The sequence below is a fragment of the Vulpes vulpes genome, chromosome 2 (genome assembly GCF_048418805.1).
Source record: "Vulpes vulpes isolate BD-2025 chromosome 2, VulVul3, whole genome shotgun sequence".
Lineage (NCBI taxonomy): Eukaryota > Metazoa > Chordata > Mammalia > Carnivora > Canidae > Vulpes > Vulpes vulpes.
In genome coordinates this window covers 150,675,894-150,746,800 of record NC_132781.1, presented here as the reverse complement: position 1 = coordinate 150,746,800, position 70,907 = coordinate 150,675,894, and the positions used below count along the sequence as shown (strand labels likewise).

At 50.9% G+C, this 70,907-nt stretch overlaps 2 long non-coding RNA genes and 1 pseudogene across 3 annotated transcripts; 1 reads left to right on the top strand and 2 right to left on the bottom strand.

The window, feature by feature from the left end:
• Positions 1-26,467: 26,467 nt before the first annotated feature.
• On the bottom strand, positions 26,468-26,905 carry LOC112931816 (small ribosomal subunit protein uS9-like; annotated as a pseudogene).
• Positions 26,906-34,172: 7,267 nt separating this feature from the next.
• Positions 34,173-41,780, bottom strand: LOC112931795 (uncharacterized). 2 transcript variants are annotated; one of them, XR_003237364.2, is made up of 4 exons: positions 41,478-41,780; positions 40,768-40,979; positions 35,930-36,153; positions 34,173-34,459 (listed from the first exon to the last, which is right to left on the bottom strand). It is a non-coding gene; the product is annotated as an uncharacterized lncRNA (long non-coding RNA). The 2 variants fall into 2 exon arrangements; XR_003237365.2 differs by lacking the exons at positions 40,768-40,979; positions 41,478-41,780 and adding an exon at positions 36,251-37,252.
• On the top strand, positions 40,856-56,934 carry LOC112931796 (uncharacterized). Its single transcript, XR_003237366.2, has 3 exons — positions 40,856-40,942; positions 48,620-48,750; positions 56,834-56,934. It is a non-coding gene; the product is annotated as an uncharacterized lncRNA (long non-coding RNA).
• The last annotated feature ends 13,973 nt before the right edge of the window (positions 56,935-70,907 follow it).

The following is a 70,907-nucleotide window of genomic DNA, read 5'->3' as shown; positions in this document are numbered from 1 at the left end:
ACACCCAACCAGTTGAGCCACCCGGGTGCCCCCCAACGTCTTGACTTCTAACACTGTATATTACCTGTGTTGTCCCAGAATTCCATACAACTGCATTCACACTGTTTTGTGTTCCTACGTGTCTTGTTTCCACTTTGTTCAACATTATGTCCGTGTGGTTTATCCATGTGGCTGCATTAAGCTGCACACTGTTCGTTCTTATTGATGTGTGGTGTTTGCATATTGTATGACTATTTGCCCCTCTAGCTCTAGATGACACGAATGCTCTGTGGTCTCGGACTGTCATACACGCTGCGCTGCTGTGAGGTTCTTGCACGGTTCTATTGATGAGCATGTGGATGAAATTCTGGATGGATGCTGAGGAGTGGAGTTTCTGGATTTCATGTATTATACATGCGTTCAGCTTTTGTGGTTTTCCAAAGTGGTTATTCCGACGTATACTCCCACCAGCAGTGTGTGGGGCCCACCTTTCTTCCCAGACTTGCCCCCAAGCCTCTCACCCTCTGCATGACCCCTCCTCACCCTTGATATGTCTCAGGTCCCCCTGGGCCACCTGCCCACTTCTACCTCCAATCTCTGCCCCTCCCTGGGGCTTCAGTGTGGGGTTTCCTCCCACGGCCCTGCTGTTGGCTCCGTCCAGCTCTGCTGCTAGAGACACATTCCAAGCCACTCCGGGTGGTGCCGTCTGGGCCCGGCCCAGCCTTTCCCACCCTAGGCCCTTTATCGGGAGAAGGGCCTCCCATGCATCTCATACCTCCTGGAGGACCTGGCCTGAGGATGAGGCCTTCTGCTGAGCACAGTTGTCTTTGATAAACCAGGTGTGGGTTCTGCTTTCCTGGGGGTCTGCAGACTGGAATCTGAGATAGAGGGACCTGGCATTTCTCCTTATGAATCAAAGATGGGGAGTCAGATCTGAGTGGAAGAAATGGACAGAAGAATTCCATGTAGAACCTGGCATCTGATTCACCGGGAGGAGGTGGAGTGGGGAACGGGGTAATAGCACAGAAAGGACCTGAACTTTAGAATCCATCACATCCGGGCTCACATTCCAATGCAACCAGGCCCAGCTGTGTGCTGGATGCCAACAGCACCAATTTTGGCGATTAGAACACACAGAGGTGCCCATGATACATCCAGGAGGGGATGACTGAGGGAGAAGGCTCTGGAGCTGGAATTTGGGGGAAGGGTTGGGGGTGGGGGTGCTTGCCTCCATGACCTCTCTAGGGGCTGCAGTCAGCGGAAGCCACTTCCCCTGCTGTTCTCTTTCTCTGACTCTCCACCAGCGAGGTCTCCGGCAAGTCCCGCCATCTCTCTGATGCTCAGGTGCCACAGCTATGAGATGGGATGACAATCCCTTCCTCCTGGGAAGGCTGAGTGGATGAAGGAGGTGACAGTATTTAGTAGACCCTGACACCTGTCCCCCTGGGGAATGGCTGTCTTGCCATCATGGACCATTCTGTGCATCACCCTTCAGGGCTCTGCTTCCCTCCACCTTCCCACTCCCTGCTCACTTACCTTCCTTCCTCTCAGGCTCACTTTGGCTTATTATAATTTTAGACTCAGAAGGGTGGTTAGAGACCAACTCGCCCAACCCCCCCCTGTTTTACACTTTGGGGAAACCAAGCCCAGGGAAGTAAAGCAATGGGATCAAGGTCACCCAGCCAGCTGTAGATCAGCTGCGAGCTCCACTCAGGAGTTCTAGCCAAGGACAACGAATGTCCCTGCTCAGTGTGGCTCCTACTCTACGCTCCAGGGAGATGTTCAACCTCGTCTGGGAATTTTCTGACTGATTCTGGACAAGAACAAAAACCAACAGGCATGAACATTGCCTTTGAAAAGCTGGTGGCTAATTTGCTGTGGGGCTGTGTTTTCTTTTTAGACCCCATCAAAAGCCACATTTTCTGACCCAAACTGGCTGTCGGTTTCACTCCAAAGCAAGCACACTCGGTCGATTAGCTGCATGAACATAGCATGCTATTGATGTAATTGTATCCAGCTTAAAAATCCCAACAAAAACGTTTAAGACAAAAGAAAGACGCTTGGTTTGGGAGAATTCAAGTTGCTTCTCCACTTTTAATTTTTAAACCAACAAAGAGCAAATCATTTTTAAAGGTTACTTTCCCCTTAAAAATACTCCGGGTATGTGTCACTCAGGCACATGTTGAATGTGTGAAATGTGAGGTTTTTATCACTTGTCTGAACCTTCCTCCAGGGACGGGAGGACCTTGGCATGAGACTCCCTTGCCACAGCGTGTCATCAGCAACTTCTCTTTGCAGCCTGAGGGTTTGCTTTTTCTGTTCCCCCCAGAGAGACTGGATAGAGCTGCTGGACTCAGAAAAATGAGGCCAGGAAGCTGCATTATATGATTCTGGATTTACCAGCACTTTCTGCTTCCTGATGATAGCTACCATCTCCAGTGCCTACCACGTGCCATGTGTTGGGCTGGGTGCTTGTTTGTCTGTTTAGTTACTATCCGTCATTCATAATCCCTACTGTAACCTTGGAAAATGCTCATGGATTTAAGCTCCTACCTTGATTACAGCCACCATCTGGCTGGATTATTGTGGGAGGTACACAACCTTTTCTCTGATTCCATTTTTGTCCTCTCTGGTCTCTTCTCTATGGAGAAGGAGATTGGCTTTAACGGTGTCAGTGCAACCACATTCCTCCTCTGCTCACACCCTGTATGGCTCCCATCTTCCTCAGATCAAAGTCAGAGTCCTCCATTGGCTCCCAGGATCCTTGTGACCTCTGTCATGTCACCTCCCTTAACATCCCACCTCCCTGCCCACCAACTAACCCCAGCCACACACGACTCCTTGTTGACTCTCAAACACAATGGGCACACTCTCACCTCTCTCCTCTGAAATTGTGGTTCCTATGGCCTGGGGTACTCTTCCCGGGAAGACTCATAGGTCATTTCTATGATGGTCCATTTGAGGGATTAGGTCAGTGAGGTCAGTGAGGACTCAGATGATCTCTAGGATGCTTGTTTGTGTTAAGGGTAATGCTCCCAAAAGTTTTTGCACAAAGTCCCCTTTGGGCAGGGGTTGGTGAATGCTCTCTGGAAGTCTGAGGGCCTCAACCAAAACAACCTACTACAGAGCCGAACATTTTAAGGATTGCTCACTTATCTTAAAAAAAGATCATGGTAATTTACACTCTATCCCATTATATATTTGCATTTGCTTGGATTAAACTAATCTCCCATAAAATCTTTGAGTTGGCTTATAGTTCAAGAAATGCTATGGAAGGGACCTCATCAACTGAAAAAGAGAGACTTGGGGGTCGGTGAGGTAAGGTGAGGTTTTTGGATAGATGGAATAAGGAAAGACTAGAGTTGGCATGAGAGGACCTTGAGAGATGAAGAGCATAGTTAAGGGTACTATCATATATCTCATATTCCACACCAACCACTTTTGTCTTTTATCCTCAATTTCTTTGTCTCTAGAGTGGTGCCAACTTTGAGGATTACTTCACGGAGTTTTGTGGAGTCAACAGAATGATGAGTGCAAAGCAGCCAACACATAGTGATGTTCAGTTGATGGCAGCATCACTTCTGTTGTTAGCTATCACCATGGCAGAGCTGATTTTAAGGTTGTCGGTCCAGGGATGTGACCAGAATGTTCTGGATTGATTTCCCCAGCACCCATAGAGGGCCATGGACATGGATGTTGGCTGGAGGCCAAGAGCTGATCTTGGTTCTTGTTCCAATTCTACCACTAACTCACAGATGGGTTTTGGGCAAGGGTCTTTTCATTCCCCTGGTATTCAATGTCCTCATCTATAAAATGCAGAAGCTTGGATGGAACACTTGCCAAACCATTTCTAGCTGGAACATTCTTTGAATCTGGGAGTAGCTTTCTTGACCTGGATGCCATTTCTATGTCTCATGAGATCTCTAATAAAAAAGAGAGGCTTCTAAAAAATCTTCTAATTAGTTTAGTGTTATGAATATGGCCACATTTAGTAGCCATTTATCAAGAGTCTTCTGCTTAGGAGAAGAGAAGGGATAAAACAGCCAGAGTACAAAATACGATGGGGGAGTCAGGAGACTCAAAGCCTGTTGGACCCATATTCCAACCTTGTCCTTAATTCTGGGGACATAATTCAGGTTGTGAGAGGTATCACTTGCATTTTGCCTCAAACTAGGGATCCTAGAATCATAGGATTTAGGGGTGCTCTGGCTCATAGTGGGATTTATTTTGCCAAGGGGACATGAAGCTGATCTAAGATTTGGGCATTTTAGTCCAGTGACCATTTTATCAAATTACATCACTACTCAATTCAGCACTCCTGGCATTTCTTCACCTATAAAATAAAGAGAGAGACTGTTAAATTAAGATGGTCTGCAAGATTCCTTTCCACTATGTTAATGTACAATTCCTTGAGTCATAAGCCATGTTGAAGCTGGGGTTAAGAACCTAGGAGAGCATCGCTGCTGTCCAAGGTCCAGAAGGAGAGTGAGGGCCAGTCTGTCCCAGTAAAGGGGAGGAGGGCTCAACTGGATTGAGAGATTCATGTCATCCACCCTAAAATCATCATTTCTACAATCACATTGCTTTTCCATGTGCTGTGTCCTGGTGTTCCCCACCCCCTCAGCCTTGGAAACCACAAATGACAGGGGCCTTTGGAAATAGAATAGCAATGGTAGATGATGGGGTAGCTTTGTTTTCTCACTGAGGCTGTGTCTGCCCAAGGCTTGGGTGGTCCAGCAGCAAGGATACCAAAGTCAATCTCTCTCCATCAGCCTTAATATTACCATATGCTTGTGGGGAGGGAACCCCTTGGAGCATTGACTAGCTACGGTCAGGTTATTACTCAAGATCTTAGAGGGGCTGGCTGTGAGGACCCTGAAAGAGCATCTCATCTACAGCCTGAACAGGATGGGAGAGCAGGAAGGTGGAAGAGATGAGTCAGGAAGGGCAGGAGAACCTCAAGGCTCAGGCTCACATATTGGAATCAGTTGAGCTGGAGAACAGATCAGCAGCAGGGAAGATAGATTTCAGGAAGCTGAAAGTAAACTCCTGGGATGTGCCTGTTGATATTAGCTCCTTTCAATTCAACTTTACATGTGGACACTGAGCACTCACTGTGTTAATTTGTTCATACACATGATTTCATTTGATTCATTTTAGGGACCTGATAAAGGTCATTTTAAAAGCTAAGTAAATGTAGCCTCAGATTGGTGGGACGGACTTGCTGAACCTCTCTCAGTTGGCGAGTGGCAGAAATGAGGTTTGAAATAACCTTTCTGCTTATAAAACTCCTACTCATTCCACAGCAAACACCCCCACCCTTGACTCTGAATGCGATAGAAATAGGGTTGACTTATGCAGGGTGAGTAAGCAGGGCAAATACAGAAAGGGTGCTGAGTTTCCTCCTGTGTCTGACCTTTGGGCAGACACAGCAGTACATTGGGGTGGCTTGGAAGTCCACTCCTAGGAGAAAAGGGCAGTGTGTGCTGGCTGGCATCTCATGGTCAGCAGTGGCTCTGAGTCATGGGGAGAGGGATATGAGAATGTCCACTGGTCAAGTCATCAAAGGAAATTGGCCTTTGGGTTGTCATGGCCCCAGGAATGGGAGTCATGAACACTGGCTCACCTATAAGATGTATCTGGAGCATCAAACACCTTCTCTCTCTTGAGATCATGTGATTCCTCAAATAAATAGGAACCATCCGTTGAACGTCTACTGCACTCATTTGACAAATAGCTACCAAGTGCCTACTAAGTGCTGGGCACAGTGAGCCCTGTGAAGCTCTCAGTGACAGAGACAAGCCAGATGGACCCCCAGTTCTGTCCGCTGTGGTTGACGTCTTGGTCACCACATGAGAGCTCCCCTTTCAAGTGCTGGCTCCTCCTGCTGCTCAGTGGAAGCACCATTCACCCCCACACCCATCTTCTACTGGTCCTTGGTCTTTTTATGTCTTTGGGGCTGGGGCTGGGGGTGGGTGAGGGAAACCAATGGCCCATGGAGGACAAATCACAGAGCCAAGTGGGGATCTTCTCCCTATTCTTTCCTTTAGGAAATGACAAGTTTAACTTAAATTAATTCAAGCTCAGTTCATACCTGAAGAAGAAAAAGGAGCTGGTTAGACTCAATTTCTTGCCTGGCTTTTCAAGCCTGGTATTAATCTACCCATCAGCTTAGCTCATCAGAAGAAAACATGCTTTTTAAGAAATTTTCTAACTGAAAATAATGCCTCATTAAGTTAAACATATTAACCTGAGAACAGAGTTGATGTCAGACAGACTAATGAACGTCATTATAGGGAATGCACGGTAGTCGGCAGAGGGACCAACCAGCCACTGGCAACTGTGTGCAGATGTGCTCAGCTGTTGTCTGTTGGATGGTGTCCATCATCCACATCCTCTGGGATGTGGAATCCCAGAGGGAGGGAGGGAGGGACACAGGAGAGGAGAGGGCCAGGAGCTGCAGGGAGGCGTGCCCCAGAAGCAGTGCCCCCCCCCCCATGAAATCCAGCATCTTTGCAGGTGGTGAAGGGTGCTTAGCCTAGGGAGGCATCATGTGTGACATGACTCGTTGCTGGGTCTGAGGGGAGGGACACTGGTTTTAGCTTCTACAACAGGCCAGAGGGCAGGAGGGTTGGAGTTCGGGCATCAGAACACCAGGGTCTAGTGCCTGGTGTCCTCCACATCCCAGTGGAGACGGTTCAGTTCCAGCCCATTTTATGAAGTGGAGCGTGGTGCTAGGCACTTCCACGTGTGTTACATTCAGGCGACTCTCACAGACTCCCAAGAAGATGAGTGGTTTTGGCTTAGGATTACAGATGGAGACATTGAGGCTCAGAACAGTGAAGGGGCTTGCCCAAGGTGGCCAGTGTGTGGACGGGAGAGCCGAGGCTGTCTGACCCTGGTGGAGGTTTCCTCTCCCTCCACCTCGCCCTCCCAGTGGTCTGTCTTCAAAGCCCTCTTGACTCTAAACTAGAGTAATTCCTTAATTACAGCTGACTCAGAGCTGGTGTTCCCACTATGCAAAGGGGGCCCAGCTGTTCCCCGATGGCTAAAAGCTCCCCTCACTGTGAGTAACTGCTCTTTCATAAGGTGGGCTCTGGGTTTTCTGGGTGAGTATTGTGGGTGCAATTTAATTGCAGGTTGGCGTACTTTATATGCTAAATACCACATATTCTGGGTGAAAGCTATGTTTAACTCTACTGTAATTATTTCTGCAACTATATATTTAATTTCCATATCTCCTATAAGTTCTTTGGTGACAGGGTCTCTGTCTATTTTATTCCCAGTCTATTCTTCAGTGCCTGGCACATATAGTGGGCACACTCTAAACATTTGTTGACTGGTTGAATGAGCAATGCCCTGAAAGGGGGAGATGGGTTCTAGCAACCCAGTTACAGGGTCTTTATGCAGGGCAAAACACTTGTGGAATTTTAGGAGCAAAGATGGTGGTGTAGAGATGATTGAGAAGAGTCAAGGCACTGATGAAATATTGTAAGGCTATTGAGTGAGAGAGATCTGGTGTATCAGTTACCTAATGCTGCATAACAAACCACCCCAAAACTTACTGGCTTAAAATAACAAGCATTCATTTAGCTCAGAAGTTCTCAGGGAAGCTGATCCTTCTGATCTGGGCTGGGTCTGACTGATCTTGGCTGAGCCTAATCATGCACCTGCAGTCAGCTTGTGGATTGGTTGGGGGCTCCCTGGTTTAGCAAGGTCTCAGCTGGGATGGCTCTGTTCTGTTTCATGTGGTCTCATATGACAGCAGGCCCGCCCACTCTTATCTTCATGATAAGGTGAAGATAAAAGTTCAAAAGAGGGAGTAAAAACACACAGGATGTTTTGGCCATATAATCTTGGGCTGGCATACTGACCATATATTCTTATTTTCTGTATTCTTGATGCTCTAGTACTGGGGCCTTGATTCTGGAGATCCTGTTCCTCCTGGTGTTAATTCCTGTTCATATCCATAACACAGTGGATAGGTAGTGTTAAGGATTTTGCTGTAAGTGTGCCATTCATATAAAAACCAACCAATCCAGAGCTCACACTCCAAACCACATCTAGCTCTCATAATACCAAGTCAATATTCCTTTTGCCCTACATCACCCCGGGGTCTATGGCTGGGTACTCAGCGACCACCCGTATAGTACAAAGCTGCCAGAATTACTCAAATTATCCAATCCTAAACTCACTCATTGTACCTGCCTTGCCTTGCTTTTTCCCTCTACAAAAAACCAATAAAGGCTCTGGGCCAAGCTCTCCCCTCTTTTCCTTCTGCCCCCTGATTCACACTGGTGGTTCTGCAGGTGGCCCTGTGTGGCATACTGTGCCTCTTGTGTCTAGGGATCTGTGAATACAAATTTCTTTCTTAATGACAATCACTTTTGTGCCTGCATGTTTTATATCTGACTGCAAAAACAAAGCAAAGCAAAAACAAAGAATAAAACAAAACAAAAACCCCGAACTGGGTATATTTTAAAACAGCTGGGAACTAGCACATCATTTCTACCCCATTTCATGGGCCAAAGCAAATCACAGAGCCAGCCCAGGTTCAAGAGCTGGGGACAGAGACTTCATCTCTTGATGGCATGAGAAGCAAAGCCACATTTTAAAGGGCTGGAAAGAGATATAGACAGACCGGAAGTACTGTGACCATTTTCCAACCAATTTTTCATATACTTTTTAACATTTCATTATTTACCATTTAAATTTCTTACAAACATTCTCAGCAAACTAGGATAGAGGGGAATTTTTGCCAACTGATAAAGAGCACCTATGAAAAACCAACAGCTAACATCATACTTAATGATGAAAGACCCCTAAGATCAGGAACAAGAGAAGAACACCTGCTCTCCCCAATGTCTTCTCTATTCAACATTGTACTTAAGAGTCTAGCCAGTGCAATTAGACATGAAAAGGAAGTTAAATGCATATATATTGCAAAGGAATAAGTAAAAATTTTAGTAGCAGACAACAAGATTATCTACATAGAAAGCGCAAAGGTTCTTATGACATGGATGGAGCTACAGTATATTATGCTAAGTGAAATAAATCAGTCAGATAAAGGTAAATACTACATGATTTCATTCATATGTGGAATTTAAGAAAGAAAACAGATGAACATATGGGAAGGGGGGAAAGGAGAGAGGGAAATAAACCATAAGAGACTCTTAATGATAGAGGTCAAACTGAGGGTTGATGGAGGAACATGGGTGGGGGAATAGGTTAGATAGGTTGAAGGGTGTTAAGGAGGGCACTTGTGATGAGCACTGGGTGTTGTAGGTAGGTGATGAATCACTGAATCCTACCCCTGAAACCAATGTTGCACTGTATGTTAACCAAGTGAAAATAAAAAAATAAAAATAAAGTACATTGTAGCAGTTTTTTTTTTTTAAAAAAAGAAAACCCAAAGGAATCTGTAAGTTATTAGAACTAATAAATGAGCTTAGTAAGGTTTCAGGATATAAGATCAATATAGACAAATCTGTTGTATTTATGTTTACTCGTAATGAGTAGAGACTGAAATAAAAATATCATTATAACAGTATCAAAATGTTTTAAATACTAAGGAATAAATCTGACAAAAGATGTGCACAACTTGTACATTGTCAACTAAGCAAACATTCTTGAGATATACTGAATAACTGTTTGGATAGAAATATGTTGTTCATGGGTCAGAGAACCTAATATGGAGAAGTGTCAGTTCTCCCCAAACTGACGTCTAGATCAACTCAATCCCATTAGGCCTTGTTTTTTTTTGTAGACTTTTATAAACTTATTTTATTTATTTATTTATTTATTTATTTATTTATTTATTTATTTATTTATCTATTTTAAAGATTTATTTATTTATTTATGATAGACAGAGAGAGAGAGAGAGGCAGAGACACAGGAGGAGGGAGAAGCAGGCTCCATGGTGGGAGCCTGATGCGGGACTCGATCCTGGGACTCCAGGATTGTGCCCTGGGCCAAAGGCAGGCGCCAAACCGCTGAGCCACCCAGGGATCCCTATAAGCTTATTTTAAATTGCATATGGAAAAGCAAAATGCCTAGAGTAGCCCAAACACCTGTGAGAAAGAAAAATCTACTTGGAGGATTAACACTAATTGCAAGACTAATAAAGCTAAAGTAATCAAAACAGTGTGGTATTGGCATAAATATCGACAAAAAGATCAATGGAAAAAAAATAAAGCATTCAGAAATAGACCTGAAGGTATGTAGATAACTGATTTTTGACAGAAGTACAAGGGATGTACAATAGAGAAATGGTAATTTCAACAAACGGTGCTGGCATAATTGGATGCCCATATGCAAAAAAGTGAGCTTCAACTCATACCTTATATTACATAAAACCTTAAGTAAAAATGGATCATAAATCTAAATGTAAACCCTAAAGTTATAAGACTTCTAGAAGAAAACAGTGGAAAAAAAATCTTTGTGACCTTGGGCGGAGGCATAGCTTTCTTAGGAAGGACACCAAAAACATGACCCATAAAAGCAAACATTGGTAGATTGGAGTTAATTAAAATTAAAAGTTTCTGCTCTTTGAAAGACATTAAGAGAATTAAAAAATATAAGCCAGAGACTGAGAGAAAATATTTACAGAGCATAAACCTGATGAAAGAGTCATATCTAGAGTCTATAAAGATCTCTCCAGACAACCAACCAACCCAAAGCAGGCAAAGGATGGGAACAGTTCAACAAGAAGATACATGAATGGCAAATACATGGAAAAATGGTGAACTTCATTAGTGATTGGGAGAGCACAGATTAGAACCACAATGACATGTCTCTACAGAGTTCCCTTCAAGTACAGGACGGGCTGCCACGTGCAAGAGGAGGTTGTGTTCAGTGTGGCCTGAAGGGAGGGCTCCCCAACATCCCAAGCAGAGATAGAACAGGCTACCAGGAAAAGTGGTAGAGCTTCCCGTCCTCGGAGGTGTGCAAACAGGAGTTAGAGGGACGTATAAATACCCAAGTGCTCAGGCTTTGGCATCGGACAGACCGGGATTTGAGTTGCACCTTGGGTGTTTCAGGGCAAAGGTCTTCCCTTCTATGCGCCTCAATTTCCTTATCTGTAAAATGGAGCCATGAAACCACCCAATCCATTGAGTTATTAGACTTAACTGAAGCAACACATACAAAGCACAAGCACAGAGTCAGACACACGTAAGATCCCGGCGGCTGGAGGTTACCATCATTATCTTTCATTTTTCACGGAGCGGATCTGTCATCAGATGAGGTGTTGGCTGTTAACCTCCTTCCAACGCTCCGGGTCCCCAACATTTATCTCTGACCCATGGAGGTCTGGCCCTCCTTCTTGCTCTCCCCCTGGGCCCGCTGTCTTCTTCCAGAAGTGGTCTCTGCTGAGTCACAGTCCCCCCACCGGGCCTTCCTCTTCCCACTGAACTTGGGCATCGAGGTGACATTTCCTCGTTCCCACTGTCCACACACATGTGAGCGCGACTGAGAAACATTACACAGGGCTCCTGGAGCCACAGACACGCTGACTTATTTACAACCTTGGCAGAGCAGAGACCCCTTTCTGGGGAGTGATGTGGCAAGGTGTCCCCTCTGCGGCTCTCACAGAGGGCCAGCGGCTGCTCTCTTGATCATCTTCCTGGGTCTCCAAAATGAGCTTTGATTTCAGACAGAGGAAAAGGAACAGGCTCCTAAAGCCTTTTTCCAGGGCTCCTGGCAGAGCTGGTGTTTCTTGGTCTTAGTCAAAGGCCCCCCTCCGTGAGCGATTGGCCACTTAGCACTTGTTAATGGATCTAACTTCCACGGGCTTTAAGTGTTTTCTCGGAATTGATCTGCCTGTGAAAAGTATGCTTCGGAGACATGAAATAACCATGAGAGCCTTAAATGAATTACACTTTATCAAAGGGAGAAAAACAATGCACTTGAAACTCGTACTACGAGGGAAATGAAGGGCTGCCATGCATCAAGACGGGGAGGACGGGCTGAGAGGCCCCCGAGCCTGCGCGCTGAACTCACAGCCTGCCACAAACACCTGCATTTGCATTCGAGAGGGGAGTGTTCAACCCGGGTCACATTCTGTGTCGTGTGAGGCGGCATTTCCTGCTCCTGTGCCCAGGGCTCTGCCCCCACAGGGAGAGGGGGGTCGGAGTCACTCCCCTCCCCTCTAGGGGTGCCAGCTTTGCCTGGAGAAGGGAGGTGGGGTCCTGGCCTCTCCTAAGCCCCCCCCCCCCAATTCCCATCTGCTGGGGAATGAACCCTGGAGATCCTGAGCAAAGGGGTGCAGGGACCCCGATCCTCAGGAAAGTGGTCCTATGGAGACATCTCACCCGAGATGGGAGACTTGAGATCAGCACCCCGGCCTTGCCCTGACAAAGGTCCCAGGGGGGCTCTGTGCACTTAGATGCTCAGGCAGCAGGTGTCGCTGAGGGCCAGCCTGGGCCGGCTCCGTGCTGGGGCTGGATGTTTGAGCAGGACGAGCCCGGCATCCACCCTCGCTCTGCACGCAGTGGGGACACATCAGCCTCTCCCCCCGTCACCTCTGTCCCCTCACCCTGCTCGGTGTCCCCTTAGCCCGTGTCACTACCTGACTCTAGATACAGCCGCGTCTGTTACTGTCCGTCACCCCACTAAACGTCAGCTCCCCCTCAGAGCTGCGTCCCCGTACCTGGAAGGGCTCCTGGCACGTGGTAGGTGCCCCGTTAGGTGAACGTCCTTGGACGTGCGCTAATGGAGGGGACAGGAGGCACGGGGAGCCGCCGGTGTCCTCCGTGGGCAGCCTCCCTGGTGGGTGTAGGAATGTGGACAATACTGACTCCATCTTTGGCTCTCCGTCTTGTCCCTGATGTCCTCTCTTGGGGCTGCACGTTCCAGGCCCCTTAGAGATTAATACACATACCCTAGAAATGCCCGCCAAGGCTGGGCTGGGGGGACACTTGCTTTGGTCTTCCGTGACTCTGTTAGAACACACTCTTTCCCCTTCCTGACGCACAGGTGGTGCCACAGGATCTAATTAAAGGCTAGCTGCCAGCTGGGTGCATTGCAAACCCTTTGATCTCACTACAGTGCCCTTCTGCGTGTCCCCTCGCTCTATAAAAATCTGTGGTTAAGGTCGGGGTTTTGCAGAGAATTACTGCAGCTCTCACGGATTGTCCTCCATCAGATCCTCCCTGCCAATAAATTATCCTGAATAAAACTCTATGCAAACTGTATAGAGTCGCCTGCTTTGTTATTTGGTCTCAAAGTACCTTCTCAGTTTGGGGGTTACTTTCCTGTCCCTCCCCCCACTTCTAACTGGGTGAGGGTGAGCACCCCCAGGGGACTCAGGCGGGGCTCCAGGGCGTCTGCGGCAATCACTGAGGGCATCCAGGGCATGGAGCACCCAGGGCTCTGTGGGCACAGAGTCCACACCGCGTGTGGGCCGCTGTCCCACCCTGGCAGAGGCTAATGGCACGTTGGTGCAAGGGCTGCCCTGGGCCAGACCGCATCCGAGGCAGACACGATACCTTCAATTATCAGAGGGAGGTCTTTTGTGTTCACCTCCTGGATTCGATCCTTGAAGGTAATAATTAAAGCAGGCAAATCAAAGAAGGAACTGCCCCAGGGCTCAGGGGTGGGGTGGGGAGAGGATGTGGCATAGACTTAGGGGGCTGGGGTGGTGGGGATGGGGTGGGGGCTTGGCCACCAGGACAGGAGGTGCTGCAAATAGAGGCTTCTCCATGAGCTCCAGAGTACCCCCTCCGCCCAGCACCAGAGAGAAGGGGGCCCCAGTCTGTGCTTTCCTCTGAGAGGTACTATAGGGAGGGAAGTGGGGAGCAGAGGAAGGAACGACAGAGGAGTCAGGCACACAGGGCTCCCCACTTCCCTGCTGTGTGACTTTGGCCAAGTTACCTCCCCGCTCTGGGCCTCAGTTCCCTCATCTGTGGATGGGGGACAGTGATCTGATCAGCTTCTCCCTCCCTGAGGGGTTGAGGAGATGAACCCTTGAAACTGTACCACTGGACACCAGGAGCAGAGGGGCAGTAAGTGCAGTGGTCAGGGGTAGGGAGCTGGAGTCAGCTCCGGGTCCGAGGTTTAGATCTGCACTGTGACCTTGGACAAACTCCTTAACCTCCCAAAGTGTCAACCCCCTCAGCTGTAAAATGAGTTAATATCAGTCTGTTCCTTAGAGATTAGTGGTGAGGACCAGTGAGAGGGAACGCACACCGAGCCTGGCACACAGTAAAGCCCCAGCCCACCGTGGGTCATACCGCTGGTGCTCTAATGCCCGTGAACCTGAGGCATGTTCAGGATCCTGGCTTTGTCGATCCTCACTCCATCCTCTATGTCTGTAGGGCCGGGTCTGGCTCTACCTTGGGTCCCTAAACAATGTTAACCCCGTTCCAGAGAGTGGCCCAGGGATGGGAGGATGTGTTGCTGGTGCCTGGAGCTTGGACTACATTTTCCCAAAGAAGCACTGTTACTATGGTTAGTAGTAGTAGCAGCTGTTAGGACTTTTGGATTGACTCACTCCAGCCTATGAAAGACAATTTATAGTTTCATTTAAAAATTATGTTTTTAGTTCCTCAGGACTTTAGGAACACAACACTGCTAAACTAGTGGAGAAGAAATGGATGTCCATCACCCGTCCCCTACACGCTAGGCATGGGCTAAGTTCTTTGCACATGTTAGTTTACTTTCTGTGGTGAGCCAATGAGGTTGGTGGTGCTAGTCTTATTTAATTTCATTGCTTTTTTCCCCTTGCATATGTTTGTTTTATTTTTTAAATTTGCCTTTTTATTTGGGGATCACTGTAGAGCCATATGAAATTATAAGAAATAATACAGAAGTCTTTCCCTGTTCCTCCCCACTCAGTAGGACTATCAACTCTGGAATTGACCTGAGAAAACCAAAGGAGCATGCTGGAGGGTGGGAGAGGAAGGCAAATGGGCCAGGCACCCCAGGGCTAGAGGAACAACACAGTGGTAGGGTGTCTCCAGCCTCCTGCCCATTGAATAAGGAGACCCAGGCCCCAATCTAGCAAAAGAAGGCAGCTGGCCTCCCCTGGTTCTAATGGGAGCCTCACCCACACCCCCAGGCAACATGGAAAAGGGGGCTCCCACCACCAACACCCAGCTCAGGAAGTGTTTGTATCCTTGTGGGGGAATTTATTAACATTTAATTTTAACAGTTTAATAATAATAATAAAATACAGACAGATCCTGTACCCTTTAGCCAGTTTTCCCCCATGGCATTATTTTTGTAAAACTATAGGATAATATTGCAACCAGGGTACTGATGTTGATACAAGCCAATCACATGATTCAGTTTCCTCAGTTTTTACTGGTACTCATGTGTGCTGTACAGAAGAGCTATCAACTTGGGCACAAAAAGGAGGAAAGATTGTACAGATGTGTTTCATTGGGGGACCTCACTCACTCTCCCCTTCCCTTTGAAGTCTTGTCTTCGCTTGCTTGTCATCCACTTCCCAGAGCAGTTGTGTTGACTCTGTTTATGGATCTTCTCCTCCCCACGCTGGGCAGGTGAGGTTGCCCATAGCTCAGGGCGGGCCATGTGACCAAGGCTTAAACCAATTCGTGCAATGGAGTTCTGTAGCCATAGTTGTTGGCTAAGGGAGGGCATAGGACCCAATGGAGCCAATGAAATGCAATGGGGCTTTTACTGGGGTGTCTGAGAAAGAGACTCTTGCTCTTTGCCACCGAATTTGATCTTGGAAGTTGAGTCTGAAGCGCTTGCCACTATTTTAAGTGTAGCCTCAGAATGAAGACAAAATGTGAAGGAGAGATGAGGAGGAGCCAGAGCTTGGTGGCATCGCTGGAGGCCCCTTCAAGCTGTTTCTGAAACCAGTTGAGCCCTGAAAGTTTCCAGGACATGAATCAATGATTCTCTTTTGCTTAAGCCAGTTTGGGTTGAGTTTTCTGACATGTGTAGCAGAGAAGACCCTTAACTGGTTCAAAGACCCACACAAAGGAGCTCATGTGGCAAGATGGCTTAGGGGGAGGACATGAAGGTCTCCTCAGACCCCAAATGAAGACCGAACAGCTGGTGTTGTGGGGCCAGGGGTCACCTGACACAGACTCTTCTTGTCTCTTTCTGTATCTCTGACTAGATCTATAGGATGACTTGTCTTCTAGCTCCTTCTGCCCATCTTCCTCCTTTTCACTGTGGACAAGTGGCTTCTCTGCTCACTTCCAACCACAGCTGTGCCAAAAATGGTGGTCTCCAGCCCTGAGCTATGTGCTCTTCCAACTGGCTCCCACAGCCTACAGACTCTGTCTCTATGTTCCAAACTGAGATTCCAGGGAGAGAAAACCTGAGACTACGTCCTGAGTGGACCAGGTGTTAACCTCAACACTGTTAATAGACTGCAGGTTGGTGGCGGAGGTTGGGGGTGAGTGGGGAGTGGAGGGAGTAATTTATCAGGAGGAGGGCTGTGGAAGGAGGGACGCACCAGGGGAAAAGAGTCCACATTTTTGAAAACATGGGAGTTAGAGTCCTTATTTTTCCAATATGGAAACTGAAGCTCAAAGAGGTACAGTGTGTTGCTAAACATCATGCAGTCAGCAAGCTGCAGAATCACAATTTATCCCATGGGTTCAGCTGGATTCCACACTTCCACCCTGGACTCCGTTTGCTTTCCTGGCTCTTGCTCGCATCTGCTCCTCTCACCTGTCACTTCCTGCTGGGCCAAGCAGAGCAGGGAATGGGGAGAGAATGACTTTCCTGAGAGGAGAGATAACTGGGCAGCTCCTGGGGCTGGCAAGGGGGGAGACTCATCTTCACTCCCACAGTGCTGGAGGTTTGCAGATTCCCATGGCTCCTGCACCTGAGGCCGGGGCTGCCCCAGCTTTCCTTCCAGAGCAGGCCCGGGGAAGTCCGTGTACTTGGATCTCCTGCTCAGTTATTCATGCAAGCAAGAGTTTAATTAAAATTTCATGATGCTCATTGTGTTTTACCCAAACAGCTATCTGAACGTGTACAGTTTCGCCTGAGTCCAGCACCCACCACTGAGATCTTCCTCCGAAGCCTCCAGACCTCCACAGATCAGCTTGATCACAGCGAAGTCCGTGATGGATGCAAGTCTGGGGGGGGCGGCCTCCTGCAGACACAGCGCCGTGACCAGAGGTCACACAAGGCCTCTCAGGAGCAGGGCTGGCCTTTCACATTTGTCTATGTGGTCCCGACCTCTGGTGTCAGAGATGATCTCTGACATTCACTGGCCGGATCAACAGGGTGATTCCAGATGAACAAGGGGCAGGAAGGGCATAGGAAGGGGGCGGCTGTGCGAGGTGGTGCCTGGAGGTTACTGAAAACCTCATTCCCGCAGATAGGGCAGTGGGAGGGTGGGGACTGTGTGTCAGCCAGGTGACCTTGGGTGGTGACTTAACCTCTCAGATACCCGAGCTTCCCCACCTGGAGGCCAGAGCAGTGAGCCTGGCTCCCAGGGGCGGCAAGGGGCACAGGGGAGGGGAGGCTGTCGGCGGGGCCGGTACACAGCAGGTGCCCAGGGAAGGAAGCTGCTGCTGCCTGGACCTGGGTGCACAGATGACGGGCTGAGCTGGGCAGGGGTGAGGTGGGGTCCTGGGTCCTGGCCCTCACTGTCCCATCACCCACTGTCATGAGGGGGCTCTGGGCACCACGGGGTCGCAGGAGGATGGGTCTACATGGAAGTGCACCTGGCATGGAGCAGCAGGACCTGCACGAAGTTCCCCCCCAGGTGGGGAGGTAGGCCCAGCCCAGGAGATGGGAGACAAGACTCGGCATTTAGAGATGGGGGGGGGGGCAGGTGACCAAGGGCCAGAGGGGTCATCCAGGCCTTCCAGCAACAAGACAGAGCAGAGGTGTCCCACCATGGGGGCTGGGCAGGGGGACATCCCAACTGGGGGCAAGGGACTGAGAGAAGGAGCATGGCTTGAGCTCACACCTCAGCTCCGGTGCGGGGAGAGTGCAGCCGCCACTGCAGTGTCCCTCAGTTTCCCCGCTGCATCCCTGGCTGCCGGGCCCCAGGGCAGGTGGAAGAGCTGAAGAAACGTGCAGCACAGCCAGGGAAGGGGGTGCCCAGTATAGCATAGACTCGGGGGGACAGTGGGGATTCTCTGCGAGGGCTGCTGAGGCTGGACGCTCTCAAGAATCACAAAGGGGGGATGCCTGGGTGGCTCAGTGGTTTGGTGCCTACCTTTGGCCTAGGGCGTGATCCTGGGGTCCCGGGATCGAGTCCCACATCAGGCTCCCTGCATGGAGCCTGCTTCTCCCTCTGCCTGTGTCTCTGTCTCTGTGTCTCTTGTGAATAAATAAATAAAATATTAAAAAAAAAGTCACAAAGGGAAGGAGAAAGTCCTGGGGGGACCCAGGAGGAAACAGGCCTAATCCTGGGGGGATACCTTGGGCGGTAGGAAGAGCAACTGGGCTCAGAAGGGGGATATCCAGGTCCCGGACCCAACTCAGTCTCCAGACCAGTGTGTGACCCGGGGCCAGTCACAGCCTCTCTGGGCTTGGTCTGTGCACCTGCAGAACAAGGCCGCTTCTAGGATGGCTCCGACATTGAGCCGTGACTTTCGGGGTTCCAGGTGGTTGCTCTCTCCACCTCCGGCTTTAAATCTGACCAGTGGCCTCCCAGCTCAGACCGGCCTCTGCCAGAGGAAGACAGGTCAGCACCAGGAAGCCCCAGTGCTGACACAGCAGCCTTCACGGTCCCTGCGTGATGCTGGGCCTGGCGGTGACAGGGCTGCTCGGTTCATTAGAGTCTGGGGATCATGTGCCCTCGGCCTTGGAGATGCCATTATGGGAGGTTTCGGCAGCTCCCTCTGTGGGGGGACGGAAAATGGAGAGAAGGGGCAGCAGGAGATGGATCTGACTCGCGCCCGGGGGGAGAAGCTGAGGCAGCAAAGATTTGTGCTGGTGTCAGCTTGGAGACTTAGGCGGTGGAGGGGAGGCAGCCGTTAGGCTCTTTCCTTTCCTGTGATGGGAACCTCAGCGCCACTTGGCTGGAGTTCAGAAGGGACTTGCTGGTTTTATGTCACTAAAAAGCTCAGGGATGGGTGGAAGGGTCTTCAGTGACACCTTGCTGCAATGGCTCAGGTGTTGCTACCAGAACCTTCTCTGTGGTTTTGTAGCATCTATCTCTTCCCTGGTGCCAGGCTGCACTAAGGTCCCCTTGTTGGGGGCGTGATGGTTTTCCATGCAGACTGGAGTCCGGCAGAGAAGAGAGAGCCTCCTCAACACCTGTTCCACAGTTTTGAGATGACTCCCCTTGGCTCCAGGGGCCACACCCTGACCCCAGAACCATTCTGGAAGGTCAGTAAGTGGGATTGTGGTGATTGGGTTAATCCAGTCAGGGGGGCAGGATGCTTGAGTGGCTCAGTGGTTGAGCTTCTGCCTTTGGCTCAGGTCCTGGGGTTGAGTCCCGCATTGGGCCCCCCGTGGGGATCCTGCTTCTCCCTCTGCCTGTGTCTCTACCTCTCTCTGCATGTCTCCCATGAATACATAAATAAAATCTTGAAATAAAAATCTAGTCGGGGGGCAAGGTTGACCCAGCCTGAGCCTGGGATGGGCTGAAAGGAGAGGAGGGGGGAATTCTGGACACAGCTTTCCTAGTAATAGCGTGCCCGGGTACTAGGTGGCAAGAGCTCACAGGTATCCTCCACTGGGCTTAGAAGAAAAGCAGTGTATGGAAAGAAATCAAGAAGAATGGGGGAGAAAAGCCCAATATCCACAGTGCAGAGTGGTGGTACAGCTGCTATTGCCTGGAATCTAGAATCCTAGATTTAGTGTTGGATCTTCTACAAGTACCTGGTCTGACATCATGTTTATAGATGAGGCAACAGAGATCCAGAGAGGTTAAGTGACTGTCTCAAGGTCACACAGCTCACTAGTGGAAGACCTAGGACTTCCCAGAGAGAGCTTGTCCAGTGGGTGTCTGTCTGTTTAGAGCCCCGCGGCATTACAGAGAGCTGTGCAAGGCAAGCCTCGTTCTCACTCAAATCAGGCGGGCAGCCTGCATGGGCCAGAGCCCCCTTGCCTTGGTCCCTCATCACTCTTTGCCCCTCCCACCCCCTCCCTTACATGGGCAGGTCTCAGTAGACACATCTAGCTGGCCCTGCTGGAGCCCTCTCCCAGGGGACCCTGGGGTTCTCACACTCCGGACTGATAGCTGACCCCTACCTCTGCGCCTGGCCCAGCCTCGCTGCTGGTCTGTGCAAGCAGCAAGTTAATTCCAAGAGCATGAGGGATGAGGATGCCGCGCGTGGTCATCCAGCCCAAACCCTGCATGTTACAGGGGAGGACACTGAGGCCCAGGAGAGGAGGAGCACTCCAAGGGAGGCGGCACGACGCAGAGGAAGGGCTCCCGGCTCCCAGTGTGATGTTGCCCCAACACACCCACCACCCCGCTGCCTGCACCAGCCCTGAGCTGGGGGCCTCATGGCCCCAGGCGGGACCGTCCACCATCCTGAAGGCAACACTGAGACACTGACGACCCTTCTCCCCTGAACAGTGTCGCCCTTGCAAGGTGTATCCATCCACTCACTCTCCTACTGAAACACACAGATAGCAGGGATGGGGGGGTGGGAAGAGCAGCGGGGGGCTATCCAAGGTCAAGGTCAGCTGCTGCCCCGTCGTCGGACCTAGAACCAGCTCCTGCCTCCTGCCTTCCCAGGACAGAAGCCTTGAGAGTTTAGGGCATGTTATGGTCCTTGTTCCTGCGCGGCTGGCGTCCTGGGAGTGCTGCCCTGGTTACCGAGGGGGGAAGGAGGCTCCGAGAGGCCGGGCCCCTGGGCCTCACAGCTGGCCAGCGGTGAAGACAGAGGGGCCTGGGTTCCCAGAGGTCAGTCTGCTACCCTGTCACCCCACCCTGCCGCTCTCCCAGATGGGAATGACATCCCACAGGTAAGGGGAGCCTGACCGACAGGGGCACACAGGTCAGGTGCTCCCCCTCATGAGGCAGCCCCCCCCCCCCCCCCCCGCGAAGCCCAGCAGCTCCGAGACGCCCTAGGGCCTGGCCTCCTCCTCTGTTCCCTGCAAGCGTCCCCAGGGTGTGTGATCACCCCTGAGGTCCCAGTGTGGCTGCTCCCTGGGCCTCGGGGCCCTCTCAGGATGGGCGGTGTGGGGTCCAAGGGCAGCCCCACCGATGCCCCGTCTCAGGGCCCTGAGCTGTGTCACAGGCCTGACTGTTGGGGGGAGGGTAAGGCTTTCGAGCTGGGAAGTTGTCATCCATGAACAGAAGGAGGTTGTGTCCGTAAGGGAGAAGAGGAGGGTGCCTGTCAGTGGGCGGCCCGCTGTCTCTGCCCCGACACCGAACCTCATTGTCCTGGCTACCACCTCCGTGTACCCACATGGCTCAGCTGCTGGGGTCTCGCAGGGAAAGGCTGACCCCTCACTGGGGCCCCAGGGGAGTGGTTTGTGGGGCCAGCCCCAGCCCCTCTGACTCCCTGCCCCAGGGCACCCCCACTGCTCCCAGCTCTGTGCTGCTGTCCCCCGCTTGCGTGTGCTCCCTGCCCACCCCCCAGTTCTCTGCCACTCAGGCCCCCTGACCAGCTGGGCAGGCACATTCCCGCAGCCTGGAGATGAGCAGCTCACCACGTACAGTCCCGACACCACTTTCAGGCTGAACCCCTGTCGGCAAGTCTGCTATCGGAAGTCCAGACCCAAATCAGCCCCCTGTGTGACACTCCTCTTGTGTCCCTCTGGGGGGATGTTCCCCCGGGTAACCTCAGCAGATGAGGTTGGAGCAGCATCTGTCAAAATTCAAAATGCACCTACCCTTTGTCCCAGGGATTTCACTGCTGCGAGTCGGTCATTCTGAAATACTCCAGAGTACAAAGCTCTGTGAGGATCTTCACCACCGTGTGATTTGTAGTAACAAAGACCAGAGAAACCTAACCGCCCAGCGGGAGGAGGGGGTTACCTGAACTATGGCACATCCAAATCATCGCCTACGAAACAGCCATTAAAATGATTGCATTTGGCCTCTGGGCTCTGACTTTGGAGACTGTCCATGGTATGTTTTTGGATAAAGAGAGTAAGTTGCTGAAAAATACGAACAGCTTGGTAAGGGTTTGAATAACCTTGGTTTGTACACAGACAACTACCTGGAGGGATGTGCACCTGTATTGGGAGACCCCCAGGGAAGTTCCTCATGCGTGGAGACCCTCTGAACCCCTGAGCTCTCCATCCCTGCCCAAGACCTTTTGTGCCCGAGATCCCTCCCCTGTCACTTACATCATCAGTGTTCCCAGCTCCTCCGGGCCATTCCCCTTGGTGTGCAAACACAGCATTAACTCTGTAATCCCCTCACGCCTCTCTGCTCCCTTGGCTTCCCTGCACAGTAGGACAAGAACCACCAATTCCCCTCCTTCCATTTACTCTTCACTCCGCTTGAACTGGATTTCAGGCCCTCACTCTCCACCACACCTGCTCTTGTCAAGGTCACCAGTTACCTATGCACTGATAAACCCAGCTGTCAACCCAACTTGACAGTGACACTTGACCTAACAGTATTCAGCATAACGGCTCACTCTCCTCACGTACCCTCCCTTTCTCTGCTCCTGGGATCCCACCTTCCTGCTTCTCCCCCTACCTGCCTGGCTGCTCCTTGTGTGTCTCCTTTGCTGGCTTTCTTCTGACTCTTCAACCTGTACACCTTACACTCTCCCTGGGCTCTGCCTTGGTTCTCTCCTCCTTACCCTCCCTCAGCCCCTTGGGGACCTCGAGAGAGACTCATGGCTCTTTATGCTAGTCGTCGGCTGATGTTCCCAAATGTACACATCAGCCTGGACGTCTCTCTGAGCTCCAGGCTTGTACATCCAGCCACTTATTCTTCCCTCACTGCCCCCTCCCTCCTTTCTTCCTACAAAAATCACATATTACCTCTATAATTTACACATGTGTGTGAACCAGCTTTACAAGCAGAGACTATTTACAATAGAAAGCAATTCTACACGTTATAGAATGATTTGCCCAAAGCCTTTCTTGAAATGCTGCACTCTCCAGGGGCCTACAGAAAATGATTTTTATTTATAAACACATTACTTTCATGCTCCAATGCAACCCTTAAAAACAAGCTCAGTTTCTATCTCAAGTTTTGCCCGATGCCACCAGTAGCTTCCCAAGTTCTGGTTCCAAAGAGCTGGACGCTGCGCTCAGTGCCAACGGGAACAAGTCAGATCCACGTTGCAAGGGAAACCCACTGTCGGCTCACAGGGGAGGCTTTTTAGGACTTTACCTGCGAAGCCGATGCCATGGGAAGTTTAGCGAGACCCTAAGCATCATGAGCTGGTCCCTGGTCCCTGACAAAGACTCCATCCCTCCTCGACCACACTAGCCAGGCTCCTCTGAGCCCTCCTCTCGACTAGGCCTCACCCTAGGACTATAAACACTTGAACAAATGCTAACCTAGTTTCTGAGAGCTCAAGGCCACATCCCTACAATGACCCCGCCCCCTCTGAAACAACCAGCCTGAGTAAACTCAAGGCTGCTGAGAAAGAAGTCACTTTTGTTCCAGCCAGTACCTGAGGTGGGGACCCCTGTCTCCTGGCCCCTGGGGGAGGGTAGGAGCCCAACTTTGATAAATGGCACTTAGTGTACTAGATGGGTTTCACAGGGACCCACCTTCCTAGCCACTTTTCACTTCCCTGACTCTGCTCTAGCCCCTGCCACCCCCCTCGTACCCCCCTCATTGTCCCTTTCAAACAGCCTGTCGCCTCCGCAGAGATCTGAGGGGACTCAGCTCTTTCTCCACTGAGTAAATTCTGTTTTCACTGCCGTAACTGATACCCAGCTGCATTTCTCTCTGACGTCCCTCTGGTTGGTGGGGCAGCTGGAAGGGGCTTAATTACAGACAGAAGGGTGGCTGAGGGCTGGGAGGAGGAACAGCTGCTCTACCCTCTTTTACCGCCCCTGGGCGTATTCCACAAAAGTGGAGCTTCTTGGAAAACATTGGCTCCCTCTTTGACACGATGATCTATGAAGCTACTCTAAAAAGGCATTAATGAAGACAAGTGCTAGGCACACCCAGAGGTACACCCAGAGGAGGCCGGTGAGAAGTGAGCAATGCCGTCGTAGATACACACCCTGCCTTTCTTCCACCCTCAACTCATTCTCCTATTTTAGAACTTGCTTATACCTCTGCTGTTTGGGGATTGTGAATCCCTGGGACAGTGTTGCAGAGAGCTTTCTTTTCCTTTATTTATTTTCCCACAGGAGAGCAGGCTCGGGCCCCTGAGCACAGAGAGCAGCTGAACTAGATGGTGGTGAGGTCAGCAAGAACAGCCTGTTGTGGAGGAGGGGACTGCATGTACTAAGGCCCTGTGGTGGGATGGAACACCACATGGTCAAGAAGCATTGATTGATGACATCACTCAAATCATGCACATCCCGCCCAGTGACACCAGAGTCCAGTGGATAGAGAGGGGGAGAGAGAGAGATCGAGAGATCATGCTGTGAGTGGACTAAGAGAGGTGGACCCTCTAGGGATTTAGAGACCAAAGAGGTTTATTTTGACTCAGGGGAGACATGATGCCATGGAAGTATCCTTGATTGGAAGGACGCCATTCCCCACAACTCCCTTCCCCACATACAGTGGCTCCCAGACGGGGAATGTGTTGGGGTGCGGTTGGCCAGAGGGAATGCAGGGACACCAGTCGTGACACAGCCATGCAGACAAGAGGTGGTGGTGCCGGACTGGGGCAAGTGGACAGAGAGATGCAGTCAGGTAGGCAGCTTAGAGAGAGACCTGAGAGACGAGGCCATCGGGGCTCGGAGAGAGGCCGGGTAGTGGAGGTGAGGGAGAGGAAGGTGTCAAGGCGGACCCTAGGTTTCTTACTCCAGTAACTAGATGAGTGAGTGGAGGTGAAGACTGGGATCCCGAACTTTGGGAAATTACATTTGAGGTACCTTTGAGATGTGCAATTGCGAGTGATGATGAAACCCATCCGTTTACCATCTCTGTAGCTTTCCCTTTTCCAGAATGTCATATCAGCCTTTTCAGACAAACTTCTTTCATTTAGCAAAAGATATTTAAAATCCACTCATATTTTTTTTTGTGGCTTGATGGTCCATTTATTCTTATCATTGCATAATATCTCGTTATCTGGATGCATCCCAGTCTGTTTCTCCACTCATCTATTAAAGGACATGTTGGTTGCTTACAATTTGGAACAATTGTAAACAAATTTGCTATAAATATTTGTATGAATGTGTGTGTGTGTGGGGGGATTATAGTTAGTAAATACCTAGGAGTGTGCCCATTGGATCGTACAGTAAGACTATGTTTAGCTTTGTGAAAAACTGCCAAGCTGCCTTCTAAAGAGGTGGTACCATTTTGTGTTCCCACAAGCAGTGAGAGAGAGTTCCCGTTACTCTGTACCCTTGCCAACAATTGGCATTATTTAAAAATTTTTTTTAGCTTTCCTAATAGGTATGTAGTATTATCTCCTTGCTGTTTTAATTTGCAACTCCCTGATGATAAACGATGTTGAGCATCTTTTCATATGCCCACTTGACAGCTGTATATCTTCTTTGGTGGAGGATTTTTTCAGATCTTTTGCTCATTTTTTAAATTCGGCTGTTTGTTTTCTTATTTTTGAGCTTTGTGTATTTTGGCTGCAGATCCTTTACCAGCTATGGGTTTTGCAATTTTTTTCTTTCATTGCCTTATATTTTCATTTTTAAAAAACAGTGTCTTCCTCGTAAAAAGTTTCTATTTTATAAATTTCAACTTGTCAATTGTTTTTCATGTCAAGTGCTTTTGGTGTTGTACCCATCAACTTGTAGCAAAACCCAAGGTTACTTAGTTTTTCTCCTGTGTTTTCTTCTAGAAATTTTATGGTTTTGCATTTTACCGGTAGGTTTGTGACCAAGTCTTAGTCAATTTTGTGAAAGATAGAGTCTGTGCCGTGTTCTCTTCTTCTTCTTCTTCTTCTTCTTCTTCTTCTTCTTCTTCTTCTTCTTCTTCTTCTTCTTCTCCTTCTTCTCCTTCTTCTCCTTCTTCTTCTTCTTCTTCTTCTTCTTCTTCTTCTTCTTCTTCTTCTTCTTCTTCTTCTTCTTCTTCTTCTTCTTCTTCTTTTCTTCTTCTTCTTCTTCTTTTCTTTCTTCTTCTTCTTCTTCTTCTTCTTCTTCTTCTTCTTCTTCTTCTTCTTCTTCTTTTCTTCTTCTTCTTCTTCTTCTTCTTCTTCTTCTTCTTCTTCTTCTTCTTCTTCTTCTTCTTCTTCTTCTTCTTTCTCATGTGGATGTCTAGTTGTTCCAGCACCATTTGTTGAAAGACTATTCTTTATCCATTGATTTATTTTGCTTCTTCATAAAAATCAACTATATTTCTGTGGGTCTTCTTTTGGGCTCTGTGTTCTGTTCCACTGATCTATGTTCCACTGATCTAACTTTCACTGTCTTAGTTACTATAGCTTTATGGTTAGTCTTGAAATCAGATAGCATGAGTCCTCCAGATTTTTTTTTATAACCTTAAATACTATGACAATTGTTTATTATAAGGTGAACCCTGATCCTCACTCTGGGCTTATTGGTAGGATTTCTGGTAGTGTGCATGGGCACCAGGAGCACCAAACTTTTTGGGTTCTCAGTGCTGGGGATCAGCTACCAGCAGCGACTGGTTACTCTGGATGAGGATGTCTTTGATCTTCTTGAAAGCCTCATCCATGGGTTTCTGATAATAGGCCACTGGGGCTTTGGGGATGGACTGGCAGATTGTGTAAATCTGGGCCATGTGACTACCACCCTTCATTCAGACTTGGATGTACACCTTGGCAAATAGCTCCTTGCCCAGAAACGGAACAGGTTCCAGTAGCTTATATTGCAGTGTGCATGGCTTGATCATCTCCAGTGGCCCCCCATTCATCTTGATGAAGTCATTGACCCATTTGTAGGGTGCCATGGCTGTGACCATCTTCTTGCATTGAAAAACCTGCATGGACTGCAGAGGACCCTTGAGTGGCATGGCTGTGATCATAGACAAGAGCCCATCACTGTACCAGACCAAAGCCTGAGAAAGCTATTCTTCTTTTTCACTATTGTGTTGGCTCTTCTAGATCCCTTGCCCTTTCATATGAATTTCAGAATCAGTTTGCCAATACCTACAAACTAACTTACTGGGATTTTCATTGGTATTGCACTGACTCTGTATATCAAGTTAGGAAAAATTGGCATCTTAGCAGTATCAGGTTTTTTAATCTATGGACATGGGCTATATCTTTTATTTAGCTTTAAAAAATTCTTTTTTCATATTTTAAACTTCTATACACGGATTATATACATATTTAGATTTATACCTAAAGTAATTCATTTTTTTGATGCTGTTGTAAATGGTATATAATTTTTTTCAAATTCAAATTATTCCTTGGTGGTATATGGTAAAGCAATAGATTTTTGTATATTGACCTTGTGTCCTGTGGTCTTGCTATACTAATTAGGGTTTTGCAGAATTTGGGGGGATTTTCTATAGAAAATCATGTTATCTGTGAATAATATACTTTTTTATTTCTTTGTCTTGTCTCATTGCACCAGCTACAACTTCCAGTGTGATGTTGAATAGGAGTGGTAAGAGAGATTTTCTTTCCTTACTCTTGATCTTAGCATCACCATTAAGTATGATGTCAGGTGTAGAGTTTTGGTAGATGTTCTTTATTGAGTTTAGGACGTTTTCTCTATTTCAAGTTTGCTAAGAGTTTTTCCTCTTTGTTTGTTTGTTTGTTTGTTTCTTGATGATGACTAGGTTTGGATTTTGTCAAATGCTTTTTCTGTATCAAATGATATGATCATATGAGTTTTTTTCTTTAGTCTTTTGTTATAGTGGATTACACTGACTGATTTTCTAATGTTGAACTATCCCAGCATACCTGGAATAAAACTCACATGATTTTCCTTTAAGATTCTTATTATACATTGTTAGATTTGATTTGGTAATATTTTCTTGATAATTTTTGCATCTATATTAGAAGAAATACTGGTCTGCAGTTTTCTTTTATTTTGATGTCTTTATCTGCTTTAGGTATTAGGATAATATTGGCTTCACAGTCTGCTAAGACAGGTTCCCTCTGCTTCTATTTTTTTTTTGGAAGAGATTGTGAAGAATTGGTGCTATTTCTTCTTTAAACATTTGGTAGAATTCACCAATAAAACCATCTGGGCTTGGTGTTTTTTTGGGGGGAGGGGGCGGGAGGAAGATTTAAAAATAATTATTGATTCAATTTCTTTAATAGATTTGTGGCTATTCAGATTATTTGCCTTTTTGTAAGTTTTGGTAGTTTGTGTCTTTCCAGAAATCAATCCATGTCATATAAATCATCAAATTTGTGCACATAGAGTTATTCCCTTAGTATCTTTTTGAAATCAATGGGACCAATAGTAACAATCATTCTGATATTGGCACTATTTGCATATTCTGACCTTGTTTTCTTGTTTAGTCTGAGAAGAGAGGAGAAAAAAGCTCCTTAAATGATAAAACTACAAACTACTGCAAAGGAATGTCTTGTAGTTTTTTTTTTGTTCTTTGACACATGAAATATTTCAGGAACATAATAATTGCATGATGTGATGGATTATCATATTTCAAAATAACAAAAGGTTTCTAATGCCACAATCTCTTGATCTTAAGAAGTTTATAGTTTTGACTTTCAGCAATCAACTGAGCATCTACTATGTGCCAAGCACTGTGCTGAGCCCTCAGGTATAATGGTGAGCAAAGTGGATATGGTCATGGTCCCTGTCTTCATGGGGACTGGACTAACATGAATCAAATGATGTCTCAAATAATTGCAAAGTTGCTACTGTGGTAAGTTACATCAAAAAGAAAGATATAATAAGGTTTATTGATGTTAATTCATAGAGAGATTTGGCCTGGCTCAGGGAAGGTTTTCCTATGGAAGAGGCAATTGAGCTGGGGTCTGAAGATTGAGCAGAACTAGGCAGGGAGGGAAGTGTGTTCCTGGTAGGGGTGCTAGCACAGGCAGAGGCCTTGAGGTAAGAAGTTCTTTGCTGCTTTGAAGTCCCAAAAGAAGGCCAGAGTGTTTGGGGTGGAAATAAGACATGGGAAAGTGGAGGTGGCTGAAGGGGGAGAGGGAGAAGACCTGGCTATGCTGAAGTTCTGCCTCCATGCTAAGACTGGTGCAAATGACTAAGGCTGCCCTCCATCCCAAGTCTTTTCTCAGAAGAAAATGAGAGCTAGAAGAGAAAGAGAAGGGAGAGAATTGTGTTTGTTACTTACCATCTTCCTCATTGGGGTGGGTCATCTCTATGGGGTGCAGAGTTATGAGTAAGTTTTTTTTTTTTAAAGATTTATTTATTTATTTTAGGGGGGGAAAGCCTGGGTGGCTCAGTGGTTTGGCACCTGTCTTTGGCCCAGGGTGTGATCCTGGAGACCCAGGATTGAGTCCCGCATCGGGCTCCCTGCATGGAGCCTGCTTCTCCCTCTGCCTGTGTCTCTGCCTCTCTCTCTCTCTGTGTCTCTCATGAATAAATGGATAAAATATTTTAAAAAACAATAGAGAGAGAGAGAGCGTGTGAGCATGAGTGGGAGGGGCAGAGAGAGAGAGAGAGAGAGAGAGAATTCCAAGCAGGCTCTCTGCTGAGCCTGGAGTCTGAGATGTGGGACTTGATCTTATGACCCTGAGATCATGACCTGAGCCAAAACCAAGATCAGAGACTTAACTGACTCAGTCATTCAGGTGCCCTGAGTAAGTCATTTTTTAAGTAGATAGTTTACTGAGGCATAATTTACAATAAAATTCAACTATTTTAAGAGTATAATTCAATAATTTTGGTAAACTTACAGAGTTGGGCAGTCATCACTACAATCCTATTTTAGTATATTTCTATCACCCCAAAGTTCCCTTGTGTTTGTTTGTAGTTAAGCTACCCTCCCCTTTTCCTGTAACGTACTCACACAGTGTCCTAGGCCTTCACTGGTCTGATTTATGTTTCTATTAATTTGCCTTTTGTGGCCACTTCAGATAAGAGGGCCCTACGGCATGTAGTCCTCTGCATCTGGCTTCTTAGCATAATAGACATGAGGTTCATCCATGTATAGTGTGTATCAGTGGGTCTTCCTTTTCATGGCTGAGTTGTATTCTTTTGGATGGATAACCAACCACATTTGTGTATTCACCAATGGATTCACCAGTGGATGGATGTTTGAGTTGTTTTCACATTTTGGCTTTTGTGAATAATGCTGCTATGAATGTTTGTGCATGAATCATTTGGTGGACATATGCTTTTTATTTCTCTTGGAGGGATTCCTGGGAATATGGAGTTGCTGGGTCTTATGGTAAGTTTATGTTTAGCTTTTTAAGAATCTGCCACACTGTTTTGACAAAATGATTGTACTTACCATCTTACATTCCTACCAGCAACATAAGATATATATATTTATTTATTTATGAGATTTTCTGTTTCTCTGCATCCTTATGGTATTGTGTTTTCAAAAAATGATAGACATTCAAGTGGGTGTATATTGAGATCTCATTGCTGGTTTTAGTTTGCATTTACCTAATGACTAATGTCATTAGTTGAACATTTGAGCATGTTATTATTACCTAATTAGCCATTCATATATTTTCTTCAGTGAAGTGTCCACCCAAGTCTTGGCCCATTTTTAAATTGGGTTGTTTGTCTTCTTATTATTAAATTACAAGTGTTGTTGACATACTCTGGGTGCAAGACTTTCACAGCATGCAGTTTACAAATATTTCCTTCCCTATGGATTGTCTTTTCATTTTCTTAATGGTGTCCATTGAGACAAAAGCTTTAAACTGTCATAAAGTAAAGTTGCTAATTTTTAAATTTTTTTTATTTTTATGGATCATGTTTTTGGTGGCATTATGTTTTTTATTTTAGAGATAGAGAATGTGAGCAGAGGAAGGGGGAAAAGGGTGGGGAAAGAATCTCAAGCAGATGTTGCACTGAGCTCAGAGCCTGACATAGGGCTTGATCTTATGACCCTGAGATCATGACCTGAGCTGAAACCAAGAGTTGGACACTTAACTGACTGAGCCACTCAGGTGCCCCTTTTGGTGGCATTTCTAAGAACTCTTTGCCTAACATAAGGTCATGAAGATTTATTCCTTTGTTTTCTTCTGGAAATTTTATAGTTTTGGTTTTTATGCTTAAGACCTTGATTCATTTTTAGTTAATTTCTGTGTATGGCACAAGGTATGTGTTTGAGTTCATGTGGCTAGCGCCATTTGTTGACAAGATTGTCCTTTCCTCATTGAATTGCCTTGGCATCTTTGTTGAAAATCAATTTACCATAAATTTAATGGCTTATTTTATGACTCTATGTTTCCTTTCATTGACCTATATGCCCATCTTTGCCCCAATGGCACACAACCTTGATTACCGTGGCTTCATAGTATGTTTTAAATTGGGTAGGGTAAGTTCTCCAACTTTGTTCTTATTCAAAATTGGTGTATTCTTGGTCCTTTGAATTTCCGTATAAATTTTGGGGTCAGTTTGTCAATTTCTGTACAAACCTCATTGAGGTTTTGATAGGGATATAGGGATTGCATCTAATCTGTGGATCAATTTGGGGAGAATTGCCAAGTCGACAACATGAAGTTTTCTGGCCCTCGAACACGAAATTTCTCACTGTTTATTTAGATCTTTAGCAATGTTTTCAGTGTACATGTCTTACCCTTCACTTGCTACATTTATTCCTAAGTATTTTCTTATTTAAAGATGCTACTGTGAATGGCTATTTGTTTATGGTTTACTGTCACCATCTCTGGCTGTTACCTCCTCCTCTCTGTTTCTTTTTCCTGGAAATGGCCTCATTCTGAGACCGTGCAGAAGCAGGAAATCAGGAGGGCCTCACAGTGGCATGTTTTGCCCCTGAGCTAGCCTGAGGAAGACCGAAGTTTCCTAAGACCTCAGACATCAACCAGTTGCAGCTCAGAGTATAGTTCACCCTAGTAGATGTCCAGTTAACCCTAGATAAATGACAAGGCTGTCCTGTCAGGTAAGAGAGCACAGAAGAATGGGGTCCACAGGAAGTGACACCTCGGTGTCCACATGGACAGTGACGTTGCAGAGGTCTTTGGGATGTAGCAGGGCCCAGACTCAGGCCAAAGACTCAGGGATGGAAGTGTGATCAGAACTGCATGCTGGGGATGGGTGTCCTGGGCAGGGAGGGGTTGGTTAGTTAACAGGGCAGCCTCTGAGGCACAGGCAGCTCTGGGTGGTGGGAGGAGGACCCCACTCCCACAAAACCATTTACCCATGTGCATTGAGTGCCCACCACGTGCCAGGTGTTGAGCTTCCTGCCAAGCCTGGGGCCAGGCCAGAAATGCTTAGCTTCTCTGGGGCAGAATCATGAGCCTGCAGCACAGGCTGGGGGCAAGGGGTGATCTCAGGGCAGGGAGATGAGGCAGCCAGAGGGAGAAGCTGAGAGAGGCCAAATGGAGCTCAATACCACAGAAGGGATGGGACTGGAAATGGCAGGAGAAGGTCTTTTGGCCCATCCCCCTGCCTCTAGGCAGGAAAACAGTGTTATTCTTATTTTATAGATGAATGAGAGAGGTCATCTTCTCTGTTCAGTCAACATCTGCCAAGAACCCTGATTTCCAACAGCAACAGCCATCATTGGCCACAGAAATAGGAGCAGCCTGGCAGCTAAACACACCATGTGCCCAGCATGTGCCCATCCGTGGGCTGTGGGCGTCTTGAGTCCCATCTAGTTTAACTCTCGCTGGTGACTGATAAAGTGTGGACTCCTACCTTCATTTTATTTATTTATATTTCATTGTGCTTCATTTTCTCCATTCAAAAGTAATATATACTCATTTTAAAATTTCAAACAGTAGAAACAATGAGAGCCCCCAGCATCCATGCTCTGATTCCCATTTTACAGATGAAGAGACTGAGAGGTCTGTGGTACCTCTACATGACCCAGCCTTTCCCCCTGTGATCATGCAGCTGGGCTCTCTGTTTGCCTGATGTGACACCAGCAGCTCGCTCCTCGACTCCTGGGGGAAAGCATGGCCCTGGGGAGTTTTCGGGCGGTTGGAAACAATGGGCTCACTTGTGGCTATTTTTCTTTAGGCTGGCATCAGCAAACCCATGTTCAGTTGTGCCACACGCACTGCTCCCTGCCTCTCCACTCAGAGGTGGCAGGGAAGAGCAATAATCTTGACAAAATCTAAATAGCATTGTCTTGAGTTAACTGGAGGGGAGACTTTATACAGGGACTCCCAAGGAGTCCATAAATCTGCGGCTGATGAATTACCTGGGCAGGTGCCTCTGCCACCGGCATCCTCGCTGAGGACCAGAGTGGGATAATTACTTCCCTGGCGCTGGTTATCTGGAGCAAGCTGGTCCATTTTTCTCTTTTATTGCCATTAAATTTAAGGAAAGTGTCTGCTGAAGTCCCCCATCCCACCCCCCTTTTCTAAATGTTGGATTTATTTGATGGCTCCACTAGGCTGGTGCTGAGGGCCGAGCATGCCCTGTAGGAAGGAGGACTCGGTCCCTGGGGCGTCCGCCTAAGGCTTCTCCCCGTGGGTGTGATGAGTGGTGGCGGGACAGTTCACACCCGTCATCCCCATCAGTGGTGCCGTAAATTGTCCTCCCTCTCCCCCTGCTCTGTGGATGGCTGAGTCCAACTCAAGGTAGCAGGAGTGGGCTGAGGTGAGGGTTTGCTTAGCTTTGGGAAATGTGTTCGGAGCAGCCAGGTACAAAGCCGAAATTTGAGGTTCGATTATTGAAGGAAGATGGGGAGGATCTATTGGCAGACTCACTGCACTCAGCGATGTAGATGAGGGGAGCGTTTCTGGGACTCGAGCTGGGGCTGGCACTGCAGGGCAGGGAAGGAGATGAGCCTTTCTGTCCTCTCCACCTCTCTCCTTCCCCTCCGTCTTTCTCAACCTTGACGTTGATACATGATTCTCTTATTGCCTTAATTTGGATCTCCCAAAGTGCTCTCTGGATCACCAGTTAGCTCTGGGATCCCTCAAATTGGTGAGATCACCTGAACATTTAGATAATTAGTTAGTGTTTACATGGACAGAGCCTTATCCATCTATGGTGACCACTGTTGAAACTCCTTACTGATTCATTCATTCATTCATCCATTCATTCATTCAATATTTATTGGGTCCTCATTCTGTGACAGACACTATGCTAGATGTTGGGGATACAACAGAGAGAAGAATCGAGTATGGTTCCTGCCTCCAGTGGGAGCAGACAATATAAAAAAAAATCAGTCATTTCATGCATACACAATTACAGCTGCAGTGAGTGGTCAGGGAAGACTTTATTGAGGAAGTGATAAATGGGAGTTCGTCAAGTAAGAGGGGAGAGAAAAGCATTCTGGGCAAAAAGAGCAGCATGTGCAAAGGCTGGGGTGAGCAGGTCAGCATGAGCAGGAGGGAAGTGTGGCTGGAGCAGCTAAAGGGAGGGGCGTGGGGTGAGGTACCGGGGGAGCAGGGTTGGGTCCAGGCCAGGGAGGGCCTTGTTGGCCATGTTGAGAAGTTCTGCCTCTCCAGTCAGGGTTGCGGGAAGCCTTTGAAGACATGTGAATAGGGAGATTTGGGTCTCAGAGTTAGGCCAGTCTCCCAGACCCTCCTCCACTTCTAGAGAGAGCTGAAGCCTTTGTGATTCTTCTGCTTTCCTCAACTGACTTTGCTCGTTAGGGTCCCACGCATCTGGATTTGGGCATGTCAGAGCCAGATTAACTGCAGCTCATGGGAGAAGAAAGAATCCAGAACAAAGCATTGGGGGCGGTTACGCCCTCCGTCCTTGGTCAAGCACCAGACAGGCTCTGGCTGCTGCAGCCTTCTCCTGGCAGCTGCTGTGACCATGCACACAGGTAGAAATAGTCCCCATTAGCTCTTGCTGACCTCACTCCTGTCAATAACTGAGTGTAAAGGCTTCTCTGGATTAAACTTGGCCCTTTGAGCCTCTACATGAAAAGAGAAAGATCAATTCTTTCAGGGCACAGAGACCCAAATCACTTTCTCTTTTGGTGAAACCACTCATCCCCCTTCCAGGAAGGGGGGGGAGGGGGGTGGGGGGCTCTCCCATGAGCAGGCATCCGCTCTGTCTCGCTGGCCTCTTCTTTGTGTTCCTGTGTGCTCTCCCAGCTGGAGGGAAAGGGGGGCTTGCCGCCGACTGTGGGTTCAGGTAGAAGCGCAGCCCACTCATCTGCACCACAGCCTGTGGCCCACCCTCCACCCTCTTGGGACTACCTTCCAGAGCACCTGCCTCAGTTTCCACTTCTTTGCTTTCCTTTGAGGGTGGAGGAGGGATGTGTCTGATGAGTGAGTTCAATTGACATTGTCCTCTGTCATCCACATGATTGATTTAGGTTTGATTTTAAGAGATATTCATGGTGCAAGGAAACACTCATTGAGTTTGGCACCAGACATATAGGGGCCACTTCTGGGCTCTGTCCTTCCCTCATTGGCCCATCTTAGTCCATGACTTGACCTCTGTAAATGTCTGTTTCCTCATCAGTGTGCAGCATGCTCCGAGGGCTGGAGCAACGTGAGAGGGGACTGGCGTGGAGCGGGGTGGGAGGAAGGTGGCACAGGTGTGAGAGCTCCGAATCACACTGGCAGTTCTATTTTCTCCTGGCTCTCAGCCTCCTCCACTGATAATCTCTTTCAAAGATCACGTTACATTTCCTGCACATTATCATGATCCTTGTATCTATAACGATGCTCAGACTCCAAGTCAATGAAAGCACACTCAAAATGGCTTGCATGATAATGACATTCATCACTGAACGTGATGAGAATCTGGGCAGGGATGAGGATTGGGTTTGGTTGATTCTGCAGCCCACGGGGCCATTCCAGGATTTGGGGAGGAATAAGGCAGGGACCCCTGCAAGGTGTCAGCTTGGATCCAAGGGAGGGGAAGGGAGAAGAGGTACTATTTATTGAGCACTCAAGCTGCATGGGCTTGAGTGAACCCTCTGACTCGAGGAGCTTCGGTTTCCCTATATGCACGATTGGGTAATAACAGCCCTTACCTCCCAGGTGGTCATAAGGCTTGACGTGGTGATCTGAGCAGTCCCTCTGTATGGTGCCTGGTAGGCGGTGAGCACTCCGTAAATGCCAGCTGTCATTATTGCTGATGCTCTTGATGGGATCAATGTCTGAAGACTATTGGGTGGGTGATTCCACTTGTCCTGTGTTGTTCCCTGATGTAGAGCTGGAACTTTCAGGAGGAGTCTCCAGGAGGCAGAGTTCAGCTCTGGAGAGGGGAATTCTGATCAGGTGAGCTGCCCAGGGCAGGGCAGTGAGTGGCCAGTGCCACTTCGAAAGGTATGAGAGGCACAGCCATACCTTACCTGGAAGGAGATGCTGTGGCTGGGACTTGGGCCTCATTGGAAGGGGCCACCAGCCTGGTTGGGGGCACTCTGGGCAATGAGCCAGTGATTGAAGCAAACAGCACAGTTGCAGCTCGGGAGCACACATGAGGCATTAAAAATAGGCTTTCTGGACACAACTGGACTCCTTGTCCTCCCGGTGGTCGTGGCTCCTGACATTAGGTCTCCACACAGCCATGGAACCATTGCTGGTCACTGAGGCTCTGAGCTGTGGGATCAATTCTCTCTCTGTCTGCACTGGCCTTGGTTCTGCTCCACGGGCTGGGAGACCTGGAGAGCCTGGTCCACTCTGGGCAGTGTCCTGCAAACCAGCCAGGGCTGCTTCTGCCAAGCACTTAAGCTCTCTGAGCTTCAGCCCTCTTTCTTTAGAATGGGAGCTAGATCCACTTGTGCACTTCTCTTGAGCCTTAAACGAGTTCACATATGTAAAGTGAGTCCATCAACAGATGTGTTTTGAGTGTCACTTATATGCCAGGCACTGAATTAAGTTTTATATGCCTAGCACGTAGCAAATGTTCAGTGAATATTACGTCTCTTTATCTATGAAGAGTTAGTGGTGTCCATGGCTGGAGAGGAGCTGAGAGTAGTGAGGCTGTGATTTTATGGGAAGACTTGGGTTCAGATCTTGGGTCTCAAGAGTACCAGCTGTGTGAGCTTGGGTAGAGGACTTAGCCCTTCTGAATGTAAATAGGATTAATAATCATACCTGAGTTCTAGAGGCAGGAGATTAGGTAAGACCGTGCCACAAGGCACTTGCTGTAGTGCTTGTGTCCGGGAAGTGCTGACTAAGTGTTGGTCATTATTGTTCTCACTCTGGGAAGCATGCTAGTGTGGGCATTTATGTAGGAGTTAGAGGCACTGGCGCTGGCTTGTGTCTGAGGTTATTGTGAGGCTCAATGCCAGCTCACCAACCGGGTGACCCTAGGCAAAATCTCTCTCTCTCTCTCTATCTCTTTTTTTTTTTTTTTTGATTTTATTTATTTATTCATGAGAGACACACAGAGAGGCAAAGACATAGGCAGAGGGAGAAGCAGACTCCTTGTCAGGAGCCCAATGTGGGGCTCAATCCCGGGACCCCAGGATCTCACCCTGGGCTGAAGGCAGGCACTCAACCGCTCAGCCACCCAGGTGTCCCAACACTGGGCAAATTCTCAATCAGTCTGTGCCTCAGCCTCCTTGTCTATAACATGGGGACATAATGGTAGACCTCACTGGTGAGGTTTGACTGAGTCACTCTATGTAAAGCACTCAGCACCATGCCTGCCCCTCAGGCCCAAAGACATAGTCAGAGAGAATGGCATTTAGGGTTTTAGGGCACAAGTGCTTGGGCATAACTCCCCTGGGAAGTTTTTAAAAACTGCATGTGAGGTCCCCATCCCAGAGACACTAGTACAGTCATATCTCCAAGAACCTGCATCATCTTTTTTTTTTTTTTTTTTGAGAGGCAGGGAAAGGAGCAGAGGGAGGGTAGAGGGGAGGGAGAGACTCTCAAGCAGGCTCCACGCCCAGTGCAGAGCTCGACAGGGAGCTTGATCTTACAACCTTTCGATCATGACCTGAGCTGAAATCAAGAATTGAACACTTAAATGACTCAGCCACCAGGTGCCCCAAGAACCCGCGTCTTTAATGAGCCTCCCAAGGGAAGCTGTTGCAGGGGGTTCTGGGTCTGGAGCGTGGGAAGCAGCAGGACAGGAACACAGAGTGAATGAAGCAGAGCTGCTGCCCTCAGGGGGCAAACAGCCTAGAGGGGAGACGCCGGCTCTTCAGGAGCTCAGGGCTGGGCTGAACCAGGTGTCAGCTCTGCAGCCAGGAGGTGTGAGATGGAGCCCTGCATCCTCATCCTCCTGCTGTGTGACTTGGGCACATCCCTCGCCCTCCCCAGCCTCAGTGTCCTCCTCTGCAAAGTGGGGACAGTGTGGGTTTGCTGGGAGGGATAGATGAGCCACCCACGTGGAGAAATGACAGGGTGACCCCTGCAGAACCGGGAGTCTCCTGCCCCACGCCCTCCCCCACTTTACCACCGAACAACCCGACAGATTCACCTGTTGTCCTGTGTAGGGATCATCAGCCCCTGAGCGGCGGGAAGGGGCTGACCTTGTCCCCAGGTCACCACCTGGTGGGAGGCTGTCTGCTGGGGGTGATGTCACACGTGAGCCCTGGGGTCCGGGGCCTCACGCGGGGGCACAGTGCACCTACACCTACACTTGCCTGTGGAAGTGAGACAGCCCGCCACCGCCAGATGCTTGTCACGTTACTAAATCCTGGTGCCACTTCTCCTCTGCCCCAGCCCTGGTTGCCCTGTGTCCCTTTACCTTCTGTCCCGGGGTGGGGGGAGGTTGGGCCTGAGTGTGGCTGCTGGAGCTGGAGGCAGGTAAGGAGGGAGGCTCAGAGTCCTTGAGTGGCGTCCCCAGGGTCACTAGGTATGTCAGTGCCAGTGGGGGTCGTGACTCCTCCCAGGCTCCCTGTGATCACCATGAGACCCTCTTCCCTGGGCGGTGTCCCCGAGCAGCTGGGACTCACAGTGACCACAACATCACTGCTGGCCTCCTTCCTCCGGGAGCCCCGCCCTCCCTCACCTCCACCGTCCCAGTCAGCCTGTCCCAGTCAGCCTCCGGGGCTGTTTTATTAGGGGACTTCCTTTCAGGAGTGCCATAAACACGTCTTGAAAGGAAATGCAGTTTCCGTGTTCTTTCCTTTTTCCCCACCATAACACATTTCCATTTCAATGGAACGTCTTCTCTTTTCAAAATCTGCAACATTCAAGGCCAGCTGGAGATGCTGTGTTCTGAGCTAATGCCCTTCCCCCGTGCCTCCTGCCCCCTCCCCCGGCCCCCCTGCACCCCCCACATCCCCCCTCCCTCAGGTCTCCTCTTCATGGTGGCTGCCCGCCCCAGGACTTGAATGCACTTCTCTGCCTCAGCATCCAGGCTCTTAACCACCTGCTCCGCCCTCCTGCAGGCCCAAGTCGTCGGTCAGGACGGTGAGTATGGCCAACGTGTTGCTACCGTGTGCAGCTGATGACTGTCATGAGCAGAATGGTGTCCCTCAAAAGTGATGTGCTCCGGTCCTAACCCGAGCTCTCAGAACGTATCCTTACCTGGAAATAGGGTCTCCCCAGAGGTAACCAAGTTAAAATGAGACGGTCAGGGTGAGCCCCATCTTATATGGCTGGTGTCCCATAAAGAGGAAATCTGGACACAGAGACAGTCAAGGAGGGAAGACGAGGTGAAGACACAGGGAGAAGACGGCCGTCTATCAGCCACGGAATGCCTGGAGCTCCCAGAAGCTACCGACACCTGAGCAGATCCTCCCCCAGCGCCCTCAGAGGGAGCGGCCCCTGCCCACACCCTGACCTGGGACTTGATCCTGCCAGAACGATGAGACAAATAAGTTTCTGTTGTTCTTAGTCGCCCAGTTTGCTGCATCTTGTCACGGCAGCCCCAGCGAACTAACAGAGTGACAGCGACGATGACTGAGGTGGCCGTGAAGCGTGGGGCTGGTGGAGGGGGCTGGGAGCCACTGCCCTGGGCAGGCCTGCTGCGACCCTTGAGACCCCACCTTGGAAGCTGGTTACAGAGTCTTGGATGGGCCGTGACTCTGAATGAGAGCTACTTAACCTCTCTGCGCCTCCGTTTTTTCATCCATAAAGTGGGTGTAATGACGATACGTACCTTGTGCAGTTGTCCCGAGGACAGATGAGCTGGTGCTCGGAACGTGCTTTCAGCCCTGTGCCCTCAGTACGGGCGCCTTCTTGTGACCTGTCCCCTCGCCTCCTCCCCCTTCTCTCCCTCTCCTCCTCTTCGTCCTCCTTCCTCCTCCCCGTCCTTCTTTCTCTCTGACCAGGATGTTTTCCTTCTGGAAGCAGCCCCTTCTCCTCCCACCCCTGATGGTTTCATCCCTGGACTGCCCTCCAGATGAGCCAATGCGTTTCTTTTCAAGCTCAGCCAGTCGAGTCCCTCGTCGGGCTCCCTGCATGGAGCCTGCTTCTCTCTCTGCCTGTGTCTCTGCCTCTGTCTCTCTCACTGTGTCTCTCATAAATAAATAAAATCTTAAAAAAAAAAAAACAAAAAAAACCAAACTCAGCCAGGATTAGGAAGCTTTTCTGCCACCTGTGATCAAAGAGCGCTGACTCGCACGGGCCCAGTCCACCTCTGCGGCTGAGCTGGTGCCTTCCTGCTCCTGGACCTGATGCCCTCTGCTCTAGCTTCTCCCACGGGCCCCTCAAACACGTGCTCTTTCTACCTTGTGCCTTTGTTTTGGAAATTATCTCTTTGAAGTGTCCGTCTTCCAAATTCTTCTTCTGCCCAAATGCTGCTGGGCCCCCAGCCCCCGTGGACCTTGAAGGCAGAGCACAGAGGAAGGAAATGGACTTCAGAGCCCGAGAGGTGTGGCTTCCTCCCTGCTCCACCTCTCACCTGCCATGCGACTACAGACGTGTTATTTACCTGCCTTGAGCCCGATTTACCTGCCCTGCTCACCTGGTGCGTGCAGATGGTAACGCCGAGCCCGCAGGGTTCTTAAATGCACCGACTGTGGTGGTTCAGGAGAAGGGCCTGGTGCACAGAGGGTGCCTAATAATTGCTGGTTGATACAATCCATGCTGGATTGACATGAGCCAGCTCTGCCCCTGGCACGTCACCTCCGGAAGGGCAGGTAAGATCCCCGGGGAAATCTTATCCACAGCCTCACTCTGGGAAAGAGAAATAGAAAATTTTCTAATTCCAAAGAGTAAATGTCAGAGGCTTGGGAAGGATTCGGAGGTTCTGAAAATAAACCTGGCATGGAAGGGGGAGGAGGGAGGGAAGGAAGAGGAGGAACGGGGAGGGGGGGAGCCAGGCGGGGCACGGAGATGAGATGCCAAGGCTGGGAGGGAGAGAGAGACAGAGAGAGAGAGATAGAGAGAGAGACAGAGAATCCCCCCTACCCCATGTAAAATGTGGATGTTAGACTAGGTCAGGAGTTGTAAAAGGGCGGCCTGCAGGATGTATCCAGGGGTGGATGTGCCTGGTTTCCCCCTCAAAATGTCTTCTGAAAAAAATAGAAGGGGTTGGCAAAATCTAAAAATTGAAATATCACATGTAAAAATGTGATTTCCTTTTCTCCAAAAAATCAAGAGGTCTAACCACCCTGGGTGTGGCCCAGACAGATGGCGGGAGCCGGGCAGCTTCTAGCCCCAGATGGGACTCACCCCTTACACCCAGTCTTCACTGCTCCTGATGGTCCTTCAGCTCCGAGGCTGAGGCTGTCTGTCTTGCTGTCCTTGTCAGCCGAACCTGTCACCCCACGACCCTGAGAGGATTCCAGGTGGTGACCCTGGCTCAGAGCAGCAGCCTTGAGAGCCTATGACTGTCTCAGCTCAAATGTCACCTCCTCCAAGAGGCCTTCCTTAACCACCTGAGCCCACACACCCCCTCACGCTTCATCCCATTGCTCTGCCAGGAAATGGCAGCAGTGCAGGGGCTGGCTGTCCGCGGGCAGGCTTCGCAGGGACTGGAGGAGGACTCCGAGCTGCCTGGCACTGGAAAGGGATTCATTCCCAGTAAAAGGCTGGCTGCGGTGCACAGAACACAGGATGCTGCTTCCTGCCCCTTCACAAGCTGCTGGTCCAGACAGACCCTCCTGACAGGAGGGGACAGGAAATGGGTGGCCACAGTTCCAAATCTGCCTCTAATTTCCTCCCCATCCCCCGTCAGGACGGCTGTCAGGGGCCACTGGGACAGGGGGTGCTTCTGCCCTCAGAGCCCAGGGAGACAGCAGGGTGTCAGGAGCCAGTGGAGGATGGTGCGGCTGTGAATCAGCCCAAGGCTCAGGTCACCCCCCAGCCAGATGGCGGGCTGCAGTGGGCGGGGGTCACACAGGACTGGGGACACGGGCGGCTGGCGTCATCCATCCTCATCATCCACCTTCAGTTTCACCGTGAGGGTGCTCGAAGGGTGCCCCCAGCTGGAGCTCCGACACAGCAGCCTTGGAAGGGCCAGGGAAGCAGAGGGAAACCTCTGTTTACCGACCCTCGGGTGCACAGGTCCACACCAGGGGCTTTGCCTGAGATGCTCCATTTAGTGCTGCCCTAGGCACCTCTCTTCTGCAAGCCATTCCCCATCTCTGGCCTCGGTTCCCCCTCTGTGAAATGGGTGTGGGCTGGAGGGCAGTTTTCCCAGGTCCTTCCCATTCTATGGTTCCTCTGAGCCTCAGTTTCTCCATCTGTGAAAGGCGTTGGTAACGACACCGCCCTCCCCGGGGCTGCAAGGACGCTGGGAGGAGAGGGTGCGGGGTGCTGGGTGGCTGTGGGGTGCGGGCTTCGGCGCCTGCATGCGGGGACCACTGCTGGGTGGCGGGCAGGTGCCTGGGGAGCCCCCGGCCTGTCTGGCTCCGCTGTCCCCACCCCCTGACCTCTGCGGCCATTTCCCGGGTGGCTGTCGGGCTGTGGGGCTCCAGGCTTTCCCAAGGCTCATCATCCTCCTGTCCTCACCACCCACGGGGGCTGCGGGGCCTGTTTGAGATGCAGGCGCCCCTGGCCTCCGGCTGCTGGGAGCCCCTTGGAGGCCCCACTGCTCCTACAGCAAAGACCTGACCTGGGGCGTGTTCAGGGCCCTGGGAGCCCGGCTCCCCCTCCCCCGCCCGCCCAGGTGTGGAAACTGAGGCTCAGAGAGGCGCTGAGACTCCTCCGGGCGCCCGTGTGGAGACGGCAGAGCCGGATTCAGACCCAGCCCCGTGGAGCTCAGTCCTTGCACCCAGCCATCCCCACGGGCCACCCAGGAGCGTGGCCTCTGGGTGCTGTGCGCCCGCCAGTGGGCCTCGTCACAGCAAAGGCTGCTTCACTCTCCCCGCCCCCGCATCCGTGTGTCGGGGCCACGCCCGGCCCAGGGTGCCCACGGACCCCCCACCCGGGCCTGGGCCTCGCTCTGGTGGGAGCCAGGGAGGGGTGAGGCTCTGCGCTGCGGCTCTGGGCTCGCCGAGGGCCGGGCACTGAGGGGATCCTAACCTGGGAGGCTCGGGCCCAGCCCGAGGCCACTGTGGACACCCCCCACATCTTCAGGGGGGCTCCTCCCTGAAGAGTCAACAGGGCCGGGTTCGGAGGAGCCGAGGACGCTGCCGTCGATGTGTCTCTTGCCTTTCTTGCAGGAGGGTCTTTAGAAGCATCTAAAGACCATCTCGGCCACCAAGAGATGAGTTAAGAGGTCTCAGGTTGTGTGTCTCCTCTGACTTTAGCAGGGTCTTGAGAGGGGCTTACACGCCAGCATATCTGTGCCACGAGCATCAGGGTCCCAGGACCATTGGCGGGGGGGCCTTGCTGGTATAGACGGCCCTCAGAAGGGGGCAGGTTTGCAGGGGGAGCTCAGGAGTTTGTGATGCTGTGGAGGTGCCCGGTGGAGCAGAGCTGGACACTGGGTCTGGCCCTGCTGACTCTGGGCTGAGAAGTCCTGAGGGGTCCTGAGGAGAATGGCTGGTCCTGTCCTCAGTGTTCACACATGAGGCCCCAGGACTGTTCGCTGTTGGGCCGAAGTGGACACCCTTACCCTCATGTAGTCTGGCTGTCTCTGCAGGGGTCACCTCTGGGCTAAGTCCTAGAGGATGAGCAGATTCACCAGAGAAGAGGGGACAGAGCCTGGGTGCAGGGGGAGCTGTGTGGTCAGGGATGCACAGCGTCAGGGACACTGCAGCATTGGTGCCCGGGAGGACGAGGCGGTGACACTCCGGAGCTGCAGGAGTCAGAGCAGGAGGGGCCTGGAATGCCGAGTGCAGAGTTTGCCTTTCAGCCTGCTGGCTACAGGTGCTCAGCACTTCTTGTTTCAGGTGCTTGAGTGCAGGTGACATAGGGAGGGAGACTGGCAGCAAAGAGACCAGCGAAGGGGCCTCCTCGAGGGCTCAAGTGCATTTGAGGCAGAGTGGCCATGGTGGAGACAGCAGGATGTGGGTGGACATATGGGAGTCTCTCCCCGAATCTAATCGGGCATCACTCTGGGGGCTTGAGGGGGTTAATAAACGTTACCTGAGTTCCTCCTCCCGCCCATCTGAGTTAGGAACCAGTTCAGCTTTCTGCTGAAGCTTCCGTTGGACAGCATGGCTGAGGTTTGCTGGCCAGTGGCCTGTTGCTGCCCAAGCCCTGAATAAATTCATCTACTTGGGTGAAGCAGGCCCAGACCCTGTGGGCCGGCCAAGCACATGAGCAGCCCACGCAGGCCGAGCAGGCCTGGGGTGCTTGAGAATTTAGCCTTAAGAACCCTGAGACCTAAGTGCCAAATCCTGCCAGGTATTGGTCACTTGAGGCCTGACTCCAGCCCAATACCCGTAGACCATTCTGGAGCTCACCCATGGAGAATGGGTGGATGGCATGATTTTTGAAGGGTGACTAGTTCTCCAGGTAGAGGAGAAGCCTTGAGGCCTAGACAGAGGCACTGAGGACGGGAAGGGTCTGGGGTATAATTGGCATTGAGAGTTCGGCCTGGGGGGCGGGGTGGGGAACGGTGTTAGTTTTCTGTTGTTGCTTTAACAAATCACCGCACACTTAGCAGCTCAAAGCCGCACACTTGACTACCTGACAGGCCCGCAGGTGGCGGGTCGGATACTGTCCTCACAGTGCTGCAATGAAGAAATGGCAGAGTGGCATCCCTTCCTGGAGGCCCCAGGGCAGGGTCTGTTTCCTGGCTCATCTGGGTGGTCAGCAGAACTCAGCTCTTTGTGATAATTGGGCGGGCGTCCCCGTTTCCTTGCTGGCTGCCAGCGGACAGTATCCCCGGCTTCTGCAGCCACCCCCCACCCTTGACTCCTGTGCCCCTTCTTCCATCCACAAATCCAGCCGCGGTGTTTCACTTCTCGCTCGCGGTTTGAACCTCTTCTTCCATCTTGTCTCTCTGCTTCTTTCTTCTACTTTCAAGTTCGTGTGGTTGAATTGGGCCCATCCACCCCCTCGAATTAGACTGAGATTATCTCCCACCACAAGGTCCATAACCTTAATCACATCTGCAAAGCCCCCTTTGGCAGCATGGTGACGTGTTCATAGGTGCCAGGGATTATAGCACACGGACATCTTAGGGGTGGGACACAACTCCCCCCACCGTGGAGAGGGGAGAAAAAGCAACATTTATCATGCATCTGCTAAGTGCCGAGGACCATGCAAGTTGTTTAGCATCCGTCATCTTATTTTGTCCTCACACCTGTCCTGCAAGTTAGGTATTATTATTTGCATTCTACAGAGAAGGAAACCGAGGGTCAGAGAGACCCGTGAGGGCCCTGCGGTAAGGGGTAGAGTCAGGATTGAAGCCACCCCTGCAGACTCAAGCCTGCACCCTGTCCTGGGAGCCTCAGCACCATCTCATCCAAGGCGAGGAGGAGGGGCTGGGCCAGCTGTGGAGGCTCAGTGCCCCCTCTCCGGGTGCCCCGTGAGCCTAGCACACACCTGCCCCCTGCCGGAGAAGGCTGGTGGGTGGTCCTTCCTTCCCCAGGATGCAGGAGATGCCGGGATGCCGAGCTGAGCGAGCAGGGAGCTGCTGACACAGACGCCTCACACCTGCTGGTGGATGCCCCTGGGTAGGGTGTCTCTGTTCTGCTGTCAGGTGAATCGAACAGGTCCAGCTAAACAGAGGGGCTTTGATATCAGCAGAGATTAGTGGAGCGGGGCGCAGAGCGGGGCTTTGGGAGGAGAAACATCCGCTCCACATTGTTTGTGGGTGGATTTAGACAATGAATTAAAAGTGCCAATCTGTGTCAGACACAGTAGAATTGCAATAAAAAGAATTATATGCTTTTCCTCCCCGTTCTATCCCACATCCCCCTTTTCTAGGTCAGGTCAGAGCCTGCCCAACGCTACGTGAGAAGTGGCCAGGTTTTCCCCTTAGAGTAAAAGTTGTTTGCGATTTTCTGTGAAAGATGCAGATTTGGTACTTTTACAAGACAGCGTAGATTCTTTCTCCTACTCCTGTGGGTGTGCAGCTGGAATAGAGAAGGCACCTGAAACTCACTTTCTGGGGGTGCAGCTCACGATCTCCCACTGGGTTTCTTGGGTGCCTGCAGAACCTGCTCCATCTCGCATGCAGAACGGGCCCGTTGCTGCCTGGTGGGCTGGATGGAGGCTTCTTCCCCCGCTTGAGCCTCTGCACTTGATGTGCTGATAACGCGGTTTTAGCACATTTATAAACATTTGGGTATCTTCTTCGGTCATTTATTTTTCAGTTATTTTTAGAGGAAAATAAATTGTTTTTACGCTCTAATAAAATCACTGTTCTGCAGCCTCGAACGTGCCTGTGGATGTGAACAGGGTCGGAAGAGCATCCCCCACCTGGCACCGAGAGTCAGCACTCCCCTGTTTCAGTCCTGGATGGGCTGGTCTTTTGCTGTGCAGCCTTGGGAAAGTCACTTCCCCTCTCTGGGCCTCAGAAACTCCCCCATCATCCCAGATATTTATAGTCTGAATGTTCCAGGGGTGTGAGGTTCCAGGCAAATGTGAGCTAGAAGACTTTATGAAACTAGTGGGCACCTACTACGTGCCAAGCGTAGAGCTGCATGCCAGGGAAGCAGATCTGTACCTTGACCTCAAAGAACACACCTGGAGTGAGGAAATTCACTTGGCAAATGTGCAAAGTCACTGTGCCACACAGAATGGAAGCTCCACGTGGGCAGGGAATTCTGTTCATTTTCTTCACTGTCTCCTCTGCCTGCGATGCTGATCTGAGCCCTGGCACCCCTCTTGGGGATGGGGGCACATTGGGCTGAGCGCTGCCTTCCCTTCAGGTGCCACTGTCACTCCTAGGCACACCCTGCTTTGCTCCCATCCCAGGGGGCAGCTGAGACTGTGCCTGTTGAAGCCTTGTGGGTGCCTTTAAAAACATTTAAAAAAAATTTATTTACTTGAGAGAGAGAGAGAGAGAGAGAGAGAGAGAGAGAATTAGCAGGGGCAGAGGGAGAAGCAGGCTCCCCACTGAGCAGGGAGCCAATGCAGGACTCGATCCTAGGACCCTGGGATCAGGGCCCTGAGATCATGACCTGAGCCAAAGGCAGATGCTTAACTGTCTGAGCCACCAAGGTGTCCGTTTGTGGGTGCCTTTAATCCCGTAATCAGTGTGCCAGGTGGGCAGGGACAGAACTAGTTGTGTATGCCGCTCACAGTGCCCTGAAAGACCCGGCCTGGCCCAATCAATCAATACAACTGCAACAATATGACTCCCGCCTCAAATCGATAATGCTTACACAGTTAGGTGGGAGGGCTGTGGTTTACTGCCTTCCCCTGCACTGCGTCCTTTCTGGAATAACCAACCATCTCTCTCGCCGAAGAATGCCTCACCCCTTACTGGCCCCTCAGGCCCTGGGGGGCTGGCAGGTTCAGGCGCTCGGCACCTGGAACCAGTCCTGGGTGAGACGCTTCTCCTGTCAATTTTCCCGTGCAGCCCAGGGAGAGGGGGTTTCGGGGGGTTGAGCTCCTTATCCAAGAATGCACAGCCAGGAAACAGCAGAGCCTCAGTGTGAGCCTGGGACCGACCCATTAAAAATAGTAGCAGCAGTACCTGTAAACATGGAGAACAAAGTGCTGGTTGCAGAGGGGAGGGGAGTGGGGAGATGGGCACAGTGGGTGAAGGGGAGTGGGAGATAGAGACCTCCACTTACGGAAGGGGTAAGTCATGCGGATGGAAGACAGAGCGAGGAAGACAGTCAGTGACTTGTAATAGTGATGAATGGGGACAGATGGCTGGCTACAGTTGGGAGCACAGCGTAGTGTCTCCTGTCCAATCACCATGTGGTACACCTGGAACTAATGTAACGTTGTGGGTCAGCTACACTAAGAAAAATTAATTGAAAAAAATAACAAACATTTACGGAGCTCTTCCAGTGACTGGGAGGTGGGCTTGGGGAGGAGGGGCTCTGCGCAGGTTCCTGGGGAGCTTATAGGGCTGACCATGGGGCAAGAAGAGAGGGGCTCTGCGGGTGCACAGCAGGGGGGAGGGCAGGGAGGGAGGCAAGGGGCTCCAGGTGGCTGGGGGTGAAGGGCCGGCTCGGAGAGGCAGCGGGGCCCGATTCTGCCAGCCCAGGGAGCTTGGCAGTCAGAGGAGCTATGGAGGACTTTAGAAAGTTCTTTCATGAGGTAGGCTGAATCCTGGCCCCATCGGCCTCTTTGGATGTAGCTCTTCCCCTGGGGCCCATGAAACATATTTGTGCGTCACCCCTGTGACCTCTAAAGAGAGACAGCTATCTGCTGATGGCCTTGGCTCCCACCCACTGAATCTCTGTGTTTAGAGTTCCCCATAGACCACGGCACAGCATCGCTCCCCCACCCTCATCGTGCCTGGTAGGCACCCTCCAGCTCATCAATCAAAATGGGTTCAAATTTGCTCTCTGCAGTTTTCCAAAGCTGGCATTTGTGCGCTCCTGCTGGGAGCCGGACCCACTTCTAGAGCCTTGCATTCGCCCTCTGTTCCACCTCCAGACACGTCCACCATCTGTGATGACCCGATGGCGTCCCCATTTCACAGGTGAGTGAGGTGCAGAGGGTTTGCCCCGAGGGACATGGGAAGACAGTGGTGGAGCTGGGCCTTGAACCCTGGCCTGGTCCATGCTCCTGTATCTGTGCTCGAATGGGTGCCTCTTTTGTCGTGTTATTCTCTGTACTTTTTCCCATGTTAAACCTTCGCAATATGTAAATAAGAAAACAAAGTAACTTTAATTAGACCATCACATCTGCGGTCCTGGCCTCCCTGAGCCCAGGGGACGGCATCTGACTCCCACTCACAGAGTCCTTACCTGTGCTGGTCCTCCACGAAGCCCTCTACCACCAACTCCTTTAATCCTCCTAGAAACCCCTGAGATGGGATTGGTTATCCCCATCTCCCAGCTGAGGGCAACGTGGCTCAGAGAGGCAAAGGGACTTGTCTAAAGTCACACAGCCTGCCAGTGCCAGGCCGAGACGACCACTTCCGGAGCCCTTGCTCTGAACTCCTGGGCAGAGTTCTCTGAGCCTGACTGTCATGAAGAAGAGATGGAGTGGGGAGAACAGATTTGTGTTGGGTTTTGGTGACCAGAAACGGGGGTTCAGAGCTCTGCATCACCTTCAGGCTGCTTCACCCTTCAGGCAGAGGGTCTGAGCCCCTGTGCTGGATGTGGCCTGTGTGACCATTCTTGCCTAGATTATGGCTTCTATGGTTTGATTTTCTTTATTTCTTTTTTTTTTTTAAGATTTTATTTATTTATTTATTCATGAGAGACACAGAGAGAGAGACAGAGACATAGGCAGAGAGAGAAGCAGCCTCCATGCAGGGAGCCTGATGCGGGACTCCATCCCGGGACTCCAGGATCATGCCCCGAGGTGAAGGCAGATAAGCCACCCAGGCGTCTCCATGGTTTGATTTTCCAGGCCCATGTGATTTGTGTCACTTAGTGCTGTCTTTCCCAGGACTCTGATGGTCACTTGGGTGCTCCTGCCCCTTCTTCTCAATGGCTAGACCAGGGCCTCCAGCCCCTGCTGTCCTATCCCTGGCCCCTTTGGAGCTGGATCAAAGGGCAAGCTCATGCACTGTGCTTAGTTCAATAGCCAGTCGTGGAGGACACCTGGTTTGAGGCCTTGCCCATGCTGAGCTCTTCAGTAAGGTCCTGCTCTGTAACAAACAGCCCCAAGTCACAGTGCCTTGAATGCCACCCCCCTCCAATTTATTGCTTTTTAATCCTACATGTCTGCTGTGGGTTGGGTGGGGGTGGCTGTGCTCATCGCAGCCACCTACAGACCCAGGTGACAAAGTAGCTATTATGCCAGAGGTGAAGACAGCTCTGGTGGGGTTAATACCAGAAACTAAATGCTCAGCAAGGAAGTGATGCACATTACTTCTGCTCATACAACTCATTGACCAGAACTCATCACATGGTCCCACTGAACCACAGGGCACAGAAAGTTCAGTCCTACCACAGGCCCATAAGGGGGGATGTGAAAATGTTTGGCAAAATTACCAGGCACCAAGGAGGGGGGGGTGAATGGTAATGACACTGCCCTCATCTTCTTCATGCCCCCTCCCACCCTGGCTGTGCCCAGGGGGCTAGGGTTTCAGCAAAGTGACCATGTTGATTTTCTTCCCACTCACCCCTGGTGGGCTGGAAGATAGACCTATCCCAAGAGACTGAGAGTCAGGAGCTAAATGATCTGACGGTGATCGCAGAGCTCAGAAGTCACTGGGCTGGGATAGGAACCCAGGTTCATCTGGCTCAAAGCCCAGTCCTCTTCTCCTAGAACCATGGTGCCCCTGAAAAGGATCAGCAAATATGGCCAAGCTGTAGGGTGGCCAGGGTGAGATGCCAAGGCAGGGACAGTCAGTGGTCTAGGCCAGTATGAGCCCCAGAATTGGGGAGGGTTTCAGGAGGTGCCCCGTCCTGACCTGACAGGTGGATGGACTCCTAGAGGCTGGAGAGAGGGAAGGGTCAGCAGGAGCTCCACAGCTGTGAGAAGGCCCAGGGGATGGAGAAGCTGAGACAAGTTGGCCTGGCGGTGTGGATGTGGGAGGAAGAGGAGGAGAAGGATGCGGAGGAGAAGCTCACGTGGTGGGCTGGGTCCAGACACACGGATTTTGGCATCGGACAGACTTGGGCTTGCAACCCAGACCTGCCATTTCATAGCAGATCTTGAATTTGGTTAGCCCTTCCTCATGTGTTTAAAGAAAACCACAGCTCCTCGGGTGGCTATGAGGTTAGTTAAGGAAATGCAAGGCGCAGTGTGTGATGTTGGGGATGTGTAGTCAAGACCTCAGCAAAGGCCTCAGATAGGGAGTGGCTCCTTTGTGCAGGCCCCCTGCCAACCACTTGGCATGAACTCAGTCACTGAATCCTCGGAACAACTGGTGAGGCACCTATGGATGGTAGCAATGGATGACGTACCCATTTTACAGGAGAGGAACGTGGAGGCCCGAGAGGTTGATGCCCACAAACTCAGTAGCTCAGTCCTTTCCTACCACATGTGGCCCTTTGCTTTTCCTTATGAACCTCAGAGCTTGACAACCAAGCGGACAACCAACGGAGCACGAACAGACCAACAGAGAACAGACCAGCAGACAACCAACGGAGCACGAACAGACCCTGACACCCCCACCACCTCCCCCCCCACCCCTCCGATCTCCCAAATCCCCAGCCTGCCTTTTAAAAGCTCCATTTCCCCAGAGGGGGGACCACTTCATTACAGAAAGGCAGGAGGACGTGGAGGCCAAGGAAACTCTCGGCTTGAGCATCACTTTGGAAATCGATGCGCCGTGATTGCGAACCCAGCCTCTGTGGGCATCTGCCTAATTGTAGCTGGATCTTTGCGGGCTTCTCACCAGGCTCATCCACCCCCGTGCACCGGCAGAGCCGTTCCGAGAGCATCATTGATCTCTTGACTAAAGCGTCCTCAGGAAATACAGATCTGCTGTTACCCGGAGAGCCGTCTGCCATAGAGGCACAAAGACACGCTGCCAGGAGGACAGGAGCCATCATTTCCTTGAAAGGCCACCCTCTGGCGCTGTATCCCCCCCACCTCTTCCTGGCTTTGATCTGGGCCTCACAGCTTAAACCTAGTAACTCTAGGCCTATATCGTCAGGCCTGTGTCACGGAGCAGCAGGGGGAAAGCCATCAATAGGGTGTTAAAGGTGTCTCCGGTTGTGTGCAAGTTGGCTGGTCGGAGGGCCCTTGGCAGCTGGCACTGAGTTAGCACCTATTTATCTGCATCGGGGGAGTTGGTGGGAGGCTGATTCGATGCTCTTGTCTTGGGGCTGTCCCCCAGCTAAAAGGCTAAGGCAGTGGCAGAGGTGGAGGGTTCCGAGAGGATCGGCAGGCCCTGGAAAAACAACAACAACAACAACAATAACAACAACCACATTGTCCTTGAGGGCAGAAGTGGACAGAATAAGTAAAGGGTGTCTCTACAACTTGGTGCCCGCTCACTGGGGAGTTCCAGAAAGGGAGACAGGAAGAAGAGCACCTCCCACGTCTCTGGCAGGACGGGGTCGTCTGATCTGGGGAAGATCCCGTGGGTCCAACTGCCGCATTGGGTTGGTGGGGCCTTGGGAGCCCAGGGAGGGAAAGGCAGCCTGTTCCTGGTCAGCCCAGAAGTTGGTGGCGGAAAGAGAGAGGTTGATGTCCTGGTTAGATGGTTGGCTCCTGAAGGGGCGATGTCTCTGTGCACAGAGCACCGGGGAGAGAACACGGTTTCCTTCAGCCACCCCGAGAGTGCCCAGAAGTATAGATCAAGAGTCAGTAAACCACAGCCCGTGAGCCACATCCGGCCCTACAGTCTGTTTTTTGTAAATAAAGTTTTATTAGAACGCAGCCATACCCATTTGTTTCTGGGCTGCCTGAGGCTGCTTTCACACTGCTCTGCCCAGCTGAGGAGTCACTAGAGATTGTATGAAGGCCAAAATATTTACTGTCTGGCCCTTGATAGAAAAAAAAAAAGCTGTGGATCCATTGTGTGGACGCTTGCTGGAGAGTATCTTATACAGAGATTACGTAGAGGTTTTATGCACATTTTAGTATTATGATTAAACGTATATACCTATTTCAAATGGATTCCACAGATCCGACAACTGACAGCAGCAAAGCTTTCCCAGTGGTGGTGGGGAGAGGAAGAGCCTGCCCACGCCTGGTGTCCCCTGCCCCTGCTCTCCCCCCAAGAAGGGCTGCCAGATTAGAATACAGGACATCCGCTTACATTTGGATTCCACATACACAATGACTTAAAAAAAAAGAATAAGTATATCCCAAATTTGAGTGAATCACACTTATACATATATTTCTGACTTTTACTTCTATTTGCTAAATCTGGCAACCCAGCCCTTGAGCCACTTCAGAGGAAGCACGTCAGAAAAAAAAAGCTTTGGTCTCTGGAAGAGATTTCAAATTCCTTAGCCTGGCATTTCAGATCTGTCTTTGGCCAAAGTCTGCAGCGCATCGCCCGCTCCGAGCTCTCCGTGCACCAAGCTCTCCGTGCACTTCCATCCTTCAGCCTCCAGCTCTACGGAGCTCCTTCCAGCGTCCTCACCTACCTGGTGTCCTCGCACCTGGGTGCTCCTGCCTACACTAGCTCCCCCTACCTGTCACCTCTGTCACCCTCTGTCACCTTGCCCCTCGCTCAGCTTTGCCTCTTGACCGTGGTGGCAGAAGCACCTCTCACTAGGTGTCAGGCGACAGGGTCGCCCTGTGCAGGTAAGCTGAACCCGGGGAACAACAGATGCAGATCTCTGGCCTAGGCTCCTCATGAAGTGTGGCTCATGGACGGACGGGAGTGTTGGCAAAGTCATCCTGGGGCCAAGGCTTGAAGGGCTTCTTCATCCTTTCCAGGGCACTCCTCCCTGGTCCTTTCCAGAAGATCAGAGCCTTTCACTGGCAACCTGCCTCCGACCAAATGAACGTAGGAAGCAGACTTCTGGAAGGCGGGCCTTGGCGAGGGCTCTGGTGGACGTGTGACTCCCCCCACCCAGTGTGGGGGGCTCCAGGTGCCTCTGGGGAGCAGGAAGGGGAGCAGGAGGGCAGGGGCCTTGGAGGACCAAGGGTGGTAGGGGGAGACTGCCTAATGGGTCTGCTTACTTCCACTTGCCCAGGGTTGCCTTTAAATGGAATAAAATGATCCACTCACTAATCCCTTTTATTTCCATTCAGTGCTTCTAGAAAAGGCTTACTTGACACTTTAGGAGGAGGGGAAAAAAGATAAGCGAGAGACAGAATTTTCAGTAGAAATCTCAGGATGGAGGACTCACAGTGAATGCAGCATTTGGTGCTTCTTTGTGTCTCTGTAAATGAGATCAGGTGAGGGGAGAAGGTAGGCCCCACGCCTCGCCCCCTGGCAGCAAGTATGCCAGCGTCTCCTCTGCATGGCCCCGTTTGGGGGAAGGCTCTGGCCGCCTGGCACATGTCTCCACCCTCCCACCCCCCATGATGGGCAAGGTTTGTACCTCCCGCTCCTCATGGGCAACTTCAAAGTCCATGTAAAGAAGTAGTCCAGACAGGGCCACTAGTTTTGTTTTGTTTTGTTTTATTTATATTTTTTAAGAGAGTGAGAGAGAGCATGTGCAAGTGGGAGTGGGGGGTTGGGGCAGAGGGGGAGAGGAAGAGAGAATCCCAAGCAGACTCCACGCTGAGTTCAGAGCCTGATGCAGGGCTCGATCTCAGGACCCTGAGATCACGTCCCGAGCCAAAATCAAGAGTCAGATGCTTAACCAGCTGAGTCCCCCCAGGCGCCCCCAGAGATGGCCATTCATTTGAAATATGCGTTGTTCCCTGGACCATGGCCATCTCCTTAAGAGACGTATCCAGGGGTGGATTTGTCAAACCAGATGCTTTTGATGACATTGCCAGACTGTCTCTGCTCAAGCCTTGGCTTCACCATCTAGTCTGCTTGTGACCGTGCAAAATGCTTCCCTGTGTGTGCCTCAGTTTCTTTATCTGGAAGACGAGATAGTAACGGTACCCACCCCCTCTAAGGTTGTCGTGAAGAATTCAAGTTTTCACTAAACTGTCCAACACATAGAGAACACTCCAGAAACTTTAGCCACTACCATTATTGTTATTCTCAGAGCACCCCCCAAAAAGCGGTGCCAGTTTCTGTTTCTGGCAGCACTTCTTGAAGGGTTTCAGTGCAAACAGGATAGAGGGAGCTGGCTCCTGTCCTGGGTCTTGTTCTGACACGCATGTGATCTTGCTGTGTCTCTCTTTCTGAGTGTCAGGTTTTCATCTGTTCAATTAGCCCGTGGTCTTAGGTGATCACCAAAATCCCTTCCAAGTGATGAACTGAGGAATAGAAATGGCCAGAAAGCAAGACACTCCTTTCAATGGGACAGACATGCCTTTTGAGATCTTTCAAATGACTCAAGAAAACCTGTTGGTGAAGTAGAGATAAACCTCACTCCTGGCTGACGAAATATTCTGAGCCATGTGGGGCTACCTGGTTTCCTACACGTCATAGACATTGATTGGAAGGCGCCACGGGCAAGGTTCAGGCTTGAGGAAATGGAAATCACGCAAGCCTTCATCCATGGGCTTGCAGAACGCACGGTTAGGGGATCCCAGGTGCACACCAATCACCGGTTCTGGGCACAGAGAATTTGACTTTGAGAAAGATAGACAAGGGCTCCTCCGCACAGAAGTTTACATTCTGGAGTAGGAGGCAGGTCAACAAGTATGATAATAAGTAAACTGATCTCAGGCCATGATGACGGCTATGAAGGTAAAACTGTGCTGGACCGGGCCAGAGGCTGTGGCAAAGGAGGAGGGAAAGGTGTCATAGCATGACAAGGGAGGGCTTCCTGGAGGAGATGATGTTTGAAGTTGGGCCTGAACAATGAGAAGGATCTAGCCACGCAGAGGGCTGCAGGTGGACGCCAGCGGGGCCTGTCTTAGGCACTGAGAACAGCGTGGCTGGGGCCGAGTGAGGAGGGAGGTCAGAGAGTGGAAGGGTGAGGATTCAAGCTGCCTAGCCCCGATGCTAGCACACAGGAGGTCCTTCACAACCGTTCCCTGTTTCCGAGAGCTCACCTGGTACAGGGAACACGAGCGGGGTGAGAGACGAGTGCTGCCAGACGATCTTGGGATCTTTTCCAGACTCATAGATTTGTGAATAAGAGGCTCGAAAACGAATGCTAATTTTAGTAGGGGAAACACTGTCACTTCCAGTCCTGCTTTTATTATTAATTGATTTAGCAATAGCCAATGCAAATGTGCCCAGAATTATGACCAGTTTGTGTTAGGGAGATGCTATTGTACTTCCAGAGATAGGTCTAAATTTCTCCATAAAAATGCAAAGGTGAATTCCAGGCTCAGAACTCCTTTCTTGAATTTGGGGTGTATCTGACAGCATTCTGATATTAGCAAAATTGTAAGTTCAGCAGAATTTCTTTTATACACATGGTAATAACTTCTCCGGTCCCGGCCCCCTGCCCTGTGCTGCCTGGTTTCCCGGGGCCCTTCTGGCTGCCCAGGGACCCCGAGGTTGGCCCAGTGGTTCCCAAGGCAGGTCCTCTCCACACTCATGGAGTTACAGGTCGGGGAGCCCAGGCCCCCATTTCACAAATAAAGAAGCTGAGGTCAGTGAGGGAAAGTGACTTCTCCACCACAGCTCTTAGGGGTAGAATCTGGCACAAGGATATCTCCGCAGGCCCCTTAAACCACAGCCCACGCAGAGCAGCTGCCCTTCCCAGACCAGTTCTGCGATAAAAACTGCGAGGAATTCATCAACCGATTCATTCAAAAGACAATCACTGGGCAGCCCCGGTGGCGCAGCGGTTTGGTGCCGCCTGCAGCCCAGGGCGTGATCCTGGAGACCCTGGATCGAGTCCCATGTCGGGCTCTCTGCATGGAGCTTGCTTCTCTCTCTGCCTGTGTCTCTGCCTCTCCCTCTCTCTCTGTGTGTCTCTATGAATAAATAAAATCTTAAAAAAAAAAAAAAAAGACAATCACTGATGCTCCTTGTGCCAGGTGATGTTCAGGAAATGGGGGAGCATAAGCTTAAATCTCTGTTCTCAGGGAGGGCTGACAGTGTAAACAGAGGCAAACCAACGGGGAAAAGCCCCATTCCCATCATCCTCATCCTCATGGTCATCTCTGTTTTACAGGCTGCTGCGGGAATGAACACTGCGTGGCTGGGGGCAGGACTGGAGGTTTAGCAGCGCAGGTGACACCTGAGACGTAAAGAAGCGACTGCGTTTGCTGCACCCAAAGGTAGGAAATCATCTGAAGCATGAAGTGTAGGAGGGGCGTGGCTGGAAGGGCCAGACCCGGAGGGCGTTCAAACACCTGGCCAAATGCCCAGCGGCACGATGGCTCACACCACCCTTCTGCTGCCTGCCCTTCCCTCCCTCCTTTCTGGCTTGCCCTTCCCCCACTGTCTGTGTTTCCGGTCTGGTTGCCAATCAACCTTCCCTCTCCCCACTTAAGAGTGAGCATGGGACCCAGAAATGACCATTCCCAGAGCCTCACCCAGGTGGCTGCTGTGACTGCTGCAGGTGTAGGCACACGGTGCAAGCGGGGCCAATCAGAGCCCTGCTCCGGGGTTTTATGAATGGAGGCCCGGGGAGGGAAAGGCTCGGTTTCCCTGGGCTGCTGAAAACCTGGGGCCATTTTTGGCTCTGACCACCTGTCTGTCTGGTCATTTGGGAGAGAAGATGAGCTGGGCTTCTGCCCTTGTGTTATGTCCATGAAATGGGTTTCCTCCCCATGCTTGTAATCACTAACCGCCTGGTTACATCCTTACCTGAAGCAGGTGCCCCCCTGCGCCGGCCCTCCCCTGGCATGGCCAGGCTTTCCCCACCCCGGCCCTCTTGCCTTTCCCGACTCATCCTGAAGGATAAGTTTTCCTCACCTCTGCAGGATGCTCCGAAGCTCCGCTTTGCTGGAGGGACTGGGACGCCTCACTGCTCGTCACAGTTCTCAGGAAGCCGGGGCTCTCTCAATTATTCATTAGGCAGACTTTTTCCATCAAAGGACTTGAAATTCTGAAAACTTTTCCCTGCCACGCATAGTTGCCTGCTGGGAGAGTCGCAGGGTCCTACCAAATTAGTGAGCGCAGGAGAGACCTGAGCGTGTGCTGCTCCCAACAGGATCAAGCCTGGCTGGGTTGTTCTAAAACAGGAGGGGAAGGCTGACCTGGTTCGGGGCTGGTTATTTGGGGCTGGCTTTCCGGGGCTGCTCCCCAGGGTGCTCGCTGGGTGAGGGCTCAGGGCAGGACCAGCAGGAGGCCGGGGAGCTGCTATCCGGTGGGTGGGCAGAGCTGAGTGAGACGCTGTTCGAGGAGGGTGGATATTTCTGCCCTTGGCTGTGTCCATGAGGGTGAAGACCCTGTGAGAGGGGCCGTTGGTTACTGAGGCCCGACTCTCCCCCACCAGCCCCGGTCTGTGTCACCCCAGGATTTCCTGACACTCAAATCTATTTGAGTACATGCCTATTAGTTTTGCACTCAACTAAAGTCAACAGCCTTTACAGGTCTGGCTCATGGAGCTTTCCAGCTGGAGGGGGCGTCAGAAGCCATGAGCGTGCAGCTTCAGAGGTGTAGCTTGCTTTCAGCTTCGACATTTCTGGAGTCCCTCGCCTTAGAATATAGCAGCCCAGCTCTTTAGCACAGATTTGAGGTCTGTCACTTCCAGCCCCACTTCTGGCTACAATAAACATTTCCCCAACATGTTGTAAACCTGCACTGCTCTGGTCCTTTGCACCCGCCCCGAGCTCTCTTCCTCTCTCCCACCTGCTGTGATTCTAAGCATCTGCCAAGCATAGACCAGGTGTCTCCTCCTCCCTGGAGCCCTTCCCCGCCCTCCCCAGGCAGAACTCACTTCTCGGCCCTCCATCTCCTTACTGGGACCTCAGTTTGAAGGTTTGCCTCTTGGAAAGACCTTCGACATGCCCACCCCGTGCACGCTACCGGCCCCACCCAGAGCCGGGTTCCACCGTCACCCTGTGGCGCCTTCCTCCCAGCGCCCTCCTGCCTGGCACACTCCCGTCCTGCGTCGTCCCCCTGTCCTTCCTGCCTCCGCACTCCAGAAACAGGCCCCTCGCTGGTCACCACTGCACCCCAGAACCCCAGCACCACCCCCTTGGGCCCGCGCCTAGCAGACCCTCAGGAAGCCTGGTGGCAGGAGCGGACCGAGCGGGCCCTCCTCCGGCGTCACACGTTTTCTCCCCGGCGACGGGCCCCTGTCCCCAGCAGCAGCGGGAGCCGGGCACCTCCGTCCACCCTCCCCTGCGGCGGGAGGCGGCTGGAAGCCCCCAGGCCTGCGCAGCAGCCCCCCACCCCCACCCCTCCAGCCTCCTAATAGCAGCCGCGTTTTGAGAGTTTGGAGAAGGAGCCTTAAGCCCCGCCAAGTGGGTAAATCACGTGGATAAATGGCCAAGCACGGATTTGCACAGCAGCCCGAGACAGACGCATCTTCAGGGGTGCTCTGGCAGGAGCGGTGCTTTGGGCAAAGGGCGCCCTGGCGGGAGAGGCCGAGGCCTCCTCAGGACTCCGACGAGAGCGGGTCTGGGGGCTGAGCCCAGCTGCGTGCACCCCCTCTGCCTGTCCCGGGGCTCCCAGGGAAGCAGCTCCCTCTGGCCCGGGGTGTCCAGGTCCGTCCTCGCGCTTCCCTCCCTCCTGCCCACGCGTGACCCCGGAGGACACGGGGCAGATCTGTCCCTGGGAGCCTGGGCCGTGCACAGCGGGTCCTTCGTCACTGCTGGGCCCTCTCCTGCCTGCAGCTCCAGGAGATCAGCGGGGTTCCAGGGGGTCCTCGGTGCGTCCCACGGCTCACGGGGCTGGGGTGCCGGGGCTCAGGCTTGGGCTGTTGCTCAGTGAGGAAAGAAGGGCTCCTTCACTGTCAGGCTGAGAGGGGCTTGGTGGCCATCCGCCGGGGACACCTGGGCGCTTGTAGGGGGAGCGGGGACAGATACAGGGAGGCAGTGACTCGGGGGTGGGTCCTAGGAGCGTGGTGAACGCCCAGATCTCTGTGGGTGGACGGGGCTCAGCCATGTGGAGCACATGCTGGTGGCCAGGCACAGCACCTGCCTGACATTTGTCACCTCACTCAGCCGGTGAGGCAGGTAGGAGCCCATTGCCCACATGAAGAAAGTAAGATCTCAGAGAGTGTGAGCCATTTGTTCAGCGTCCCACAGCTAATCCCTCCTCCACACAATACTGGCCAGCTGGGGAAAGACGGCCCAGCTTCCCTGGCCTTTGCACCAGCCAGAGATCCCCCAATTGCACCCGCCTCCCGACCGCGGGGCTGGAAGGAAGAGGGAAGGATGCAGGGCAGGATCTTTCTTGGGGTCTGAGATGCATACCTGGGTTCTGCTCATCAGGAGATGACCTGTTGCGTCATAGCCCCGCCCCATGCTGTACCCCCTCCCACCACCACTAATGGATTGAGGCAACTGGTTGGAAAGAAAATATGAGACTTACGGCTGCTGGGTTAGTGCCTCAGTGGTGCCTCATCCAGAGGCAGGCTGCACAGAGCTGCGGGACTATATGTGCTTCCTGAGGTCCCTGCTCATGGCAGCTCTTCCCCAGCACCTGGGGCAGCTCCTGGCTCCCATTGGTGTCCCCAAGCCTGTCCTTCCTTCTTAACTCCTTTAGAACTCATTGTCTCCAGGGGAGCCGTCCCTCCATGCTGAGCTCCCCTCACCCTGCCCTAGACTTTTTGGGCTTCTTGCTTCTGCACCCTCCAGTTCCCATTTCCTGGGGGCTTCAGGACTGGGCTAGAAGCTTGGGAGCCTTGGGTTCAGTAGCCATAGCAACTGGTCCTCTCTGGCTGGGGTCCTGTCTCTACCGCCTCCACCTTGGACCAACCTCATAAAACCTGCCTGGACTCCACTGGGTCCCCCTCTACTATTGCCTCCTCTTCTCATCCATTTCCATGGCAGCCAGGAAGATCTTCCTGAAAGCTGAATCATTAAAGTCCTTCTCCTGCTTAAACTCTCTAGTGGCTCCCACCACCCCCACCAGCCCGCACTTTGTGTGAAGTCTGAACACTCATCATGGGAGAATTGGAGAATTGTGTATGGTCTTTGCAGGGAGTGGATGACTAATGAGAGAGGTTATTGAAGGGGGTTTGATGGAGGGATGATCCCCAAGGTGTGGACAGGATACAGGAAACCGGGAGGGGCTGGCGGGGCGCCTGGGAGCCAGCAGCAGTGGGGAGCTGGGTCCATCCCCAACCTGATGTGGCCAGAGGAGGGAGCGGTTACCAGCCCCAGAGAGAGCAGCAGGCAGGGGACAGGGGTTGCCCATAGATGGAGCTGGGCCCCTGGGGGAGCTGCAGCCACTGCCAACCGTGGCTTGGAGGAGGGAGCCCAGGAGTGAGCACTTGCCCTTACACCCCCGCCCTTGGTCTCCTCTGCTGCTTCCAGGACCTGATAGAAGCCAGAGCCCAGGAGGGCACAGGGCCCCGTCCTTGAACCCCTGGAGGGTCTCTGGGCACAGAGCAGGGGAGGTGGCGAGGTGGGTCTGGAGGGCACATGAAGGAGGGCAGTATGTGTGGCTTCGGAGGCTGAATCAGATCTGCCTCTGCCTGCCCCCCACCCTAGACCTTGTCTCCTGCCCTTTGCCCCCTACTCACCATTTCCACCACCCCGGCCTTTGTTCAATTTCTTATTCCTCCCTCAGGACCTTTGCACTTGTTCTTTCCTCTCCCTGGTAGGCTTTTCTTCCTCATCCCCTGAGGACATTGTAATCTCAGCAGTAATGTCATCTCTTCCTAGGGCCGATCCAATCACCCAGCCCACGGTGTCCCTCTGCCCCTCCACTACTTCTGTCTCCCTGCCCTGCTTTATTGTCATCATAGCACCCATCACTATGCAACATCTGCTGCTGGACTTCTTTGTTTAGCTGGACCACCCATGCCAAGAGACCCATGCCAGGTCTCTCCTGTGCCTGCCATATCCTCGGCACCAAGGACAGTGTCTGCATACATTAGGTGATTAATGGTTGCTTCTCAAATGACTGTCTAATAACAAGGCAGGAGAGGGGAGCAGGTAAGAGCACAGGCTTTGCAGTGACATGGTCTGTGTGTGAAGCCCTGCTTCACCACCTTCTTAGCTGTGTGACCTCAGTCAAGTTGCTTGACCAAGCCTCTCTGTGCCTCAGTTTCCTCATCTGTTAAATGGGAATAATAAGACAGTGTGACTTTTCAGGTTGTTGTAACAATTAAGTGAGTAATCGTGCAGCACTGCCCTGGCCTGTGGTCGTAGGCGGTATACGAGGATGTGCTCTTATTCTTGATCTCAGCGTCTGAGCTCTGCCTTGGTCCTTCTTCCCAGACCCCACACCCTCCAGGACTGAGATTCAGCCCCTCCTCCTACCTCACATACCTCCAAGCCATGCAGAATTTCCAAGGAGGGCCTAGACCTCCATTTCAGGCTCTGGCCACCCTCCCGGGCTCACACAAAGCCTTCCTGTCTCCTTTCTGGGCAGCAGCGGGGAATCTTCAGCTCCTCAGAGGAGCCCTGCTTCTCCTTGCTCTGGAGAGGACATCCCCCCGTTCATCCTGCCTGCCCCTGGGCCCCTCTACCTAACCTGCTGTGCCCCAGTCTCTGATCAAATGTTACCATGTCACCTCCTTAACAAAGGCTCCCTGGACCTCACCTGGGACCAGATCAAGCCTTGGGACCCATTCCAGGCACCCAGCCCTTCTCCTTGGCAGCACTCTTGCCTGTGGAAATCAGCTTTGTGATTAGCTAGGTAATGTTTTGCTCACCTGCCAGGGCACATACTCTGAGCTCAGGCTCTCTCTCTCGTGCTAGAGGTGGTGGGTCTTTGGGCAGCTGCTACCTGACCCAGGTCTGGCCCTGCCTGGTCATTGGCCCGATGTCTGACCCCGGACCCTTTCACCAAAGGCTCCTTTGACTTCTCTCCTCTTCCCCCCTCCTCCCTCCTTCCCCCCTTCTTCCTTCCTCACTCTCTCTCTTTCTCTCTCCCTTCCTCCCAGCCCCAAAACAGTTGCTGATCTAATCCTTCATTCTAGGCCCTACACAGGGGCCCTGGGGTTCTCTGATGCTGCTCCTGACCACAGGGTTCCTAGCTTCCTGGGGGTGATGAGTGCAGTGAGAAGGAAGAGCAGCCTGCTGGGTGTCTGGGGTGGGCAGTCAGGGGAGGCTTTTGTCCCCAGCTGCATTTTGAAAGACGCATAAGATCTTGCCAGGAGAAGTCGAGGAAACAGCACTCTGGGGACAGGGCAGCTTGTGTGGGCATCCAGAGCATTCTAGGGCTGTAGCAGCAGACGGGCAGGGGGAGGGAGGCAATAGGTAGAGCTGGAGATGGAGCATGGGCATGGCAGCGTGCCTACACACTCCTCCGCAGCCCCACGTGCCCCTTGCTACAGAGTGTTGCTGCTCCTCTTGTCGGGAGGTCAGATCTGCTTGCCCACCTTGAGTCTGGGCCTGGCCTGGTGACTTGCTTTGGCTAAGGTGACAGTAATAACATGACACAGGCAGGGCCTTGAAAAGTGCTGTGCATGGGACCAGCCCTTTCCTGCTGCTGGGAGACCTGTGGCCCGCACAACCAGAGAAGCTCAGGCTGGCTTTCTGGAGCATGTGAGACAATGTGAACAGAAGCCCCAGCCATCCAGAAGTTCCCTTTGACACCCATAAAGGGGACTGAGGTCACCAGGAACCACCCAGACCCGGTTGAGCCAGCCTGGACTGGAAAAACTGCCTCGCTGATAGCAGAATCATTGAAAATACACTTTTGTGTTTTAAGCTCTAAGTTTCAGGATGGTTTGTTACACAGCAAAAGCTAACTGATATACAGGAGAGGGAGTCACACTGGGGAGGGGAGGTGACTTCAGTGCTACATCAAGGGACCTGGACTTCATTATAGTGATTCTACTGGTGGCTCTGGAACCTGGCGGTTTGTGTTCAAATCCCAGAGCTGCTACTGCTCAGCCGTGGGGCCTTGGGCAGGTCATTTCACGTCTCTGTGTCTCAGTTTTCTCATCTGCTGAGTGGGGACAGTGAACAGTGACTGGAACATGGTAAGTACTCAGGAAATATTGGCTGACTTTTGACCTCATGTCGTGGTTGCTGATTGCTGCACCTGCAGACTCTGGGGCTCCGGCCCATGTCACCTGACCTCCAGGACAGGATGAGATGCTAGATGTGGCCCCTAACCATTTGATGTATGTTGCTGCCAGGCCATTCTGTGAGTCTCTTGGGACGTCTGCTCCTGAGCCTCCAGCCAACTCAGGCCCATCCAGATGCTCTGTCTCATAGCTAAGACTCACCTGGTTTTCAAATAAGCACATGTAGCACGCACAAGGCTCCAGGCAGAGCATCATTCTGCATGCACATGAGGCAATAGCCATATTGTTATGTTGTTTCTCCAAATACCTGGAAGCCTTGGGTAATGCTGTGTTTAAATGGAGCATCAGAAAAATTAGAGATGACATCAGTGTTTCCATGACAGGCTGTTTGGCTTTATGAGAAGTTAGTAAAGCATTGAACCAGCTCCAGTTACGGGGGCTGCCTCGTCTGGTCTGGAAGAGATGCGTAGACACCCTCCGCCAGTGTTTTCCTGAGCCTCAGAGCATGAGGATCCCAAGGATGGTGGCACAAAGAGAGGAGGCTAGGGGGTCAGTGAAACCAAAGGGGTGGAGGTGAGTGATGTAGGAGTCAGGGGGTTATGAGTATTTTATTTCATCCTTACAATTCAATGACAAGGAAAACTGTGATTTCCCCCAATGTACAGATCAGAAAACCAAGACTCAGAAAAGCGAGACAATGTATCTGAGGTCACCAGGCCAGTAGGTGATCACTGCAGCGGTTCTGACCAGGACAAACTGGTCCAGGCCCGTACTATGCCCTTCCCCACCCACAATCTGGTGTAACCCTCACTATGGCCTATAATGCAGCCGTTACAACTCCCTGTTTATAAATGAAGACACAGAGACTCAAGGTCACAGAGCTTGGGAGGACTCAGGCTTTGAGTTTCTGCGTCTCTGGCCCCAAAGTCCACATAACAGATGCTCCCCATGGGTCTTTATTCTTCCTTAAACACATAGGGGAGAACAGCAAACTGTTTTGGCAACAAGATTACAGCCTTATTCCTTCGAGGTCCAGAGCAGACTCGAAGGACCTACTCCTAATCTGGGCTGTTGGGTGCAAGGAGTCCGGGAGAGTCGCAAGTGTCCTGGTCTGGTTCCCCAGAGCAGGAGCCCCCACGGGAATTTGCAGCTGACACCTATGTGCTCATAAATGATGTGTATTTTCTGGAATTGCTGGTGTGTGTAGACATCCGGAGGCACTGTATTGAATCATGGCTCTGGTGATGATGATGATGATGATGATAATAATAATAATAATAATAATATAAATAACAACAGCAGCAACAACAGTGACAGCTACTTTGTCAAGAGCTTGTTTGGAGAGGACGGACATCACAGAGCACAGCTGTACTTTCCACCTGGAGAAATGGCAGCATTTCCCCAGCATACTGGGGGTGGAAACGATGCTGCTCCCCCTTTGACAACTGCCAGCAGTCTGACCCCAGGATAAGTGAAGCCTGTGCATAATCCATTAATCCATGTGGGGCGCCAGGGGCAGGAAGTGCTGCATGGCATGGAGAGGGCAGGCTCGGGCAGCCTACCCAGCTAGGAATCCTGGCTGTATCACTTACCAGGTGTGTAGCCTTGGGCAAGTAATGCCACCACTTGGCCCTCCGTTTCCTCATCTGCGGAATGGGACAATGATGTTCCTGTATCATAGGATGCTGTGAGGATAAAATGAGCTCATACAAGTGGCATGAAGAGAGCCTGGCGTCTAGGAGCACTCAGTAAATGTCACTGAGTGTTCTGCTTCCAGCCAAGATGGAACAGCAGGGGCCACACTCACTTGCATGCCTGCAACAACTGGAAACAGGACAAAATCTATGAAATGACACTAAGTCATTAGTCACTGAACAACAAATGAGAGTGACCCCTGAGAGAAAGGGAATAATCTCCTTTGTTTTCTCCTGTTGACTGCCTCGAGGGAGGTCAGAGGCTCAGGGTCAGAGTGGGGGAATTGAGGTAGAACTGGGTTGTCTGAGGAGACCACGGTAGAATGTAGGGGAAATGGGGTGGCTTGGGATCCCAGGTGGAGTACCAGAGATGAGAGAATTTGGAGATGAGATGAGAGCACAGAGAGACAACGCTGGTTCACAGCTGCCTGCTTAAGGCTGGTGTGTGAGGAAGCTGCCTGGGGCTGGGGAAACTTAGCCAACAGGAATTAAGGCACAATCGTGAAACTCAGGAGCTCCTACTCCCACCAGGGTGGAAAGCCAGGTCAGCCATGGGCACTGGTTAAAGTATTCAGAAAAGTCTTGCATCAGGAGCGGAGAATTGGCCCCAGACTGAATGCTGCTCTGTGTGTGTAGCAAAGTTTAAAAGCAAGACTTGAAAGATTCGTGTCCCTGTTACTTAACTGTATCCCAGAACAATTTTTAAGAGTATTTATAAGAATACAAAATATCAAGTGCCCCAAAAGACAAATTCACAATGACTAGCATTTGATAAAAAATTTCTATGCAAGAAAAAAAAATTTCTATGCAAGCAAAGAAGCAGGAAAACATGACTTATAGTGAAGGTAAAAACCAATCAATCAACCCTGACTTGGGCACCTGAGTGGCTCAATGGTTGAACATCTGCCTATGGCTCAGGTCATGATCCGGGTTCTTGGGATTAAGTCCCCCATCAGGCTTCCAGGGGAGTCTACTTCTCCCTCTGCCTGTGTCTCTGCTACTCTCTGTGTGTCTCTCATGAATAAATGAATAAAAAAAATCAAAACTGACTTAAAACCGACCCAAATGATATAATTAGCAGACAAGGGCTGTTATTAATATACTACTGAATATTTAGAAATATAGGAGAAAGATTGGAAATGATAAGTTGGGCCATGTTGGATATACAAAAGACCAAAACTGAACTTGCAGAGTTGAAAATCACAATGTGTGAGATGAAAACTATGCTAGGTGGTCGTAATGGCAGAGACGTTGCAGAAAAGAGACTGGCTAACTTTACATAGAAAGGCAAATTACCCAAAACAAAACACACAGAGAAAAAGAATAATAGAAGAAACGAACAAATCATCAGTGAGTTATGGGATGGCCTCCAGATGCCTACCACATACCTCACTGAGCAGGTCAGAAATACACTTGAAGAGGTAATGGTCATTTTTCCTCCAAATTTTTTTGGCTACTATTAATCTATAGGTTCAAGACGTGCAACAAACTTTAAGCACAAGAAACATGAAGAAAATTATACCAAGGCAAATCATAATAAAATGTCTCCAAACCAGTGATAAAGAGAAAATCTTAAAAGTAACCAGAGGAAAAAAAAAGACATATTACTTATAAAGGATTTATAAGCACTTAAAAACTATTTATATGTAGAAGCAAATGTGTGACCATCTTAGCCCCGAGAGTGGAAGAGGCTGTTGTAAAATTCTTACCCTGTGAAGTTGTTTACTATCACCTGCTAATTGGCCATGGGAGGTTAAAAACAAATACTATCCATGCAAAGGCAAAGACCAAGATAACAAAACGAAGGGGCGCCCGGGTGGCTCAGTCAGTTAAGCACCGCACTCTTGATCTCAGCTCAGATCCTGATCTCAGGGTCATGAGTTCAAGCCTTAAGTTGGGCTAAAAAAAAAAAAAAAAAAAAAAAAAAAGATGTTTAACAAAATAACAAAATAAAGTTATTTATAATTCAGAAGCCAACAAAGGGGATAAAATAGAATAATAAAAATTACCCCCTTATTCCAAAAGAAGGTAGATAAGGTGGGAAACAGGATCAAAGAAGAGATGGAAGAAACAAAAAGGAGGAGGGCAAATTTATTTTATTATATTTTGTTTGTTTATTTGTTTTATAAATTTATTTTTTATTGGTGTTCAATTTGCAACATATAGAATAACACCCAGTGCTCATCCCATCAAGTGCCCCAAGAGGGCAAATTTAAACCCCACCATACCAGCAATCACATTACATGGATCCAAAGAAAAGGCAGAGACTATCATATTGGATACAGAAGCAAGACCCAGCTACAAGGAGCCCATGAGAAACTCATTTTTTAAAAAAATATTTTATTTATTTATTCATGAGAGACACAGAGAGAAAGAAAGAGAGAGAGAGAGAGGGGCAGAGACACAGGCAGAGGGAGAGGCACGCTCCATGCCGGGAGCCCGAGGCGGGACTCGATCTTGGGACTCCAGAATCACACCCTGAGCCGAAGGCAGGTGCTAAACCTCTGAGCCACCCAAGGATCCCCGAGAAACTCATTTTAAGTAGAAGGACAGCAATAGGTTAAAAGTAAGGGGTGGAAAATTATATACCATGTAAGTCTAATCAGAAGGAAGCTGGAGCAGAACAATAACAGATAAAGTAGACTTGAGTGCAAACAATGGTACCGGGGATAAAGAGGGGCATTTCATAATGATACAGATGTCAATTCATCAAGAGGATGTACCAAGCATTACTATTTGGGACCATAATAACAGAGCTTCAAAATGCATGGGGGGGAAGTTAGTAAGCTGCAAAGATAAACAAATCACCCCTGGAAGGTGGTCACAACACCCCTCTCTCAATGGCTGAGAGAACAAATATCCAGAAAATTAGCAAGGGTGCAGGAGGCTTGCACAGCACCAGCAACAAACTTCACCTAATTGGCATTTATAGAACATTCTACCCCACAACAGCACAATACACATTGTTTTTCAAGGGCGCGCAGAACATTCACCAAGACAGATGATATTCTGGGTCGTATAAAACAAGTTTCACAAATTTTAAAAAGATACAAGTCACACAATGTCTGTTCTCTGACCGCAGTGGAACTCAATTAGAAATCTGTAAGAGAAAGAGGTCCGGAGAATACCCTAGTATTTGGAAGCTAAGTAACACGCTTCTAAATAATGCGCGGTACAAAAAAGAGATCCAAAGGCAAATTATAAAGTATCTTGAAGCGAACGAAAACGAAAACACGACACAGACCAATTTGTGAGCTGCTGCCAAAACAGAAATTAAGGGGAAATTGTACACAAATGTTCAGAGTGGTTTTGTCCACGATAGCTCCAAACCGGAGGCTAAATGTTCATCCACGGAGCCATCGCTGGATAAATTCTATCCAACTTCTCGCACATAAAGAGAGAACAAATCATGGATATATGCGACCACGGGAATAAATCTCAAAATAATTATGCTGAGTGAAAGAAGCCAGACGAAAAGATGACATATGGCACGGTTCCATTTATATAAAATTCTAGAAAATGCGAAACCAATCTGGAGTGATAGAAAGCAGATGGGTGGCTGCCTGGGGACCGAGTGGGGTGAGCATGGGTTGTAGGTCAGGCTAACGAAGGGGTACGAGGAAACCTCTGGGGTGAAGAATACGTTTATCATTTTGATGGTGGCGATGGTTTCACAGATGTACACAAATGTCAAAGCGTTTCCGATTGCACACTTAAATGCAGGTTATCGTATGCCCGTTACACCGCAAGAAGTCTCTTCCGAAAGATCCTAGCTCTTGTAACATTTTGCCTCTGCCCAAGTCCTAAGAACTTTTACACTCCTCTCTTTCTGTTTTTTATGTTTTATTCCCACTTTATGAATAAGCCCGGTTGAGCACAGCGAGGTGGCCAGTGTGACGCCACATGTTGGGAGGGGACAGAGCTAGCACCCCTCCCCGCAGTTTTACTCCCGAAACCAGGCAGCTGAGATCTGGGCTGCAGGTTCCATGTCCATCCTGGTGACCATTACTCACCCGAATCACCGTGACTTTTCACAGCGCCTGGGAAAGTGAAGAGATGTCCTGAAAGCTTTTGCTGGTGGGGCTGAGCCGAGGCTCAGAGCTCCTGGAAACGATGGTGGAAGCCCCTCCTGCTGCATCCGAACGGAAGGTGGACAATCGTGCGATCGGTGCCACATGTCCCCGAGCCGTTCCTCCTCTACCACGAGAAGGGGGAGGTGAGGGCCAGGCAGGGCCCCGGAGCCGGCTCGGGGGAGCTGGGTTCATGTTCCATCTCTCCAGAGCCTGCTCCCTTCCCACACTCTTGCCCTCCCAGCTTCCTTTACAATTCAGAGCTTTTCTGGCCCAGAATTCTGAAATGAGGGGAGGCCCTCCACGGGAAGGCGAGGGGCAAGGTGCCTCCAGCTGAAGGGACTGGCCCGGCACCTAGTTCTGGCAAGGTCTGACCTTCAGCCAACTCTTTCATTTCACTGGGGCTCAGGTTCCTCAACTGGAAAATGGGGCTAATTGCAGCAACCTCAGGTGGTTCCCACGATGCTCAGGGCCCCATGCCGAGTACAATTCGGTCCCATCCCTTGGCAGGACCTCCCTCCTCCTCGGAGACCAGATGATTCCGAGACCTCCCTTCTCTCTCCCCACCCCCGCTGACACTTGCTTCAAGAACTACAGAAGAAAATTTATTTATCCCGGGGCTTTGGGGCTGGGAACAGAGGCAGATGGCACCGGAATTAGCAGCTCAGTAGACACAGAAGGTTCCAAATACAATCAGCTTGGAACAGCCCAGAACGTCTTCCCTCCCCAGCCGAGTGTGAGGAGCAGTGTGGGCAGCCCTTCCTGGGTCACTGACCCTCCCTTCCTGCCCTTTGGACCCAGGCATCATGCCAACCAGAGACAGAGAGAGGGATCGGAGCCCAGGGGTCTCAGGAAGGGGATCAAAGTGACAGGACTCACCCATCCCCACCACAGAGGGGCAGAGACGGCTGCTGCTCACCAGTTCACACCCTCTTCCATGGGCAAGGCTGGTTCTGGGTGGCGGCTGCCCAGGCTGAGATGACCCTGCCCGGTCCCCCATGCACCCAGGCAGGGCCAGTGGCCCCTGTGGCCGATGGAACATGGGTGGAGATGACGGGGTCCCCTCTGGGCTGAGCTGGTTAATCACCTGGTGACCTTCACCTCACTCATTGCCCTCCCCTGGGAACCCTGGAAGCCCTGGGTACAGATGACGTCATCACAGATGAAGAAGCCTGGATCCCGGCATCCCTGCTCAGAGGAAATGCCTCCCTGGAGGAGCTCCCTGGACCAGCCACATCCACTTGGACTTCATAGGAGAGAGAAACCAGCTCTTCCTGAGTGAAGTCACTGGGACTCCGGCCTATTTGTTACAGCACCCCACCCGTCCTGACCGGTACAACCCAGGCCCAGTCCTCTGGCCCTTCATCCAGCAGGCACTCA